The sequence below is a fragment of the Apium graveolens genome, chromosome 8, assembly GCF_009905375.1.
Source record: "Apium graveolens cultivar Ventura chromosome 8, ASM990537v1, whole genome shotgun sequence".
NCBI classification, from domain to species: Eukaryota; Viridiplantae; Streptophyta; class Magnoliopsida; order Apiales; family Apiaceae; genus Apium; species Apium graveolens.
Genome location: NC_133654.1, coordinates 88,852,570 through 88,924,658, shown reverse-complemented (window position 1 = coordinate 88,924,658; position 72,089 = coordinate 88,852,570). Strand labels below are relative to the sequence as shown.

General features: G+C 35.4%; 3 protein-coding genes across 4 annotated transcripts; all 3 read right to left on the bottom strand.

The window, feature by feature from the left end:
• Nucleotides 1–34,315: 34,315 nt before the first annotated feature.
• Nucleotides 34,316–35,151, bottom strand: LOC141679746 (uncharacterized). The gene is made up of 2 exons (XM_074486161.1): nucleotides 34,885–35,151; nucleotides 34,316–34,822 (listed from the first exon to the last, which is right to left on the bottom strand). Exons 1-2 carry the CDS (start codon nucleotides 35,149–35,151, stop codon nucleotides 34,316–34,318), a joined length of 774 nt encoding a protein of 257 aa, XP_074342262.1.
• Nucleotides 35,152–37,225: 2,074 nt separating this feature from the next.
• On the bottom strand, nucleotides 37,226–38,274 carry LOC141679745 (uncharacterized). The gene is made up of 3 exons (XM_074486160.1): nucleotides 38,162–38,274; nucleotides 37,810–38,047; nucleotides 37,226–37,657 (listed from the first exon to the last, which is right to left on the bottom strand). Exons 1-3 carry the CDS (start codon nucleotides 38,272–38,274, stop codon nucleotides 37,226–37,228), a joined length of 783 nt encoding a protein of 260 aa, XP_074342261.1.
• Nucleotides 38,275–53,756: 15,482 nt separating this feature from the next.
• LOC141677058 (internal alternative NAD(P)H-ubiquinone oxidoreductase A1, mitochondrial-like) lies at nucleotides 53,757–58,432 on the bottom strand. Of its 2 annotated transcripts, XM_074482789.1 has the most exons (7): nucleotides 58,167–58,432; nucleotides 57,920–58,045; nucleotides 56,468–57,078; nucleotides 56,108–56,321; nucleotides 55,074–55,213; nucleotides 54,149–54,289; nucleotides 53,757–54,055 (listed from the first exon to the last, which is right to left on the bottom strand). In XM_074482789.1, exons 3-7 carry the CDS (start codon nucleotides 56,624–56,626, stop codon nucleotides 53,972–53,974), a joined length of 738 nt encoding a protein of 245 aa, XP_074338890.1. In that variant the 5' UTR covers nucleotides 56,627–57,078; nucleotides 57,920–58,045; nucleotides 58,167–58,432; the 3' UTR covers nucleotides 53,757–53,971. The 2 variants fall into 2 exon arrangements, 1 of the variants encoding a protein (XP_074338890.1); XR_012557314.1 differs by lacking the exon at nucleotides 55,074–55,213 and having other exon boundaries at nucleotides 57,920–58,432.
• Between the last annotated feature and the right edge of the window lie 13,657 nt (nucleotides 58,433–72,089).

The following is a 72,089-nucleotide window of genomic DNA, read 5'->3' as shown; positions in this document are numbered from 1 at the left end:
AGAATGAGTGTATGGATTTAGTAATCCTTGTGAGGGAACTCTGACTCTCAAAAGTCATGAGACTAGTGCAGTGAGATTTAGTGAGACTACTTATTCAAAAGAACAGAGAGCTTAGGACTTTTATCACTGACAGACTTTTTCTGCAGATCTAAGTGAAACTTCTATTCTTTTTGATAAACTCATCACCATGAATCTCAGTGAAGCTTGAAGCTGCAGATAGTGTTCCAAATGGAAAATGACAGCAGCTTGAACAATGTGCATTTAGCTGGATCCTTCTTCCTGGAGATAATGTCAAAAAGGGGGAGAATATATATCTAAATGCCAAAACAGCTAATGGATATTGAATAAATCTAAATGTAACTCAACAAAAGAAGACCTGATGGGAAGATTGGTTTTGGTTTCTGCATTTAGTTAAAATTTTGACATCATCAATCAGAACTTGTGCATAATGTCATAATGAACAAGTTGGGGGAGATTGTAATATATAATAGATGATGTCAAAGATTACTGATGCTAACAATGTCACTAGAAATCAGTCAAGCTTGGGGGACCAACCCTAAGATTAGTTGTACTGTAACGTTAATCTGTAATTTATACTTATAACACTTAATGTCTGTAAAATGTAAATGGAGTAGACTAGAGCATTTTTCTCTAAACAGTGTCAAGCCTAAGAATTCTATCTGGAAGAAGATCAAGAAGGTCATGCCTCAGAAGAATTATGAAGAAGCTTGGAGTTGAATAATTCTGTTTGGTGAAAAACATTCTAAGTCAAGATGTCTACAAGTCACATAATTAGTGTTATAGAGAAGTCATTCGAGAACTCAGGAATTGTCTATCGAGAACTCAGGAAATGCTATTGGAGATATCGATAAGTCAGACACCCATTCGAGAACTCAGAGATATCAACAAGTATACATTCATTAGAGAACTCTGAGTTATCGATAAGCCAAAGTCCATTAGAGAATTCTGATTTATCGATAAACCAAAATTCACTAGAGAACTCAGAGTTGTCGATAAGTCAAGTCAACAATGAAGTTTCAGAGATATCGACAAGCCAACATGCCTATCGAGATGTCGAGTTCTCTACAGCTTAATTGGAGATCTCGAAGTGAAGAAATTTCTCTAAGTACAGAATTGCAGAACAGTTTAATATCCAAGGTTGCAAATCAACAAACAATTCACATAGCTGGATTGACAAGTCTACAAAAAGCAGCTTGAGAGATGTGCAAGATCAATGGCAAAGATTAACTAACAGAGGAAGATTAAAGTAAACACGGGATGCTAAAGATATGCTAAGCCAGAAATGGAAGATTTGATTTTCTATAAATAAAAATGACAAGTGACAGTTTAGAAAAGCTAATAGCATGTTTATTATCCTCTGTGTAAACCAGCAATTAACTGAGTTATAAAGTTAACACTGGTCCTCTAGTCAGTTGTAACAATCTAGATAGAAAATCCTGTATTCTCTCTCAAGAAAGGAGCTAAGTTCTAAAACAAGAACTTAGAGATTTTGTAGTAAAACACTGCTTGATTTTTAATATAAAATTAAGTGAGTTTTGAAGATCTTTGTTTTACATATTTGCACAGTTATTTATGTTTAACATCTATTCTACTAAATCATTGATAACAACCAACTGCTAAAGCCTAAGTCGGTCAAAAATCAAACATTTAAGCCAAAACATATTCACCCCCCCCCTGAGTTGTATTCATACCTAACAATACTTGCTGGGCATTTTTGGCTCACTCTTACTTTGTAAGTTCTTATTTCTTCTAGAAACAGTTAAAAGTGAATAGCTCTCGTTAGACAGCAGAAGTTAGAGAGATCTCCGTTGCGAAAGGACGAAGATGTGAGAAAATAAGACACATGCATTAGCATAAAGGTATTAAAACTTGTATTCTAGTTATTATGAGTTGTAAAAGGTTAGATTCTTGATTCATACCATAACCTGTAAACGATCCGGATTCAAGGGGTTAATTGAATATTCTTTTATTTTATGTAAAGATTGTTTAGTGACACCAAATGTTGACCCCGGATTTGGGTTGTTACACCTTTCCTTGGTTCTTTCAGAATATTACAAAATGTTATTAGTGAACTTTAAAATTTGTTTTGTTGTTCCTCAAAACCTTATTTCACGATTCTTTTAACTTATTTCTTGCTATTACTAATTGTTTACAGTTACTTTTAAGAATTATACCGCATCCTTTAACTAATCACATTAATCCTCTATTGATGATGATACACACTTAGTTTCATTAACTAATTTGTTTATCTTTTAATAATCACACATAATTTCCATTATTATCATCAATCTGGTGAAAACTCAACCATCAGATCATTATTTCTTAAAAGGTTTCACAGTCGAATCACCATTGCTTCATCTTCACTTATGTTTCCGTATCGAATTTTCGTCACTGGTCCGGTTATGGGTATTAAATTTACCGTAACTTATTTATTCAAGTTAGGGAGCTTCACAATTTCTTGAAGAACACGTTCGAAATTTGATTACATTTAAGATTTATTTTATCTTGAATCTTCACGACAATATCTCCCAGCGACGAAGGGATGCTTCACGTATTACTTGCCTGTCTGAGTCATTGTTCAGAATTCCCTTGATCTCCGATTGTTGTCCCGACACTCGTTAGCTTCGTCTGATGCATACAACCTTACTTCCTTATTTTATAACTAATTGATTTTTTATGGTTCACTAACCATTCATTTCACGTCGAAATCCACTGATTTAAAGAGCGTCATATTAATGCAATATATCGTACTGATGAGATCCTCGTAACACGAATCAACCATCTGATTTGATATCTTTTCCACAACTGCGTTGTCGGTGTATCCATTCTTCCTTGTTCGTAGATGTCCACCATTTATCGGGTTGTAGTCGCATCTATGTTCGTTATATGATTCCACGTGCCACACTATTTCATTTCTTTTGAAGTCGTCAGAGGATAGATTCTACGCCAGAGGAGAGTTTGCGAATATGGCTTTGATTGAAAACTGAATAAGGAATAACAATGCCATAAACGATTGGGAGAATTTGTAAATCAGGAAATTGAAGGAAGAAAAATGAGTGAAAAATGAAACAACCATATTTGTACTCAAGATGGCCAGTCTTTCATACTATATGGCATACAGTACGTGATTAGGTGGTGTCCCACCAGACTCTTCGTCATTTTGATAAAGCGTCACATCACAACACTGTTTGTCTCAATCAGGAAGTAATATTTTGAGAATAGAATAATTCCAAAGGAATATAATAAATTTTCTTTCATTTTTGCCTCCTACGATTTATCAATAGAAGAAGCTCATACTTATTCAAGAATCAAGAAGAATATATACTATCATATTTGTAAAAGAATAAAATTGTAGGACACCATTGGTCACTGTCCACGCTTCATTTACGTATGCCCTCAGGAATTATTCGAATAAGAGATTCACAGCTTCGGTCACATTACAACTTCGGAATATCGTCTGGAAATACCTCCATGCTAAATGCTTTAATGATTTGATCATAATCGCGTCCTTACGAAATTTATAATTACTGCTTCTGATTTCATCTATGCCGCATAGATTAACCATCAATCACGCAACGTCTCAACTTTGTTGGTAAGAATATTATTCTTCTCCAATGATCTGGAAGATTCTTCCATTTCCTTCAATCATCCACTACCCGTTCAAATTACGAACCTCGTTAAATTTGAACAATTTCATGAATTGGGTAAATAATGTTTTAACATGTTGATTCAATAATGAATATTATTAAACAAATTCTATGTTCATTTTTCACAGAAACTTTAAACTGTCTTTTTACTAGTGGGTCTACTTGGTCCTTCAAACTAACAACACCGAGTCTAGATCCATTATCCTTTTAGGTCATTTTCTATTTGTAATAACAAGAACTTAAGTAGTAATTTGACAACCAAATTGTGAAACTCGTTTTATGCAAAAATCTTCTGGAAGTTGATTAAGGAAATCTTTTTCGAATTCTCATTTTAAAGTTTTGGAAATCAAATATTTGGTCGTCATTACTATATAAGTTACTTGCTATTTTTATGATTCACTAATGAGATATCTAATTAAAGGAATGCCCATGTAAGGGTCTCTCCACATTGGCACATCTTCTATTTTTCCTTGAATTCTGTTCATATTTATTATTCAACGAAATTTCATTAACCATAGTGTATCATTCTATCCACAATTCTACTCCAATGTTGACGCCCGGTACTGCCCTTGATATTCTTGTCATCGTCCTGGATGTTATACTTACAATCACACATGCAATTCGACGTTTTGTCAGCATATAAGGTTGCACCTTCTTGCTAATTTTACCTATACCTATTAAGGTAGAATCTTCTCGCATCGGGGGTGCCTTCACAGCTTGCAACTTTTGCTCTTCATCAGCTTCCATCAACTCGTTGCCTCCAGCGTGGAGCTCGTCCTACTACCTAATTCTAAGTTAAATCGTACCAAAATTCACCTAGCCTCTTTTTCACAAGTTCCTACAAGAATCAATCGCATTTTCTTCAAAACCGCATGAAAAGTAGGGTAACATACCCAGTCTCCGTCGATCTGTCCTCATTACTGTAAGATCTGAGAACTCAATATACCTATAGCGTTGCGATATTTGCCTTACACTTCCCTCAACAATCCTATCTTACCCACTCCATATCGGATATGCTAATCCTAATTCACACTCAACTCAACTTAACATGAGTATGCCTAGGGTCTTTTCTATCTTGTACAACCTACCACTCCTATCTTACCCTCACCTATTCTTATTTCAGTGACCAATAACCTGTAGCTCTGATGCCAACTTGTAACAACCCAAATCTGGGGTCAAGATTTGGTGTCACTAAACAATCTTTATATAAAATAAAAGAATATTCAATTAACCCCTTGAATCTGGATCGTTTACATGTTATGGTATGAAACAAGAATCTAACCTTCTACAATTCACATCAACTGCAATACAAGTGCAAATACCTTTATGCTAATGTCCTTGTCATATTTTTCTAGCATCTTCGTTCTCTCGCAGCGGAGATTTCTCTAACTTCTGCTGTCTAACAAAAGCTATTCACTTTTATCCTTATCTGCTTCTGAAAGAAATAAGAATTTACAAAACAAGAGTGAGCCAAAAATGCCCAGGAAGTATATAATTTGAGTTTCAAGCATTAGTATCAAAGGAAAATTCCCGGACAAGTCTTTAAACAATTTTTAAACAATTCTATTTATTTGAGAGAGTTAAGCGAATAAACGTTGGTTGTTATCAGCCTTCAATTATAAATCCAAAAGTGACAATCGATTCCCAGATTCATCTCATGAATCAGGGTTTTTTCCGGTTTTGGAATCATAAAACTTTTAGAGAGAGAGTGCCGTTAAAGGCGATCAACAATAAATTAGAATGGACACTAGTTCACACGTATATACTGCTGATCAGTCAGGATATAGTGCAGATCTATACCTACCTGTATAGATCCAGTCGGGTACCCAGGCTCTACGGCCCATCTCAAGGATCCAGTTATGTCCGGATCCTTAGGATTAAGAACACTTAATCCCACACATCATCATCATCCAGTCCATGGAGTATTTTGATGTCAAATAATTTTGATTTCAAAATATCCCTATTCAGGGTTCGCAAATAACCCGAAAGAATGCGTATTTGCTCAAGAGAGCAATTGAATTATAGGAACAATAATGAAAAGAACTTGCATAATTAAGAGTAATTACAACGAAATATAAAACAGTTAACTATTCTGAATTTAGAATAGGAACGAGGAAATATTTGCAATATTTTAAAAGAAAGTTTAGGAATACTTGCCTCAATAAGCTTTAATCGCTATTACTAGTTGACTTTGGTTCCACTTGAACGTTCGGCTTTATCGTCAAACTACTATCCCATTTTGAATACGATCCCAACACTCAGGCCCTTAAGTTGGAACTTCGTTGATCTCGACGTCTAATCACTAGATCATTCCTAGTCCGATGTTGATACTCAGATTTTTCGTCTAGGACCTACAGAGATGAAATACCCTAACTCAGATAATCGCTTAAGCTTAACATCAATTCGCTATCACTTCTACCCATACGATTTCATAACCCGTCTCGTATTTATAGGTATTATTGAAATACACATAGCAATTATGGTTTGCATCTTCAAAACTCGGTTCGGTATTTATTTTCAGAAAATACGTATACTCGTTGGTGTGGAAATAGTAAGGTAATCGATTATTTATAAAATATCGTGTCACAACATATAATTAGGTTCTATATAATATAATTATATTTCTTCGTTCAACGTCTCCGATGATTATAGGTTACGTTCCCGTATTTTTCGTTTCGCAATTATTTCTACCGAATTAATTTTATTTATTTATAACGTAGGACTCAGATAAAAATCATCACCGTCCACCATCGACTCGATAAGGCTCCTTGCCGACGGCGGAAAAATTTATTGGTGCCCGATAATATTCGGGTTTCCAAATAAATTTCACCGGTTAATTAAAATAAATTTATCCCGCACGGAAATATTTATTTCACGGATATTAGTCAATTAATTCCCTGCAGAAACAAAATAAAATAATAAAAAAACTTAAGTTAGGCGGGTCACACGCGCACAACACGCGCCAGTAACCGGAAAGAAAACGGAAAAGTAATAACCGAAACCAAGTACAAGCGGCTAGAACAAAAAAACCACAGGCAACACATCATAATTAACACACATAGGTATGTATATATATATGTATTTACCGAGCAAGAAGAAAAAAGACGGTGGCGATTCGCAAAAAAAAAAAAGAAGAACGGCGGTAATAGAAAACAAGGGCGGTGGCAGAACGGGGAAAGAGAACAGATGGGCGGGAGAGTTTGATGTTAAGAGAGAGGGGGAGAGGTGACAGAGAGAAAGTAGAGAGAGAGAGTTCAGAAAACGAGATAGAACAGTCGGTGGTAAATGGTGGTGATACAGAACAGGGGTTAGGGGGATTAGGTTTATATATATATATATATATATATATATATATATATATATATATATATATTTTATTTGTTATCTTTATTCTATCCCGTTATCATCCCTTTTCGTACCACAATTAAAAAATTGAACGAGTGTTTAATGAGTAAAATAATCCGAAAATTTACGAAAACAATTTCTTTAAAAATCCCGAAATAATTAGGAGTTAATAAAATTAAATTTGCAAGATTTTTAAATCATTTTTATAACGCGCATTGGACCTGTATTCTTTTCAATTTAACAAATACACGTGCGGTTAAATAAAAGCTAGAAAATTTCCGAAATAATTTTGAAATTCTTTAAATATTCCAAAATTAATAAAATAAAATTTTCATGATTTTTGAGGCATTCTGTAATTAAATACTGATTTTACAATTAAATGAAATCAAAAAATTATTTAAAATTAAATAATCAATAAAATATTGATTTCTAAATTTTATAAACTCCTAAAATAATAAATAAAATTATAAAGCAACAAAAATAATTTTAGAAATAATTTTAGCATTTATAAGCATAAATATGCAATAAAATTACTTTTAAAAAAATGAATTAAATTCATACAACTCGATAATTAATTATAAAATTAATCTTCGCATCCAACAAATCACAAACAATTAATAATACAGCAAAACATAGCTAACAGACCCATCACCTATTTTATTTATTTAATAATTCGATAATTACATTTACAAATCGGATCCAAAATAGGTTACTTAACCGCTAAGTAACTATATAACAATACAGTTTTAGTGCCAAATTTGGATAATTATCAAAACAGGGCCTCTTATAAAATACTTTATACAAAAATAAAGTAACATTATCCCATCTCTCGAGAATACGGGTTTTGTCGGTCTATAAAAATGATTAGCGTATCGAAAATTTCATGCCGGGGCTCGTACTGATCAAACCGTACCCCGGATCGAAAAAATCAAAACATGAAAAGTGTTCAAAATTATCAGATTAGGTTAGGAAGGAGTTTTTGGAAGAGTTTCGGGTTGTAAAAACGCAAAAACGGTTGAAGTGGGACGATTTCTGATTCTAAAAAGTAATTTTATAATTATGTAAAAATAATCATTATTAATTCTATAAATCCTTATAAAACATATAATGATCCAAAAATTACCAGAAAATACCAAGAATATCTACATTTTATCCTGGATAATTAAAAATTAAAATATCTAAATTTTATCATAAATAAACATCCAAATATTATTATCCATCATCAAATAATGGACCAAAATTCACAAAAAATCACATAATAATTATTTATTAATAAAAATAATTACATAATATTTCCCGGACATTACAAAAGTTCTCGTACTCTTGGATCAATGTATACATCCTAGAATCTTTTATATCAGTGGTTCCTTCATAGGTTACCACTAATTTGTTCCACATTTCTTATGTCGACTTGCAATTATTTACTCTTTTATATTCTTTTTTTGCAAGTGCACTTGTGAGAACCATTTCCGCCTTGGCAACAATATTCATTATGGCTTCTTCCTCTAAGTTGTATTCACTAACCTTCTTTTCGACGATGATGTCATCGACAGTTTTGGTAGGAATGCGAACACCGTCTTCGATAGACTTCCAAACTATGACTCCTTGAGATCTAGCGTAAATGCGAAACCTCATTTTCCTTGTTGCAAATTTGGTGCCATCAAATAGATGAGGTCGTGATCTAGATCGAACTTCACCACAACCAACGGGATTAATATATGCCATTCCAGATCACTTTTTGTTGTGCCTGTAAATCTGCAAATCACTTAACAAACACGTTAAAAAGCACTGCTCTGATACCAATTGTAAGGTCCCGTAAGAGGGCTATTTTAAGCTAGAAGGGGGCTTTAATAGCTTAATTACCAATTTAAAAATTGTTATAGCGTTTTAAAATAATTTATCTCTTTTAAAACTTTATCGAGTGGTTATGCAGTTTATATGTGCGGAAAAATAAAGTGCAAGGAAATAAAATATCACACAGCGAGTTATCCCGGTCCGCGATGGCGCAACCTCTAATAGATTCGCTCACCCCTACTCCAGTCCCCGAGCTCCTCTCCCAGACTCGGGATTTTCCCTTAAAATAAACTCGCTACTTTAGTAGGCGGAGAAACCTTTACACCCTTATAAGTATTTGTCTTGGTGCGTAACACAAGGGTCACCACCTCAAAATAAATGTAATACCTACACAACTTATCTTAAACAATAACTCCCCGCTGTTTCTTCAAAGTTGATGTGGAACCTTTGTGTGGACTTGGCTTCTTTACCTTTTGTCGGTCTTGGATCTTAGTGATCCGGTCTTGGGTCTATGGCGCCCTAAAATCTGGGGTCAGGGATCTAGGAGGCCACACCATCTTGAATACTATATAACACATACCTCATATCACAATATATAAATACTCACACTTTTACGACACCACACTTATCACACACACACACTTATAGGTTATTGTCTTGGAAATGAACCATTCATTACTAGAGTAAATCAATCCACAAAGTGATAATTATTAAAACCCAAAAGTAATTAAGTCTTACCGGAGAAATAACCTTTAAGTAAGGCTAGTCCGTCGGCCAAATATTTGTTTCTTATTCATTGTCTTACATAAGACATACTTGTAATTAAGTCGGACTAAAAACAATTGAAAACCAATCCAGCTTATTCGGTCTACCTGTGGTAAAGCACCAAACATCCTACGGGATAACTGGCCATTTCCTACCCGTTTAACTGGCTGCAAGTCTCATGATAGGCATCTTGATTCACTGTTGTGTTGTGTCAATTTAAGAAAATAAGTGTGAGCTATAATGCCTAGCATAATAATGTACAGTATGAAATGACTGTATGATAAACTCAAGTAAAAATGTTATATATGATAATTACGTTTTATTCAAAAATAGTTTTCTTTGGTGATACACACCTTCTTTTGAAAACAATTCTTTAATGGATTTATTATCCTGCAAATACCTTAATGGTAAACCCAGCACCTAAGCTTGGGTTACGGTATTGCATCACAATTCTAATTGGAAGAATTTAGGACATTCACTGGAGCCCCCGAGATACTGATCACGGTAACAGTAACCATTTCTACATGTAGAGGGATGAATTCCTAACATCCTGGTTGTCACCCAAGCCGCATTCGGTGTTTATATGCTTCCCCATTCCATCCGGGTATATTTTGCATACTTCGTATGTCCTTCAGTACACATGGTACCTTCTCATACGGAAAATAAATATGACAGTCTCCCCAGTCCACGAAGTACTGGATCTCTGCCCCTCCTTGTCCTTTTAAGAATCCTATCATATACTTGGAATCATCGAACTATATCGAAGTTCCCCAAGCGTTTTACTTGTTGATAGGCACAGCTTTTACCTCATATATATATATGTACTTCCGAAAGTTTTTAGAGGAAGTACTAAGGTTGTGAGTTGACCGTTGTCAACAGATAAGTAAATAAGGGGGAGTTTCTTTTGAAACTATATTCAAAATATTTAAAATAAGTCGAGATAATATTCTCCGACGATTTGAAATTATTCGAATGATTTTCCGAAAATCAGAAAGTATTTTAAATCATGTTTTATGATTTTTAAATCATAAATAAATAATTAAATATTAAATATTAATCATTAAAAAATTTAAACCTCGAATAGTTATACTTTAAAAGAATATTGAAATAATATTCCTCAACTTATTTATGTTTAAGTAATTTAAAAATCCTTAATATTTAATCGGATTTGAAATAAATAATCATTGGAGAATACGATCTTTGCAAACCGTTTTAATAAAAATGTTCGAGGTATTTAATATTTCGTAAGTGGACGTTGAGTCCCTTAAAATGTAACTACTATGGACTTTAATCGTCCTATAAATATCACCGGAATGATTTATGGGTCTTATAATTATACGTCACGCTTGTGGCGGAGTTAAACATTTTACGACATATACGTATCGTACAACATTGCTACATCATGCGAAAACTCAATTACTAAGTATCATGACAAGCATGATATTTATGTAATGATAATAAAATAACCCTTTCACAACACAACAGTAAATGGAGTTGGGTTCGTAAACTTTCCTGGGTATCTCCAGGTGGAGGATGCTCCAGGTTCCGCTCGGAAATTGTTATTCCTAGTGGACTAACAATGAGATTTACAGAAGGGGGGTTGAATGTAAATCTCAAAACTTTTTCAAGTTTTGAGCAGTTTTGAAGGCTTTGTGTTCAAGATAAACAAGTGTGTGAATTGCTTTAAGCTAATACAGACAGATGTATATTCAAGCACTAATGTAAAGAACACAACAGACCTTAAAAACTTTTCTGGTGGATTGTTGTTCCACCAGAGATGGTATTTCAGAAAATCTGTGATTCAAGATGTTGATCACAGCTGCATCCTAGTACAAACTAGATAATTTTTCTCTCAAGATTTTTCTAAACAGCACTGGAAAAATTCTTATCTAATTACTAGCTGCTACTTGGTTTATATATCACCAAGTGTACAAGTGAAGACAAAGATAAAAATACAATAATAAAATAAGTTCTCCACTTGTTTCTTCTCCATATCACTCAAGTACTTTGTTGACTATTGCCTCTTTGTACTAGAGTAGAACGGCTGCTTTTTCTGATGTTCCTGAAATTAGGCTTCCACATTTCAGTTATCTCTGACAACCCATGTGCCTCTGTCTGCTGTTACAACTACCACTTATCAACTGCTATTTAACAGAACATCTGTTGAAGCCTTCATCCGTTGATGGCTTTATCCGTTGATGTGTTAGCAGTTGAAGCTCTATCCGTTGAAGCTTTAGAGACATCCGTTGAAGCTTTGTTTCTCATCCGTTGAAGGTCTTTAAGACATCCGTTGATACCACTTCATTTATATAAAATTACAAGGCATGAAATATTTACAATTGGCCTTCCTATTTACATATCTTCTGGTAGTCAACATGACTTATATTTTCTCTCAACTTCTAAGAATTATATCTTAAATACAGAGACTGAAATGTGCTACAACACTAGACTTATTTCTAAGTAAAGCTGCACCATCAACGGATAGCCAAGATGGTCTTATCCGTTGAGGCTGCAAACACTAAACTTCTACTTATGTGTTTTGTTAAACATATCATCAAACTAATGCACATATATTCCTAACAATCTCCCCCTATTTATGTCTATAAGAATTGTAGACATAAATTCAGGGTTAACTTGATGATAACAAAACACTTAACAAATATATGAATTGAAACTAAGTAGAAATTTAAAAGTGCTGCAAAAGTGTATGTACTAGGAGGTAATTGAAGATTTACAGAATTTTCAAGGGTGCTCCTCTAGTCTGAGCAAATCATCTTTTTCTTCTTTGTTCCCTTGTTTTCTTTCCTAGCCCTTTGTCATTTTCCTCAATTTGGAGTTGGAGTTGTCTGTAGAATTCAGCTTCATCTTCATCATTGATATCCAACTTAGATTGCATTTCCTTGAGAGTTTCATTGCCGGCAATCTTGAGTTGGTCTTCAGGTCTGAAAAATCTTCTGACTCCTTTATCATCTCTAAATTCCATCAACCAATGAGGTGATTTGTGAATTGTAATTCCCCTTTCTTGAATGAGTAAAGTTCTGGGCAAAGCATTGGGCTCCCTCCAAGTTTTCCTTATGTTGGCAATCTTGTTGAGAATTTCAGTCTTGGCAGTCCTGGTAAAGCCAGAATCCTTTTGTATGGCTAAAAAGACTCTGATCAAGGTAGACTAGCCTTCATTCAGAATCTTGTAGAGAGGCCATGTTCTTTCCCCAGCTCCTTTGTATCTGAACACCAATCTCTCTGGTAGCTGTCTGTAGGCAGCTATTCCCCTTACATCCTCCAGCTCATCCAGATAGAGTTCAATGTCTGAAATTTCTTTTATGTCACAGATGTGAACGTAATCATCTTTAGAAATGGGTGGCTTAGGCTTAGGTTTTTGTTTTTGAGTGAATTTCTTAGAGTTTAGGGGAGGTGTAGATTTGGATTTTCTTTTCTATTTCTTTGGTAGTGGAAGAGTGATTAAAAAGGTAGGCAATTTGATGGTGTCCCAATCAATAGGTTCCTCTTTTGAGATGATTAGTTCACCATGGATGTTTATAGTGGGATCAGCAACACAAGGTTCAGGTATGGAAGGTAGTGGTTTAGATATTGATTCAGTTTCTTCAGTGTTATCTTCACTCCTTCTATGTGCCTTGGCCTTTCTTCTGTTTCCCTTCTGCCATTCCTCTCTTTCCTCCATACTCTCACCAAATATACTCCCAAAAACCTCATCTAGGTTTGCAATCTTGTCTTCACCCCTGACTTCAATTCCTTTCTCTCCTTCAACTTGACTTGACTTTAGCTGTTGTTCAAGCTTTGCTTGTGCTCTTTTGTCAGCCTTGAGTTTTTCAGCTTCTTTCTTCAACCTTTTGGTTTCTTCCCTCTTGGCCTTTAGAAATTTGGGATGTCCTTGCATCACACAGATACTTTTTCCCTCTCTAAAGATAATGGCCATTTTCATTCTTTCAGCTATGTCCTTGGTCTCCTTGTACTTTATAATGTTAGCACCCAAAACTTTGTCTTCATCAGGCTTTGGAAGAGGAAAGTCCACTTCTTTCATCTGAGCAAAGTCTAGGGGGTTCTTTGTGGAGTCCTTGCTGGATCTAGTGTTGGGCTTGAGAACTATAGGTTTTAGATTCTTGAAAGAAGTTTCTCCAACCTTATTCCTCCTTTCTGGCTTGTGCTCCATAATGATTGGTTCAACCTTTGTGCTATGTTTCACAGATATTGATTTATCTTGTGTTGAGCCAAACACTTGTTGCACCCTTTCATCAATTCTCCTCCTTTGCTCTTTCACTTGAATTTCAGCTGCTGTTAGCTGGATTAGGTCAATTCCATCAGGCTTTCCTTTGATTTGCATAATTGAAGAAGTAGTGATGGCAGGAACTAGCACTTTAGATATCTGGATTTTTGTAGATGGCTCTCCTTCCCCTTCCCTTTTTCTCTCCCCCTTTTTGTTATCATCAAGGAGAGGGGTCAAGCCTTGTGCCTTTGCCAGCTGCATAAGTAGACTTGTTTGAGATTGTTGGTTGTGAAGAATGCTGGCCACAGAATTTTCAATAACTTGGACTCTGTCTTCTAATTTTGCCAGCCTCTTTTCAGTATTTGAATCCTTTTTCAATCTCAACAATAAGTCCTTCATTGTACCATAGGGCATGACTGAATCCAATTTTTCAGAATTGTAGGATTTCAAGTCAGCAATATCCTTCTTGAGTTCATCCACACTCAGATTCTGTCTTACTTGCTGCAACTTCATGAGATGCAGTGAGTCCAGGTGAGCTGTAAGGATTGCCTTGGTACCAGCATGTGAAGTTTTCTGAATGGCCTGTTGGATAGTACTGATTTGTTTGACTAAGGAGACATTGAATTGCCCTGATGTAGACTCCTTTGTCAAGGCCCATTCAGGTAAATTTGGAATAGAACTAGGGCCTTCATCTCCCCCTAAGTTCATGCTTCCATCAAAAGAAACAGAGTCATCATCATCAGAATTTACTCCAAATTCCTCAAATGACTCACCAGCTATAGAAGGCATCTTGTTTATAGCAGCTTTATCCCTTTGAAGAGATTCTTTTGTATGTACTAGATGTAGTGTCTTTTCTGCCCCCTCATTGCCCTGAGCAGCTAACAACTGATAGGCTGACACAGGATGAGTAAAAGTGTCAGCATCCAAGGAAATGTTATCAATTACAGCTTTGTAATGTTGTTGAAATTGTCTTTCCTTTTCAGCATCATCCACAATCATTGACTCACTATCAATGGCTGGATCCACCCTTCTATCTGTTGTACCTGCCTTTCTCTCTTTTTCTCTATATTCTTGCATCAGGGACTCCCCCTGGCTCACACTCCTCACTTCCTCACCTTCACCTACTAAGGTGGTACTCCTCTCACTTACTTTTGCCATGCTGGAAGAAATAGCATGCATATTTGAGCTCTCAATCTCTCCTTTTGCCTGGGTGCAACCCAGCCTCTCACTCAAATTGTCACTCCCTTCCCTCAGTCCTAAAAGTGATTGTACAGTAATCATGTCTTCTACACTTGGAATTGTTTCAGTTGTGTGTGTAGAGACTATCAACGGATATGAAATAGTCGTTGAAGGTGATACTGATGGTATCAACGGATAACTGCTGTTAAGCTTATCCGTTGAAGAACAACCACTTGTCAACGGATGAGTGATATCCGTTGAAGAAGGAAAAGAAGTAGAAATTGAAAGTGATATAACTGTTGAATCTGTGTGGATTGATTTGAGTTTTGGTGACACAGATCCTTCAATTACATCTGAAAGAATTTGCGGGTGATCCAACAAATCATCTAAAAGATGATGATCACCTGTATTTGAGTGGGGCTCCTCCCTGAGTTGTAAAGAGGGAGAATCAGAAATTGATGGGAATAACATATCCACATCCAGAGATGGTGATGAAGTGTGTGGTGATTGATGTGTGTTAATTGTGAGAGAATGGGGCTGTGACTCCATATTTGTTGGAGCTATATCAAACTGAGTTTGAGAAGGCATAGATACAGATGGATGTATCTGTGCAGTGTGTGCACCCTGTGTAGAAGATTGGGTTCTAGCCCTCTTTCTTCTAATAAAAGCTTTTGTTGGTGAGTGTTTGGCTTCTGTGTCCCTCCCTCGTTTGTTCTGTGTTCCTGGTTGGGAACTATTTTCAATAGTTACATCCTTTTGGGAGAATGCAGCTAGGGATGTGCTAGAGACCTTTTCAACCACCATAGCTTTTTGAGAAACTGTGGCTTGGCTAGCTTGGGAAGCACTTATCTCTCCTTCCTTATCCTGGGGGTTTCTTTGATGTTCACCCCTCCCCTCACCACTCACACCCTGTTCACTCCCCTCAGGGTTAAGGGTAGGTGTTACAACTATTGTCTTTTGAGAAACAACAGAGGTGGTTTTCTTTGTCTTTGATTTTGAAAGTTTAGTTTTGGTGACCTTGGTAGGAATTTGTTGGGGCATTGTCACAGATTCCATGGGCACACTAGAAGATAAAGAAATAGAGGGGTTGGAAGAAGTAGGAGTTGTAGAAACAATTACCTCACTTACCTGAGGTGCATCCATGATTGGTAAATATACCAATGGTACACTGCTGTTGAGATCCATTCTCAATAAATCTGCAAGAACTCTTTTCTCTTGTGCCCAGCACTTGAGTTTGTTATTCTCATTGGTTATGACCAAACCTTCAGCAACATGGTTAGCCAATAACATAAAGAATCTAGCATAATAGATGTTATTAGGTCTATTAGCTTTGTTACCTAATCTAGTACCCAATTCTAGCATAACATAATTGCTAAAGTTAAAATACCTATCAGAAACAAGCATATAGAGCATATTAACAAGAGATGAAGTTATGGCATCAAAATTACTAATTTTCCCAGAGAAAACCTTGATAAAGGCATCCCCAAGAAAACTCCATTCTTTCCTAAGGCCTTTTTTTTTAATACTCCCTAAACTAGCAGAGTTAAGAGAATAACCTATGGAATCTAACATGCTGGATACATCATTATCAGTGTGTGGTGTCATGGCATTGTTCTCAGGCAATTTAAAACATGCTAGTAAATCATCACAGTTAACACAGTGATTTTTACCTTTGAGAGTGAAAGAGATGGTCATATCTATGGAGTTGAACTCAGCAGTTGTCCAAATCTCCTCAACTACTTCACAGTAAATCGTTGGGGCTTTCAGCATTGCATAGCTAAGTTTACAGTTTTTGATGAAGTCCATCATTTTGTGATAATCTGAGTGGGCTTCATTCTTTGCTACCAAAGCTATGAAATTGTTCTTCTCATAGATGAACCCAGATTGAGACATAATTTTTACTACTGGTGCCATTGTTGTAAGTAGAAATTGCAGAGAATAATCTTGAAGGTTTTGCAGAGAGTAAATGGTAAAAGCTTTGAAGTTTCAAGAAAGCGTAAAGTAAAAATGAAAAATCAGAAGGGCTTATATACTTTCTCAAATTAAAAAGCATAAATAAAAGATTAAACAATAAATATTTGTAAGTGAGTTTCAGCCGTTTAAGAGTAAACTGTAAGTATTCTAAAAACTACCTTTAAAACAAATACATACAGCTGTATGTATGAGTATCAACGGTTGAGAAAATAGAATCAACGGCTGTAAGACACCTGAATCAACTGATGTGACATTTCAACGGATAAAGTAAATTGTCATCCGTTGAAAAGTACTACAGTTGTATCCGTTGACGGATAAAAATTCCAGAAATGTATATGTCTTTCAACGGATAATGAACATCCGTTGATGGAACAATTTTGACTTTCAACGGATAGGAAATATCCGTTGATGGAATAATCTGTGTTAAGAAGTCAAATTTGTTCTATCAACTAATACATTTCAGGCTTCAATTCAAATTGCAATTAGGACATAAATTTTATGAGTAATTAAGCATACCTAGCTCACTTACCAATCTTGTGAATGTTGATTCATCAAGTGGCTTGGTAAATATGTCTGCAATTTGTTGTTCACTTGGAACAAAATGTAGTTCCACTGTACCATTCATGACATGCTCTCTGATGAAGTGGTACTTGATATCAATGTGCTTGGTCCTTGAGTGCTGCACAGGATTCTCTGTTATGGCTATGGCACTTGTGTTATCACAAAAGATAGGAATTCTATCAACATGAAGTCCATAATCAAGGAGTTGATTCCTCATCCATAACACTTGAGAGCAGCAACTTCCAGCAGCAATGTATTCAGCCTCAGCTGTAGAAGTAGAGACTGAATTTTGCTTTTTGCTAAACCATGATACAAGCTTGTTTCCCAGGAATTGGCAGGAGCCTGTTGTACTTTTCCTGTCTATTTTGCAACCTGCATAGTCTGCATCTGAATAACCAATTAGATCAAAACCAGATTCTCTAGGATACCAAATACCTAAATTTGGTGTACCCTTGAGATATCTGAAAATCCTCTTGATAGCAATTAAGTGAGACTCCCTAGGATCAGCTTGAAATCTAGCACACAGACATGTAGCAAACATTATATCTGGTCTATTTGAAGTTAAATATAAAAGTGAACCAACCATGCCTCTATAACTTGTAATGTCCACATACTTTTCAGTCTTATTTAATTCAAGTTTGGTGACAGTGGCCATGGGAGTTTGTGCAGATGAACATTCCATTAAGTCAAACTTCTTTAAAAGATCATGAATATATTTAGTTTGACTAATGAAAATTCTATCACTAACTTGTTTAACTTGTAAACCAAGAATTAGGTTAGTTCTCCCATCAGGCTCATTTCATAATTACTTTGCATTAGCTTAGCAAACTTTTTGCAAAGTTTATTATCTTTAGAACCAAATATTATGTCATCTACATAAATTTGAACAAGTATACTAGAGCCATTAACATTCCTAAAGAAGAGAGTTTTATCAACAGTACCTCTAGTGAAGTGATTCTCCAAAAGGAATTTTGATAGGGTTTCATACCAGGCTCTAGGTGCTTGCTTCAGTCCATAGAGTGCTTTCAACAGATAATACACATAGTCTGGAAAATTTGGATCTTCAAACCCTGGAGGTTGACTTACATAGACTTCTTCCTCCAATTTCCCATTTAGAAATGCACTCTTGACATCCATTTGATAGACTTTGAAATTGGCATGGGCTGCATAGGCTAGAAAAATTCTGATGGCTTCAAGTCTTGCAACAGGAGCATATGTTTCATCAAAATATATTCCCTCTTGTTGAGAATAGCCTTTAGCAACCAATCTGGCTTTATTCCTTAAGACAATGCCATTTTCATCCATCTTATTTCTGAATACCCATTTTGTGTCAATAGGACTCTTGTTCTTTGGTTTGGGTACCAGCTTCCAAACTTTGTTTCTCTCAAATTGGTTCAGCTCTTCCTGCATAGCTAATATCCAATCTGGATCCAATAAAGCTTCTTCCACTTTCTTAGGTTCCTCCTGAGATAGAAAACTACTATACAGACATTCATCTTGAGTAGCTTTTCTTGTTTGCACTTTAGATGATGCATCACCAATGATCAGTTCAAAGGGATGATTCTTGGTCCATTTCCTTTGAGGTGGAAGATGTGCTCTAGATGAGGTGGCCTCAGTATTGTCATGATGTGAGACAGAGTGTTGATTAGTTGAAACTCCCCCTGAGTTGTTGGTTCTTTGCAGGGAATTTGGAGTTCTATCAACTGATGATGTAAATCGATTATCCGTTGATGAACTATGATCAACGGATGCTTCATTTTGTACTTCAACGGATGATGCACTATGTCTTTCAACGGATACTGCATTGCCTCTATCAACGGGTGCAGAATTTTGTGCATTATCCAAGGGCATATTTTGAATCCCTTTTGAAGTGTCATCTCCATCAATCTCCTCTTCACTATCATCACAATATATCTCAATGTTGTCAAATTTGAGTCTCTCATTGTGTCCCTCATCTGTTAGTCCATCAATCTTTTTATCATCAAACACAACATGCACAGATTCCATAACAATGTTGGTTCTTAGATTGTAGACCCTATAAGATTTTCCAGCTGAGTAACCAACAAATATCCCTTCATCAGCCTTTGCATCAAACTTCCCTTTATGGTCAGATTGATTCCTCAGTATAAAGCATTTACATCCAAAGACATGAAGAAAGTTTAGAGTTGGTTTTCTTCTCTTGAACAACTGATAAGGAGTCATGCCTTTAGCTTGATTGATCAAAGAAATATTCTGAGTGTAGCAGGCACAATTAACAGCTTCAGCCCAGAAATATGTTGGTAACTTTGATTCTTCAAGCATTGTTCTGGCAGCCTCAATCAAAGATCTGTTCTTTCTTTCAACTACCCCATTTTGCTGAGGTGTTCTTGGAGCTGAGAACTCATGCATGATTCCATTTTCTTCACAGAACAGCCTTATTGACAAATTCTTGAACTCAGTTCCATTGTCACTCCTGATATTCCTAATCTTCAAGTCAGGATGATTATTGACTTGCCTGATGTGATTGATAATGATTTCACTTGCTTCATCCTTTGATCCAAGAAAATAGACCCATGAAAACTTTGAGATATCATCTACAATCACTAAGCAATATCTTTTTCTTGCAATTGACAATACATTGACTGGTCCAAACAAATCCATATGCAGCAGCTGTAATGGTTCATCAATTGTTGTTTCAAGCTTCTTTTTGAATGATGCTTTCCTTTGTTTGCCTTTCTGACAAGCATCACACAAACCATCCCTTGAGAATTCAACTAGAGGAATTCCTCTAACTAAGTCCTTTTTGACTAGATCATTCATTGTCTTGAAATTCAAATGGGATAGCTTCTTGTGCCATAGCCAACTCTCAACTGAACTTGCTTTGCTGAAGAGACAAGTAATAGATTCTGCATCTGTAGAGTTGAAGTCAGCTAAGTACACATTCCCTTTTCTAACTCCAGTTAGAACCACTTTGTTGTCTTTCTTGCTGGTGACAACACAGGCTTCTGAATTGAAGGAAATTGTATTCCCTCTATCACATAGTTGACTGATACTCAGTAAGTTGTGCTTGAGACCATCAACTAATGCAACTTCATCAATGATGACATTCCTTGTTGAAATCAAGCCATATCCCATAGTAAACCCTTTGCTGTCATCTCCAAAGGTTATGCTAGGGTCAGCTCTCTCCTTAAACTCAGTGAGCAGGGAGAAATCTCCTGTCATGTGTCTTGAACAGCCACTGTCCAAGTACCATAGATTTCTTCTTTTTCCCTGCACACCATAAAATCAATCAAGTTGATTTTGGTACCCAAGTTTCCTTGGGTCCATTCCTGTTAGCCTTTCTCCTAGACTTCATTCCTCCTGCATCTTTAGACTTAGGTAACTTTGAGTCAACCTTGATCTTAGATGTAGTTGGTTGAGGTGTAGGGTTAGTCACAGAATCATTTAGCACATTTGGAATTTGATAAGGCATGGATTGTGCAAGCATGTTATTCCACATTGGCATATTGTATGGCATTTGAGGCATACTAAATGCAGCTAGATAAGGATTGTTAAAATATGGCATGTTTGCAAAATGTGCATAAGGATTCTGTTGAGACATAACAGGCATAGCATGCAGAGGTGATGCAGACATATTAGGCATGGAAAAGGGTACAGGTATGGGAGTTTTCTAAATAAATTTGCAATTAGCAGATAGATGATTAACACTACTACAATGCACACAGCTTTTTCTAGGAGCATACTTATCAGGTGTGTAATTGTTATGTTTGTTAACCCCTACCTTCCCATTTCTATTAGATTTCCTTTTAGTTTCCTTTTTATCCTCAACCACTTTGAGCCTATTCTTTAACTGTTCTAAGGTCATGTGTCCTATATTCACCTTACTGAAATCTTTGGATGTGCTTGCTTCTCCTTTGACAAAGTTCTTGGAAGGTGAACCAAACTTTTTGTTGAGTTTCTTTAAATTTTCACTTTTAGAAACATCTGCCTGTTTTAATTGAGGAACCTTCAACAGATGCTCCTTTTCTTCCTTCAACGGATAACTTTCATCATCCGTTGATTCCACATCCGTTGACAGCCCATCAATTAATTCCAGTTTCTTTTTGTTTTTATCCCAGGCAGTCTCACAGAATGATTCAATTCCTTGGACCTCGGAAATTTGAGCACCAACATCCCTAGATGTCTTCCAGGCTTTAATCACCTCTTGCTCTCTCTCTAATTGATTGGAAAGTATTTCTACTTTCTTAACAGATTCAGCTAGTTCATTTTCAACAGATATACAATGTAGCTTAGTTTTCTCTAGGTCAATCAACTTATCTTCTAACACAGCATTTCTATTACTTAAAAACAGATTGTTCTCTTTAATCCTACTATTTTCTTTAGCAAGAGATTTAAGAGACACACGCAAATGATACAATTCAGTAGACATGTCATTAAAAGCATCATTGCACTCTTCTTTAGTAAGCTGTGTTAAATCAGTAGTGATTACCTGGTTGCTTGATGAACTAACTTCATTTTCCTCAGAATCAGCCATGAGAGCCAAGTTGACATATTCCACATCTTCATCCTCTTCTTCTCCATCAGCTGCCCCGTCTTTTTCTTGAGTAATGAAAGCCCTCTCCTTTTGCTTGAGCAGATCAAAATATTTCTTTTTATAATCTACTTGGTCAAATTTCTTCTTTTCAGAATTTGGCTTTCTACACTCACTTGCAAAGTGTCCACTTATACCATAATTGAAACACTTGAACTTGGATTTGTCCACCATGTTCTTATGAGGTTTAGTGGCTCTAGTGTTTTTCCTAAATTTCATCTTTGCAAATCTCCTGGAAAGAAATGCAAGATGCTCATCAATACCATCAGAGTCATCTTGGCTGGAGTTGTCTTCATTCTCAGCAACTTGCTCCTTACCCTTGCTTGATTCTGATTTGCTTGTGCCATCTTTGGAGTTTGATGTAGATCTCACAGTTTCTTGTCTGCATTCTTTCTCATTTTCAGCTACCAAGGCAACTGAACCTCCTTTCTTTCTTCCCTTCTCCAATACCTCATCCTGTTCCAGCTCTAGTTCATAAGTCTTCAAGATTCCATATAATCTTTCAAGAGTGAAGTCCTTATAATCTTGAGAGTTTCTCAAGGAGACAGTCATGGGTTTCCATTCCTTTGGAAAGGATCTTAAAAATTTAAGATTTGAATCCTTCACCTGGTACACTCTACCATACAGCTTCAGTTCATTCAACAGCTTTTGGAATCTATTGAATGTGTCATTTAAAGATTCATTTTCTTCAAAATGAAAATACTCATACTGTTGAATGAGAAGCTGCATTTTGTTTTCTTTTACTTGTTCTGTACCTTCACACAGTAGCTGAACTATGTCCCAAACCTCTTTGGCAGTTGTGCAATTTATCATATTATCAAACATATCCTTGTCAAGACCATTAAACAAAATGTTCATAGCCTTCTTATCCTTGTGGACTTCTTCTGTGTCTTCCATTGTCCATTCTGCTCTAGGTTTTGGAATGGATTGACCAACAATAATTGTGGCCGTAGCAACTGTGGCTACTTTGTGGGGAATGTGAGGACCATTCTCAATGCAGTTTACATAACCTTCATCTTGGGAGAGTAGATGAAGGTGCATTTTCACCTTCCAATGGTGATAACTGTCTTTGTCAAGAACTGGGATTTTTACTCCAATATCCTTCTTACTCATCTTTGTTAGTTTCCAAGATCTTTAAACTCTTTGTGTGTCAAGAGCTTGCTCTGATACCAATTGTTATTCCTAGTGGACTAACAATGAGATTTACAGAAGGGGGTTGAATGTAAATCTCAAAACTTTTTCAAGTTTTAAGCAGTTTTGAGCAGTTTTGAAGGCTTTGTGTTCAATATAAACAAGTGTGTGAATTGCTTTAAGCTAATACAGACAGATGTATATTCAAGCACTAATGTAAAGAACACAACAGACCTTAAAAACTTTTCTGGTGGATTGTTGTTCCACCAGAGATGGTATTTCAGAAAATCTGTGATTCAAGATGTTGATCACAGCTGCATCCTAGTACAAACTAGATAATTTTTCTCTCAAGATTTTTCTAAACAGCACTGGAAAAATTCTTATCTAATTACTAGCTGCTACTTGGTTTATATATCACCAAGTGTACAAGTGAAGAAAAAGATAAAAATACAATAATAAAATAAGTTCTCCACTTGTTTCTTCTCCATATCATTCAAGTACTTTGTTGACTATTGCCTCTTTGTACTAGAGTAGAACGGCTGCTTTTTCTGATGTTCCTGAAATTAGGCTTCCACATTTCAGTTATCTCTGATAACCCATGTGCCTCTGTCTGCTGTTACAACTACCACTTATCAACTGCTATTTAACAGAACATCCGTTGAAGCCTTCATCCATTGATGGCTTTATCCGTTGATGTGTTAGCAGTTGAAGCTCTATCCGTTGAAGCTTTAGAGATATCCGTTGAAGCTTTGTTTCTCATCCATTGAAGGTCTTTAAGACATCCGTTGATACCACTTCATTTATAAAAAATTACAAGGCATGAAATATTTACAATTGGCCTTCCTATTTGCATATCTTCTGGTAGTCAACATGACTTATATTTTCTCTCAACTTCTAAGAATTATATCTTAAATACAGAGACTGAAATGTGCTACAACACTAGACTTATTTCTAAGTAAAGCTGCACCATCAACGGATAGCCAAGATGGTCTTATCCGTTGAGGCTGCAAATACTAAACTTCTACTTAAGTGTTTTGTTAAACATATCATCAAACTAATGCACATATATTCCTAACAGAAATCTATAAGCATAAACACAAATCGTTTTGTTAGGTTCTGTTCCAATTTACGGTGACTCGCACTCATATGCTACTTATTATGCACCCTCTCAACTTATATTACCCTTATTATTTCTTTAAGTCCTTATTCATATTACGGTCGCTTCCTTTTTCGAAGTACCTTATGTTCGTTTTCATTTTCATCGTCGGCTCCGCTGATGGATTCTACGGTTTTCTAATCGCGCGGTCTCAGCTCCGATATTTTTTTTATAAAATTTAAAAATCATTATTTTCACTTAAAATTTTTATAGAAATTAAGGAACTCTATTTACTACTCTCTGTAAAAATTTCATGATTTATGAACATTTTTAAGTCAATCCTTTTTATTTCCAAAGTTCGTAATTCGTAGCAGTTTTTGTCGCGTAAATCACTTTTAGTAAAATGGCCATAACTTTTGATCCGTAAATCGGAATCAAGTGACTCATGCGCCTAAACGATCCTTATAACATTTTACATCATAATTGAGTGTTATTTTTCAAGAAACTACAGTTTATATCTTCGGTACTTTCTGCAGAAACTTAATATTACGTTTTGTTTGTTTTAGCGAGATTATGGTTACGATCCGAGTTTCGTTTACGCCTTAAATCTTTATACTACCACCAACAATAATCATATCATCATCACCACACTAAACCTCTCAAGAAAATCATATTCTTGAGGCAATAATCATCAACCTTAAATCTAATTAACTAAACATCAAGATTACCACAATACATTCACCCGAGTATATTTTGCATACTTCGTATGTCCTTCAGTACACATGGTACCTTCAAATAAATATGGACTTGGTTTTCTTAGCTTTTGTCGGTCTTGGATCTTAGTGATCCGGTCTTGGGTCTTTCCTCTTTCTCACGGTGTGAAGACTACTAACTCCACGTTAGTACGTCTAGGAATTGGGTCTTAAAACGAGAATCACCTCACGTCACTTCACCTCACTACAAAACTAATAAGACAATCCACAAAACAAAACAAGTAGAGAAAGATTTGTTTTGAACTAGTATATTACGGTACTAGCCCACAAGTAGTATAATATCCAAATAAGAATATTAAAACTAATTAGTTATACTTGACTTAGGATAATACACGATAGTCAAGTATATTTATAATTACTCCTTCATAGATAAATTAGATAGGTGGAGTAATATGAGAAGAATTTTTATATAAAGCACTTATGGCTTATGACTTCTTTAGTATTCTTCTTCTTTCGATTATGTATTAATAGATCGAAGAATACTTTTAATTACAACCTCGGAGTTATAATTTACCTTTAAGTATATCAACTTAAGGTTTTAAGGTATACTTGTATATTGATGATTATAAGGTCAAAGTATACTCTTTTAACTTCAAGCACAGTTTATAAGATTTATAAGTCTTAGTCAAGATCCAAATAAGTTAAGTGCAAGTAATTGGCTTAAGATTATGCTTTCAAAGTTTGGACGAATAATTACGAGTATTTTATAGATATTGAGTATAATCCCACGGAACACTGAAGATATTATAAGGGGCTTATACGATATGACTCATAATTGTTTATATACACAATATGTGTTAGCCAAGATCCAATTAAATAGCGTGAAATTAATTGGCTAACTTTTGGATTTGATTCGTCCTTAAATTTAATGGATGATTATGAGGTGTTTATAGATCGAGTTATAATCCCCCGGAACACTAAAGATGTTAGAAGGGATTAAAACTATGCTTCGTAATAATTTATGTGCACGATATGTGTTAGCCAAGATCCAATTAAATAAGTGCAAGTAATTGGCTAAGTCGTGAACTTAATCTGGTTTGATATTTGACAAATTATGAAGTGTTTATAGATCGAGTTATAATCCCCTAAAACACTAAAGATGTTAAAAGGGATTTAACTTTACTTCGTAATATTTTATGTGCACGAATAATTGTTAGCCAAGATCCAATAATAAAAATAATTGGCTAACTAGTGAACTTGGGTCAAATATAATCTCCCTTTAGGAGATGAAGTACTTTTGTTTATAGATCTTCTTCTTGAGATGATTTATGTGAAGATTAAGTACTTATTCGAATTCCGAGTTCGAATCTTAATTCTCTTGAGAACTTTGTTAATAAGAGATCTTGTATTAGAGCTTAAGATGAAGTAGAGAAATTAAGTACCAAGCTCAAATAAAAAGAACTCAAATAAAGCTAAAAGTTACCACTTTTGAAGAACGGTCGGAAAAATTCGTCAGAAAAATTTGTCGGAGCTTCGGACGGATTTTGGCACTTTGGTCAAACTTGGGCAGCTCTTCGGGAGGCCGGGAAGTGGTAGTGGATGAGCTCATTTGGTGGGGTAAAGCTGGGTTGGGTGAAGCTAAGCATGGGTTTCAAAAACCTTGTATATATGTAAGTATATAGAAGAGAGAGAAGGTTTTTGAGAAGAAGTGTGTGTATAGAATTTGAAAGAGATGAAGAGAAGCACTTCTTGAAAAAATCCCAGAAACTTTGTGGCTCTTTAGCTTGAAGAAAATGGGTTGGTATGGGGGTTTATTTATAGGAGAAGTTGGGTGGATTGAATGGTGGAGATTTGAGGAAAATGGATGGTGGATGATGTATGTCACTTAGATTGATGACATAGAAAATAAAGTGTTTTTGTTTGAAACTTGCCATATAAGATAAACAACTTTATGGGTTCAAAAACTCATCTGATATATTTGAATAAATATATATTTTCCTTTTCTTTTAATCTTTATTTAATCACTTAATTAAGGATTAAACACCATTAATTATGACCACCTTAAAAACTCCTAAATAAATATCATAAAAAATATGATAATTACTTAAAAATATAAAATTATGTCCTGCAAGTTTTGGTTAACTTAGGTCAATGGTAACTAGGTCAAACATGGTCAACTGTGGGACCAACTGCCTCGTTTTTTGTGCCCGGACAAAAATTCTTTAAATATTACCAAATTTTTACCATACTTAGAAAATAACATTTAAATGATCCCTACCAAATTTTAAGTCATTTTAGCATGTGGAAGTGTTTGATCTAAAATAAAACAGTTTTGTCAGCCTTTTCATCCGAGTAAAAATATCATTGGTCCTAAAATGAAGGAGATGGATCTTTTGGCCAAAGTTTTGACTTGAATAAATACTTAAAATATATTTCCTAATATATAAAATATATTTGGATGATAGGAAATTGTTTTGAGTATTTTTGAATAATTTTCTCCGATAAATGCTGATTTTACGAAATGGAAGAAAATTATTATAAATATACAGAAATGAGTTGCAGAACTGGATATTAATATTCCAATCATGAATATTAATAATCTTTGAATAAAATCTTTTTTATTGTAGTGAGGATATATTTTTGAGCAAATAGTGAAATATTTTTGATATAGTACGATACCTCTAAAGAATATTTTATATATATTCCTTATTTAAGCTTGTTGCCATATTCATGTTATAACATAGATCTAAAAATGTCATATCTTGATATTTCTTCTTTGATCATATTGCCTTAGAGATATATTCCATAATAGATATAATTTTGATATTTTGCAAAACCTGAATATCTCTTTTATATGTTTGACAAAAATGATTTTGAAAGTTTGACTTTTTGACTTTGATTTAGATCAATTAAATTCATGTCCTAATGGAGATGATCTATGTGTTCTTAATTTTATGTTTAATCCTACAAATACCAAAATAAATAATATATCGAAGATATCATTTCACGAGGATTCAAACATGAGTCTTCAGCCAATTTGAATTCTAATACAATGTCAAAAAATGATTCGCTATAAAATCTCAAGAATAGTATAAAAAGTAAGTTTGACTTATTGTTTATATTAAATATAAGTTACATTATCCATGATTACATAATATCAACTTTTTAGAGTCTTATTTTGAAAATTTCACTTTTTGTTAACATATTGTTAGATATTGAATACAAGACAGAGGGGGTGAATGTGTTCTGGATATTTTTAAGTCTTTTTACAACTAATTGGAATGGTGAACAAAGGTGTATATTGTGTTTAACATAATAAACAAAACATGAACAATAAACAAAGTATTTTCATAACTCACTTAACTTTGTATTAAAATTAAGTATATCTTGCTACAATCCTGAGTTCTTTGTACGTAAAGAACTCAGCTTCTTTCTTGAGAGAGTTACAAGAAAATCTAGATCTATTTGTTACAACTAAAACAAAGGACCAGTGTTTACTTTATAGATTAGTAAAAATAGGTTTACACAACATACAATAAAATGTACTAAACCCTACTTTAAGTTATCTCTAAAGCTTTTCGTTTCTGGCTTAGTGAACCTTTGCAAATCGTATAGGTCTGTGACTTTCCTTTGTCAGTTAATCTTGGCCTTTGATCTTGCATTCTTCAAGGTGCTTTTGTAGACTTTTCAATCTAAGTGATTAGATCATTTGTTGATTGATAATCTTGAATATTTAACTTGTCTACATTCTGTACTCGAGGTTCATATCGAGATCTCCAGTTTGTTGTATAGAGAACTGACATCTCGATAAGTATAATGGCTTATCGAGATCTTTTAGTTCTCTATAAGTGTCTTTGACTTGTCGAGGTCTTTGAGTTCTCTATTAGTGAATTTGGCTTGTCGAGATCTCTGAGTTCTCTATAAGTATCTTTGATTTGCCGAGATCTCTGAGTTCTCTATAAGTGAACTTGGCTTGTCGAGGTCTCTAAATCTCTGCATGTAGAAATGACTTATCGATATCTTTGAGATCTTTATATGCATTTTGACTTGTCAATATCTGTTTTTGTAGTTTTTTATTGGGTTAATTGCTAAGAATCAACACTAATTGCGAGCAGATCAATGTTAACTAGTAAAAAGAAAAACAAGCAAAACACAAAAGATTGGTGACACGGAAAACCCGAGAAAGGGAAAAAACCGCGGGTGGGATTGTGTACCCGGCCTAGAATAAAATCCACTATCTGAATGTTGATGTTTACAAGTATTCTGAATTGAAATCCTTACTTCTATAAAAAAAATTTCTCACATAATTTATATAGTAGTTATTTTTTGTTATTTTTATCTCGTCCCTCTGTTCTCGTCGACTTCTCCTTTTTATTCTCTCATGCAACGGCCTCCTCCTTTTTTGTTGCTCCTTATCCTCCCGTTTGTTCATTCTTTTTCTCCATTTTCAAATATCCCTCCTATTTTCTTGAATCATGCGTTGTGGATAAGTATTAATCCTTGAACTGTATCTACTATTTATTCGGTAACAATGTGTACTAGGTCAAGCCTTTACCAACTGTCCTTCATGTCTTGGTCACTTATGATGTCGAGTTTTCCTTCCCGTCTTGTCTTGACCACGATATCGTCCGTCAACTGATCATGTCCTGATATCAAAAAAATTGCAGACACAACAATAGCCCCAGATTTTTCTAATTAATTTCTTTAATTAGTAAAATCTTAAACTTTGTGTTTCAGTCGTACAGTCGTGTCACATAATCTAGGTAGCGTGTTTATAGCTAGTTGATATATATGCATTGTCTGTTCACTTATCAAAAAACCTTTCACGGCACCCAAGGCTGAGCTTTTCCACTCCCTCCTCATATCTACTTTCCCCAATTCACTTGTCATTCTTTCTCACTTCAATCTCCTCGCATAACCCTTTCCTTCTTTCTTCTTTCTTTAATCATGGCCAAAAAAACACAGCAAGAGTTTCGAGAGTCACAATGGTGAAAACGTCCATTCCCTTTCCGATCCATCCAACTGGGTTGCTACTAATCTGCTAGATCCGATGGATAATCGTCAAAGTGAGATCAAGCCTGGAAGATTTGAAGAGGCCAAGATGTTATTCCGGTCAAACGTAGTTGCTATTATCCCAAACGTCTCCATCCGTGCCAATTTCTTCAGGAAAGGTTGGGTATGCTTTTATTATTACCCCTTTAATATTGGGCTTACATTTCCATTTTCAAAATTCATTGTTGATGTGCTCGATACTTTAAAAGTGTCTCCTGGACAACTCATGCCTTTTGCATGGAGGGTCCTCGCATGTTTGGATTCAATCGAAGAGAAGAACGGTTTCGGTATTAATGTTAATGTTGTCAAACATTCTTATGGTTTGAAGAAGTTTAGCGGCGGTCGTCTTGGTTTTACCAACAAAGATACTGACGACCCTTTGATCCTGAACAACGAGACCGTTAACGACCGTAATTGGAAAAGGACTATTTTTTTTGTTGAAAAGGCGTCCCTTGGAAACGATGTTGACTATCTTCTAGATCGTTGGAATAACACAGGTAAACTTCTTTTTTCTTACCCTTTTTCATTATCTATTTCTCTTCTAGATCCGTGGGCGTAGTTTCATGTTGTATCAATTTTTAATTGTCAGTATTTTTTACGAAACCCATGTTGTTCCCTTCTTGTTGGACCGATTCATTACCTTTTGATTGTCTTCATTATACCTTCTTAATTCATCCTTGATATTTTAGTACCCTTTCTTTATTTCTGTTAATAGACTGTGAGTTTAAATTTGATGACGACAATGTTGAGGCCAAGGCTATTGTTGACAAGATTCGTGCGCTGCCTATTGGTGAAAGGTTATGGCCAAATTTCCTAGGCAAGCCTATTCGCAATGCTGGTCATGTTAAAATTGAAGAATATGTTTTTGGCTCGAAGAAGACTCAGCCTCGTCATGAGAGTGCAGCTTCCAAGAAATCTCAGCAGAAATCGGCTGCAAATAGGACTCGAAGTAAGTTGCTTCCAACCCCTGTCATACAACCATCCTCTTATGCTGTAAGTTTGTCGTCTAAATCCCAGGAAAGTCCCAAGATTGTTAAGGAAGGGGAGATGAGTTCAGGGAGAATTTACGCCAAAGGTATACGTCAAAAGCTTTCTATTTTGATGTATTCCATCTTTTCTCTTTGTTTGTCACTTATTATATTGACATGGATCGATCCATTTTTCCTTGTTGTAGAGTTTAAGCCTCCAGTAATTAAGCCTTTAATTATCTCTATCTAAGATCTCTTTGCTAAAAGAGCTCGTGATGAGAAATCGACTGAAACTGACTCTTCTAAGGCCCCTATGATGCTAAGCCTCCTTAACAGCCCTGTTTCTAAAAAGGTTAGAATTGACCCATCTGTTTTGAACACCAAACTTGAGACTGTTGTCTCACTTGCCACCCAGAGCTATGAGATGTTAGCCAATCCTTCCACCTTTGTCAGTTCACTTAACATGTTACTTCCCCAATCCATGGAGGCTCTGTCAGCTGAACTTGTTGGTTCTATTTTGGATGATGTTGCTGGCTTCTCGTTTCACGTAAGTAACATTATAAGCTACGTCAGTTCTTTTTCCTTTAATATGTTTTTGCCTTATCAACTTGACTATTTTCTTCATAAATTTACTCCTTCTTTTCACAGTCTTTCCATAGTATGATGGTGGCCCGAGAAGTTTATGAACACGATATGAAGAAACTCAAGGATCTAGAGAGCGAGCATAAGAAATGCTCGGAAAAAATTCAAGCAGCCGAGGAGTTGGCGTTTAACAACCTGAAAGCTATGAAGGAAGTGCAAAATGAGTTAGAGGAATTTGTCTCCAAGGTGTAGTCGCTAGAGAAAGATATGCGGGACGAAGCAGAGAAAGTTGTGCATCAGCAGATTATGCGGACTCGTGTGGATATGATGCTTGAATACCACAGAGGTGAGTGGAGCTCGTGGGATATACAGGAAACTGTCAAGATCTATAACAAAGCTTTTCTTGATGATGCCTTCAGTATGGATGAAATCAAGAGTGATGGTGATGGTGATGAGGCATAGTCCCCACAAGGTGATGCTCCTGAAGACAAGTGATCTACTCTTCACATCATGTCTTTATGTTTGAATGTTTCAGACTTGTTTGCTATTTAAGTTTCGAACTCATTTGTTGATGTTAGTTTTTTGCGATACGTTAATCCCTGTTTCGCTTCCGGGTGGAGGATTTTAGTTTCTATCTTCTTTAAGTTGAACTCCTTGTGGTAGTATCGAATGGTTTTTGTTTACAACATCTTTTTCCGTTAATGTATTAAGTAAATCATCCTAGTTGACGAACTTACGTTGTTCCAAAGTGACATGTTGCTGGTGATGTTTTCTAAATGTCTTGAACGTAGCATCAGGTTTATCTGTGTGTTTGCCTTTAACAAAATGAAGAGTTTAGATTTTTCATAGAATACGTCATTATATTGTCGTCTTTCGTAATTACCTTGTCCTTTTATATGGATATTTTGTCGTTGAGTATTTTTTATATATCGTTGCCTTTCGTTGACATTTTGTTGTTGTGTTTTCTTTTTTTGTTAACATATCGTTGTTTTTTTGTTAGCGTTTGATTCTATTGTTTAAATATTTTATCATATTTTGTTAATATTTCGTTGTATTATGTCAATATTTCGTTATTTTTCATTAAATTTCGTTATATTTTGTCAACATTTCGTCATATCTCGTTATATTTCGTTATATTTCATCATATTTTGTTATATTTCGTTATATTTCATTATATATCGTTATATTTCGTCATATCTCATTATATTTCGTTATATTTTGTCATATTTCGTCAATATTTCGTTTGTGCATGCACTTGTAAGTATAAAAAGATTTAATGTAGTGTTTGTAATCATTACTCTGATTTTGTTAAATCACCAAGTAATGCAGTTGTAATAGGGTGATCAGCCCTTGGTATAATTGGATAAATGCTAATTTATAGTAGAGACTATAGAGCAATGTTTTGTAGATAGATAAATATGAATGTTGTACACATAATGATACAATGAAGATATTTTAAACACTCAAGCTAAAAATTCAGAAACATTTTATTGCATAATTTGTAACTGATGATACGAAACATGACAGATTGACATCATGATCGCAGCATAACATTTTCAAATAATTCATCACAAACAAATACTAGCAAATTGAAAGCAAAGTTATACTAGATGTAAATGAATCATTGACAAAGAGCTATATCCTAATGACTTATTAAAATTAAAGAAAAAGATAGAGAAATTTACACGTGATAAAGTTTCAAGTGTAAAGCATTACTCTGATTTTGTTAAATCGGCAAGTAATGCAGTTGTATTAGGGTGATCAGCCCTTGGTATAATTGGATAAATGATAATTTATAGTAGAGACTATAGAGCAATGTTTTATAGATAGATAAATATGAATGTTGTACACATAATGATACAATGAAGATATTTTAAACACTCAAGCTAAAAATTCAGAAACATTTTATTGCATAATTTGTAACTCATGATACGAAACATAACAGATTGACATCATGGTCGCAGCATAACATTTTCAAATAATTCATCACAAACAAATACTAGCAAATAGAAAGCAAAGTTATACTAGATGTAAATGAATCATTGACAAAGAGCTATGTCCTAATGACTTATTGAAATTAAAGAAAAAGATAGAGAACTTTACACGTGATAAAGTTTCAAGTGTAACACATACCTTGTTGTTGGCATCATGATCTCTGTTGGTAACATAGCTTCGGTGCCATAGACTAGACTGTATGGTGTCTCCCCTATAGACGTTTTTGGAGTTGTCCTGTCCGACCATAACACCCAAGGCAATTCTTCAGCCCACTTTCATTTGCATGTCATCAACCGTCTCTTTAAGTTGTTGATTATAATCTTGTTGCTTGACTCGGCTTGTCCATTGGCTTGAGGGTATCTTGGTGTTGATTTAATCAAGTTGATGTTCCAACATTTGCAAAACATTTCAGTTTTATCGCTTATGAACTGCGACTCATCGTCACAAATAATTTCAGATGGTACACCAAACTTGCAAAGAATATTCTTTTTAATGAATGAAATTACTTCCCTTGATGTCACTTGCTTGAACGCCTCTCCTCAATCCACTTTGAGAAATAATCAGTCATGGCCAACATGAACACCTTCTGCCCTGGTGCGGGTGGCATTTTTCCAACAATATCCATTCCCTATTTTATGAAAGGCCAAGATGGAATGGACATGTGAAGATGCTCAAACGGCTGATGTATGACTGATGCATGTCATTGACAGGCATTACATTTTTTTGCATAGTCTAGGGCATCTTGTCTTAGTGTCATCCAATAGTATCCCAAGCGTAGAATTTTTAAAGACAGATTTCTTCCATTAGTATTATCCCCACATTCTCCTTCATGTGCATCTCTTAGCACCATGTCTGCTTCATGCTTTTTCAAGCATCTCTGTAGCAGCCCCGTGGAAGATTTTTTGAATAACTCCCCATCTATGATCGTGAACCTTGATGCCTTCATCCTGAGAAACCTTGCTTCACCATTGTTGGATGGTGTTATTCCAAATTGTAAGTAATCTGTATATGCATTTATCCAGCTGTCTGCATCTTCACTGATGTCGTCATTGCGTTGATCAAGGCTCATTATTTCTGACACAAGAACTAGCATTTCCATAGCAGGCTTCATGATGTGGATTACTGGGATGTTGTTTAAGTCCAAGTTTTTGAACACAGCCCTCAATCCGTCCAATGCATCAGCTTGCACGTTGTTCTCTCTTGGGACCTGTTGTATGCTGAAGTTGTGAAATGGTTGATTAATTCTTTCATGATGTCCAAGTATGCGACCATCTTAAGATCTTTGGCTTCATAAGAACCCTTGACATGATTGACAACAAGTAATGAATCATAATTGACATCAACATTTTTGATCTTCATGTCTTTAGCAATTGTAAGTCCCATAATTAATGCCTCATATTCAGCTTCATTGTTCATGGCTTTAAAGTTGCAACATATCGATTTGGCTATCATATCCCCCTGTGGTGATTTGAGGACAAGCCCCATTCCCGTTCCACTGACATTAGATGCTCCATCTGTATACAATGTCCATGGCATCACGTCTACTCTTGAGAGAACTTGTTAAAATTCCCGCTCAGCATCTATCATTTGGCTTGGACTAAAATCAGCCACAAAGTCAGCTAAAGCTTGTGACTTTATTGCAGTCCTTGTATCGTACGTGATGTCATAAGTACTCAGTCGAATAGCCCATTTTTCCATTCTCCCCATCAAATCAGGTTTACTCAAGACGTTCCTCAAATGGAAGTTCATCATGACATGTATCTCATGTGACTCAAAATAATGTATCAACCTAATGGAAGTCATTGCTAATGCAAGTACTAGTTTTTCAAGAGATGTGTACCTTGTTTCTGCATCTACCAAGCTCTTGCTGACGTAATACACAGGTGACTGTACACCTTCATTTTCTTTAACAAGGATGGCACTTACTGCATGATCAGTCACAGACAAATACACGTACAAGTCCTCTCCTTAAATGGATTTGGACAGAAGTGGTGGTGTAGTGAGATACCGCTTCAAGTCATTCAAAGCAACTTCATGTTTTTCAGACCACAAGAATCCCTTGTTCTTTCTCAGTACGTCGTAGAAAAGCTTGCACCAGTCTAACGAACGTGATATGAACTTGTTCAGGGCTATAACCCGTCCTGTCAGTTTCTGTACGTCTTTGACGTTCGATGGACTTTTCAATTCGAAGATCTCCTTAACTTATTCTGGACTTGCTTCGATTCCTCTTCTTGTCACCATGTGTCCAAGGAACTTTCCTGATGACACAACAAAGTTGCATTTGGATGGGTTCAACTTCATGTTGTATGACCTCAATATGTCAAACACTTCTTGGACGTCATGTACATGACTTTTTGTGTTAACAGACTTGACGACCATGTCGTCAATGTAGACTTCCATTGTCCATCCTATTTGTTCTTTAAACATTTTGTTGACAAGTCTTTGAAATGTAGCTCCAGTATTTCTTAGTCCAAAAGGCATGGCCAAGTAACAATATATCCCCCTGTCCGTTACAAATGCGGTCTTTTCACAGTCAGATGGCTCCATTTGGATTTGATTGAAGCCGCTTGACGTATCCAGAAATGTGAGTAACTTGTGACCATCCGTCGAATCTACCATGGTGTCAATGTGAGGCAGCGGATAGGGGTCTTTAGGGCAGGCCTTGTTCAAATTTGTGTAATCAACATAAACTCTCCATTTCCCATTCTTTTTCTGTACAATGACGACGTTTGCTAACCACTCAGGATAATCAACTTCTCTAATCATCCCAGCTTTGATGAGCCTTTCCACCTCATCATTTATTATCTTATTTCTCTCAGCCGCAAACTTCCTTCATTTTTATTGGACGGGTGTATAACTAGGATCCACATTTAGCTTGTGCGTGATGAAATTTTGGTCGATTCCCGTTATGTCATCATGTTCCCATGCAAAAACATCCATCCTCGTGGTTAAGAAATTTACCAAGTTAGCTTCAATTGTTGGATATAGATCTTCCCCTATCAATACCTTCTTGTCTCCCGTCTTCAAATCTACTTCAGACGTCGTTCTGGTCCTGTTACTGTGGCTACAGGTGTCTCATTTCCATGATATTGGACGGTTGGCTTCAGACATGTCATGTAATAGTCCCGAGCTATGTTTTGATCCCCTCTTATCTCCTGAGCTCCCCATGGTGTTGGGAATTTCAGCACTTGGTGATATGTTGATGGCACTGCCTTCAAGTCGTGAATCCAATACCTTCCCATGATTATGTTGTAACTCGAATCCACATCGATTATGCAGAACTTTTCAAGGAGATTGACCCCTTGAGCATATGTTGGTAATATGATTTCGCCCAATGTACGTTTTGTCTCGCCACTAAATCCCACTAATGTTGTTGACTTCTTGATCATGTCACTTTCTGCCAATCCCATTTGTGTTAGCATGCTAAGCATCATGATGTTGGAAGCATTCCCATTGTCCACCAATATTCTTTTGATTAAGCAATATCCCACAGGTAGTGAAATGACTTGTCCATCTTGTTGTGGTTCCCGTATGTTCTTTTTGTCCAACTCGTCAAATATTAAGGATGGCAAACTGTCACTACCAACCCCCACTTGTGTGACTCGCATGTCTATTTCTCTGGACGCTCTTTTAGCTTGTGAATATGTTGATCCACATATCTCTGACCCTCATGATGGGGTGGAGGTGGTGGCTGCCTTAATGGCGTCATGTTATTTCTTCTCGGAGACACGTCCGTTCCAACGTGAGACATCTTCTTTGATGCCATGAATTCCGTGAGATATCCTTTCCTCGTAAGAAATTGTAGTTCTTTTCGCAAGGCCACACAATCATAAGCTTTGTGTCCGTAATCTCCATGATAGTCGCACCATAGTTTAGAATCCAGGTTTGTTTTAGGTTTATTTCTCTTTATTGGCCACTTTACTATACCTCCCAACTTGGTGAACTCCTTCATCATGGCTGATGGCGTTATTGTGAAACCATAGCTGTCATAAGTTGGTGGCAGGTTGGGATCCTTCCTCCAGTCACTACATTCCTCTCTCTTCTATTCATTAGATTCTCGTGTTGAGTTGACATGTACTTCATCTCTGTTAGGTCTAGTATAGGGTTTATAATCCCTGGATCTTGGTGTCATGATTTTTCTTGACGGCTTGTAGTACTTCTGGTCCTCTTCCATTCTGCTTCTTCGAATCTTACTTGTGCCATGGCTTTGGCTTGTACGTCATCCATTGTTCGATATGGGTATTTTGTCAACTCTTCATAAAGTGGAGATTCCCGTTCTAATCCCGTCCTGAATGCTTCAATAGCCGTGGGGAAGTCACAATTGATGATAGTCACATTTTCTCTGTTGAATCTCGTCAAGTAATCACGCAATGGCTCTCTACTTAATTGGACAATTTTACATAGGTCACTGGTAGTCTTTTCGAACACCCGACTGCTAGCAAATTACAAGTTAAACGCGTCTACTAGATTAGCAAATGTCCTGATGCTTCCTTGTTGGAGATTTATGAACCATTATAAAGCTGGTCCCGACAATGTAGAACCAAACCCTTTGCACATACAAGCTTCCTTTAAATCCCGCGTTATTGGTACCGTGAACATTCGTTGTTTGTATTGTGCAATATGTTCCAAAGGTTCACTTGTTCCATCATATGGGACCATTTGCGGCACCGTGAAGCGTTTCGGTATTTCTACCAAAGCGATGTTGTAGTGGAAGGGCGAATCAGCATAACTTGTAGTGGAAGCCTTCTCAAATGGTTTAGGTACACCAGAAATCCTTTCGATCAAACTTCGCACTTCCTGCAATTCTTTTTTGAATTCTTCCGTGATTTGATTCCGGGATTTCTTATTTCTATATCGTGATCTTCTTCTGTTAGTTTTTCCTTAATGATCGTCACGATCATCGTATCGTTGCTCATCACGCCTTCTTTCCATGTCATCATCATTATTTGGCACATCCTCTATGTGTTTTATGTCAATGACATCATCTGTTCCATTCGTTGGTCCTTCATGTTGATCGTATTTTTCTGCATCAACCATGTCCAAATGCCTGACTACGCTTGGGATGGTTTTCGTCATCGCAGTCTTAGTTCTTGATTTAGCCGTCATCAGTTCCTTCCTCAATGTTTCATTCTCTGAACGCATCTTTTCCATTTCATCTTGAAACCATTTTAATATCACAGTCATCTCATTGTGATTTTCAGCTTCACCTTCCTGGTCCGTAACTTGTTCTCCATCGTTTACCATCGTAATGCGTTGATCAAATCCTTAGCAAGTTTCCCACAGACGGCCCCAATTGTTTTTGCAGTTTTTTGTTGGGTTAATTGCTAAGAATCAACACTAATTGTGAGCAAATCAATGTTACCTAGTAAAAAGAAAAACAAGCAAGCAAAACATAAAAGATTGGCGACACGAAAAACCCGAGAACGGAAAAAAACCGCGGGTGGGAATGTGTATCCAGCCTAGAATAAAATCCACTATCTGAATGTTGATGTTTACAAGTATTCTGAATTGAAATCCTTACTTCTACAATTGTTTTTTATCACATAAACTATATAGTAGTTATTTTTTTTTGTTTATCTCTCGTCCCTCTGTTCTCTTCGACTTCTCCTTTTTATTCTCTCATGCAACAACCTCCTCCTTTTTTATTGCTCCTTATCCTCCCGTTTGTTCCTTCTTTTTCTCCATTTTCAAATATCCCTCCTTTTTTCTTGAATCGTGCGTTGTGGATAAGTATTAATCCTTGAACTGTATTTCCTATTTATTCGATAACAATGTGTACTAGGTCAAGCCTTTACCAACTGTCATCCATGTCTTGGTCACTTATGATGTCGAGTTTTCCTTCCCGTCTTGTCTTGACCACGATGTCGTCCGTCAACTAATCATGTCCTGACATCAATGAAAATTGCAGACACAACAATATCTCTGAGATCTCTAATGAGAAATTGACTTGTCGATATCTCCAATCTTCATATCTTCATTTGACTTGTCGATATCTCTTAGTTCTCTATATGCAGAAATGACTTGTCGATATCTCTAATCTTCATATCTTCATTTGAGTTGTCGATATCTCTGAGACTTCTCTATAAGCCATTTTGGACTTCTCGATAAGTCATTCTGGAGTTCTCGAATGACTTCTCTATATGACTTGATCTGTGACTTGTAGTTATCTTGACTTAGAATATTTTTCCTAAAACAGATTTATTCAACTCCAAGCTTCTTCACCTTTTCTCTGAGGCATGATCTTGTTGATCTTCTTCCAGAGTATATTCTTAGGCTTGAGACTATTTACTAAAAAATACTCCAGTCTGATCTTTAACACTTTTACAGATTCAAGTAGTACAATACAAAATACAGATTTAAACTACTATACAACTAAATCTTAGGGTTGTCAATGTGACTTAGTCTTGTTATTGTACATGCATGTCTTGCACATATTTATATATTTTGATTTAATATCTTTAAAAGAAATTATATTTTCTTAGTACTTATTATTCCATTTAGTTTTTATACAATATACTTATAACTTAGTTATAATATAGTTTTATAACTCAGTTACATATTTTATGTAATCATTAATCGATGCGGATTCCAAATTTCATATACAAAGTATTTCGATATTTTTTATTTCAAATTTTTTACGTACATATATATTTTAACTTATTTGTTATGAGTAAAATACTAGGGTGTATTTAATTCTAGGGTTCGTGAGCTTTAAGGCTCTATTTGAATGCTCACGTGCTTCATGACTCAATCTGCCTTCACAAGATGCATACGTACCTTGCTGTGTGCTAAGGATCAAGTCAAAAAATGTAGTTCTGATTTGTCGGGTGATGCCCCTTATATAGACATAAGATGCCTTGAATTGAATTTGGGTTAGTAGACTTGATGGGTAAGTCTGATATTTAGAATAGACTTTGGAGTCCTAGAATGTAGGGATTTGCTTCCTTATAGGACCGTCTGACTTGAGGACTACTCTTTTGAGAGTTTGATTCTGATTTGAACTTGTTTTCTCACTCAGAACTTGGGCTGATACTAGGCCTACAAATTTTAATAATAAATCCTTGGTTTGCGGGCCCTTTAGCCCAATTAATGACATACTAATTGTTGGGCCTTAATAACTAGGCTTCGTATTTGGACCAAACCAGGAATAATTAATGTGCTTATTTATTACACAGTTATGATTATTTTTATCCCCTATCCTTTGCCCCCGACTTCTAAGAAAACATAAAAGATATCATAGAATTTAAGTTTGTCATTTTGCCTTTGCAGGGTATCATTTTATCGTAAAGTGTGGAACAACCTACACGTTTACAACGATTTACCATTCTCAAGGCTTCAAACTATTTTCTGGAAAATTTCCATACTCATTTTTCTTACATACTTCCTCTGATAGGATATGCCTTGATTAGGTTAATGCACCCAATGCCTTGATTTCTTTAGTAATTTTCAAGAATTATTCTTTTAATTCTATAATTTTCGGGATTTTTTTAAATTTCTTGCTATTTTTGGCCAAGATCCTAGTCGAAATTTTGACCAGGATTCTACTCGATATACCTGCCAGCTCCTGTGCTCTAGTCAAAATTTTTCGACCATGATCCACGACCTAGAATTCGACTAGGATCCTGGTCGAAAGTACGGTCCATATTCAAGCTTCTAGTCGTAATAGTTCGAACAGAATCCACGACCTAGATTTCGACCTCGATCCCAGTCATTCCCAAGGTCCAATTTAGGCTTCTATTCGAAGTAATTCGAACAGAATCCATGACCTGGATTTTGACCTCGATATTGGTTATTTCCAAGGTCCATTTTCAGGCTTCTATTCGAAGTAATTCGAACAGAATCCATGACCTGAATTTCGACCTTGATCCTGGTCTTTCCCAAATGCTTTGGGCTTTTTAGGCATTTAATTTTCAAACCCTAATTGGATTGGGCCTATGGGCCTTCAATTTCCTAATCTTAATTGGATTGGGCCTTTGGGCCTTCAATTTCCCAATCCTAATTGGATTGGCCTTCAATTTCTTGATCCTAATTAGATTGGGCCTTTAGGCCTTCAACTATTTCAGGAATATTATGAAAATTGGGCTTTTCATCTTTGGACCTCAGGTTTATGGGCCTTTGACATTTTACCTTCCCTAACTTCACCTATATAATAGAGTGAGTGGGATCATTCTCTTTCTCACTTCTCATTTCAAAAGTTTCCTCTCAAAAGCTCTAAGCATTTTCTGGAAATTCTAGGCGTTTCCTGGCAATTATATCTCCAATTTCCAGTTGAAGATCTTCAAATCTCCAAGCTTTTCCAGGTATATTCATTATTTTCCTCTTGTTTTTCCAGTTTTTGCTTAATTTCTGGGTTTTATATGAATATCTTTATAATTTCTGGGGTTTTCCTGCACTTTATATGCACAAATTCATGCCCAAATTCATACTTTTATGCACTTTACATGCATAAATTCATTCCTTAATTCATACTTTTCTGCATTTTTTAGATGGCAGACAAAAAATCAGTTTGCTTGGCCAAAATGAATGCGGCCACAAAGTCAAGTGAATTCCCCATTCGATCAAGATATTCTTCTTTGATCGATATGATCAATACTCGGGGGGATGAATACCCGTCTGGCGCTTATTTGGACGCATTTGATCATGTCAACACATTCTATGATGTGAAGGAGCTAGAGAAAATGAACCTTGTGTTCAAGGTCCAAAAACCCTATAAGATGATTTTCGCGAGTCCTGCAGATAGAGCTCGCCATTGGAAGAAAGACACCTTGTGCATTTTCAGGGATACCATCAGGGCAGGTATCAGGTTCCCCTTCCACCCTTTTATCCCCGTTCTACTCGCTGATGTTGGGATCAATCCCTGTCAACTTCCTCCAAACATTTGGAGATTGTTTCTTTATTTTTTGTCATAATGCGCTCAGCACAATGTGTACCCAACGATTGCTGTTTTAAGAAAGATTTTTTAGTTTAAAAACAGCCTTGATAAGAATCCAAGGTAGGTCACTTTGAATCAACGCCCTACAATCCCTCATATAGTCAATGGGAAGTCTATCCCGGATAACAATCTGGGTTGGAAGAAAGAGTTTGTTTATTTGGTCTGGGAAGGCGGTGATTGGGGCACACTCTTCTATTCATCTTTCAGGAAAGTGGTCGATGGGAGCCCCAACAACATCTTGTTGTCCGAAGAAGAGAAGAAGGCATTCAATCTCCTTACTCAAGATAACGGGACGTCTCAGTCCTGGGACCTTATTAAGGAGACGGTTCTCATCGATCGCGGGCTTTCTCCCGTCTCTATGAAAAGTAAATTCGAACTTTAGTCTTTTTTCCTTTACATAATTAGCTTAGCCTGTTTTTCATGTTTTAACTGTTATTTAACCTTTTATGCAGCGGCTGAAAAAATACTTGAGGTGACCAAACCCAAAGACTTGGAAACCACTAGGATGAACCGGGCGAGGAAGCTTTTCAAAGACCCACGCCTAGGGATCGCTTCCCTGAATTTCTGCTTCAGGTGGGAGAAGGGGTTGATGTAGGCCCCAGTCAGCCCCTTCGAACAAAACGAAAGCCAGGGGCCTTCTTTCAGCCGACTTGGGGAATCCGGGGGAAAAAAACTATATTCGAAAAAACGAAGCAAGCCAAGGAGTGGTCGCTTTAGTCTATTTCCCCGAAGGATTACAAAGATTTTTTCCTTCAACGGGACTTGGAAGCTAATGAGCTATTTGGCGCTCAAGCCTTGGCGACGGTAACTTGTCTTTGCAAACTTCTCTTACTTATTTACTTGCCCATTTTTGGGCCAAACTTATTTTTCTTTCATTCCTTTCCTTTCCTTTCAGGCAAACTCCCATTTTCAAGGGATGCTTCACCAGGCTAAGGCTTGGAAGGTTTCTTATGACGATACCACCAAGAAGCTTGAGGAGGCTAATCAACAGATTGTGAGCCTCAAGGCCCAGCTTGCCTCCTCAACTTCTAATTTAGAAACTGCCCGGGCAAAGATCGTTGCTTTGAACAATGAAAAAGAAAAAAGGTTTGATGCTTGGATGGACACTCAGGAGTTTAAAGATTTGATGAAGGAGCATGACGCCCTTACTCACCCCATGAGCTACAAGGAGGGCTGGGACGTTACGGTTGAGGCCATCCAAGCTGAATACCCAGATATGCTCGAGGCAAAATTCTTCGCTTTCCCCCTCAAATATGAAAATATTTGGGCTGTCACAAAAAGGGTCGTGGATCTTATTCGAGAAGAAGAAAAATCCATCCCTTCTTCTGATCCAAGGGTCTCTAGGTCTAAAGCGCCAGTTGTGAGCCGGGGCCATAAAAGGAAGGAGGTTGAATCTAGCTTTGGAGAAGAAGAATCCTCTTCTGAGGAAGAAGCTGAGCCTGTCTGTTAGGTCCCGAATTATCGTAGAGGGGGGGTTGAATACGATAATCACTAAATTAAAAAATTCTTTCAAATCTTTTACGGATATAAAATTTAGTGTTCGGTTATTGGTTTCGTGTTCTTGAGGTGAATAGTGTTTGGAAGAATAAAATGAGGAAAACAAGATATTCGGGGAAATATATATTCGTATATAAATCTGCGAGGGGTGTTGTTATACTCCGGTAAATAAATAAACCGGCTACAATCTAAGAACAACAAAGTTCCTAGCTTTTACAAAGATAACAAATTAAATCCTATACAATATTCTAGCTTTTGTTTATCTAAGGATTTAATTATCGGGTAACATTTATAATGCCCCTATGAATATAGAAGAGTTAAACCGGGTATTATAACTTTACTCCGGTGAGAAGTTAAACAGATATACAATTTTCTTGAGCTTCTATGATAATCTTTGCTTCTATTTTATTAGTTCTCTTGTTGGAGAAGAAGATAAACAATACAAGTCTGAATTGCATCTGCTGCTGAGTGTAGTCTTTATATCAATAGTGTGTGGATGAGGAGAGAGCTGAGATCAGGGGATATATTCTGTAACCTGCGACTAACAAAAACAAGTAACTGGAGACTATGATTGTTTATCAACCTGCAACCAGTTAAACAAAATGTTAACTGGCGACTAACAACTTTTGGTTGCCTTATTTACTTAATCAAACAAACAAATTCACAACATGCGACCAAGGTTGCATGTTGTTTTTATCTATTTTTTCATTTTCTTTTTTTTTCTTTTTGTTTTCCTTTTCTTTTCTTTTTCTTTCTCTTTCTCCTTTTTTTCTTTTTTTTCTTTTTTTTTCTTTTTTTCTTTTTTCTTTTTCCTCTTCTTTTTCTTTTTCTTTTCTTTTCTTTTTCTCTTTTTTCTTTTTAAGTTTAATTTGTAACTAAATTAATTTATAAAATAAACTTAAATATAACTTATATAAATAAACTAATTTAGATTTATAAAATAAACTTATTTAAAGTTTGTAAAATAAATTATTTTAAGTTAATTAAATATATTATATTAAAGTCCATTAAATAAATTTATTTAATTTAACGATTAAACTTTGAGCTTCATCAGTCCCTCGAACAGTTTAGCTGTATACCCCGCGCACCTCTTCTCGTACTTTAACAAATAAACGTTCAATCCAAGTGCGTTCCTCAACTTAACAATTCTTCTAAAAATAATATCCAGATTCCTTTCACGAGCTGTTGGCGCCTAGTTCAACTGGTCTGGTTCACAAACGACTAACCCTGATTCAGGTCTTCATATTATAGCCTTGATTACATTGTTAATCTTGCAACAACTTTATCGCTTCAAACACTGACTGTTAATAAATAATTGTACTTTCATTGGAATCCTTTCTAGTCCTGTAGACAACGTCTTCATTGCTACTACAATCTTGAATACTTCATTCACTGTTCTTCACCGACGCTTGAACATATAAATGAACTCTTGTCAGTGAGTATAACTTCAAGACTATAGATGTCTTCTTTAACCTCTGTTTATACCATGTCTTCAGTTCTTCAGATTACTATGCTTCGAACACTGCCTATCTTCAATCAATGCCAATACACTGAAATCTTCTGGTAACACTTATACACTGAATCTTCATCATTACTGAAACCCTGAAAGTCTTTAACCTTTATTCTTCACTGAGGCATGAACATATTAATGAACTTCTTTCAGTGACCTGTAAATAGACTTCAAGCTTTCTTCTAATCTTTTGATTCTTTGTATTTGCCTTGTCTTCATTTATTCTGATTTCTTGTGTAGATGTAGTATTATTAACATGCCATGTTCTAGTGTTAAGTTATCACATAACCGTTCATACAGCTACGCAGTCTCATCAACACTGTCACGAAGAAGGCTAGAGTTGAAGAGTCCTTTAGGCAAGCATCTCAAAGAGTGTATGTGGACGTTTCTGAGGAAACTTCAGCAGAGATCTTCGCGGAAACTTCCGAAGAAACCTCCGAGGGGCCAACTCAGGAAACTTCTGAGAAAACCTCAAAGAGTGGTTATGAGGACAACTCTGGGAGCGACTCTGGTGAGGAGTCTGAGCCCCCTAAGTCAAATGCTTATTTACACCTAACAAACAAATTAAATAGAGAGGATAACTCAACTAACAACTTGAAAAAGTAAAGTACCAGGACTTGTAAATAATGCTACTGGTTTTCTAGATCAAATTCTGCATTTCCAGATTTCTTGAGTAACTGAAATGAAAGATGCTTGTTCCTCTAGCACTGAATTGATCTTCAAGTAGTTTCATCTTTATTTTTTTGTTCTTGAAATCTCTTCTAGATAATACTTCTCAGTCTTGAAGTAATCATCAACAACTTCCTTTGTACAACCACATTTCCTGTTGAGAAGCACATATCTCTCTTGCTTCTCCCTATGAGAATCAACTACTTAAAGTAGATCACCTTCATTTACCACCTCTCCCGTACAATAGGATCTGTAGATAAAAACCAATGGTACTCCCCTTTTGGAAAACAGCTTCTCCCCTTATGAAGAATAGTGATGAACCTAACCATTCTTCTGAACTCTAGGAAATCACCTTGTGTTTACCACCTCTCCCATATAATAGGATCCGTAATTACAAACAACAGTGTGGTGTAGTGTACATGTGCTTTACCTTTTTCCTCCTTCCTGCTATTTCTCCCCCTTAGTTGAGAAATCCTCCAAACTGTTACTTAAGATTTTATCTCCCCTTAGAGAAGGAATGTATGTTGTTGTCTGAAGGAGTTCTCATATTTTACTTGGTTGGAAAAGAAATAATAAGTCATAGTATGATCAACCATGTCCCTTTAAATTCTGTAGAAATGGCTTCACCATTGATCATCATGTTAACCAATATTCCCAACTCCTTATACCTCCCAATTGTAAGATCACCAATTATTACCAATTGTTAGCTCCCAACTGGTTAGGTCCCAAAGTATTCTAATATAATATGTAAATGTTAGGTCCCTAAGATTTAGGTTCCAATCATAAACAGATTCGAGACCCGAAGTATCAAGAACCATGTTTAGGGATGGGGAATGGGATATGGTGTTTCTCTTTCTTCCTCACTGTGAGTGTGTGATTCTGTTTTGTGTACCTCACAAGTGTTTCACTCTTCTCTCCACTCGTGTTTACACTCATTCTCACAAGTGTATTACTCCTCTCATAGCTCCAAAATCCCGCTGTACCTGCAAGGAAAATCACCTTAACCATCCTTAAGGAGGTCACATGTGGTGCAATGGGAGTTCACAAATCCCCATCATCGTTAGACTCGTTAGATGAATCTGAGTCATAATCTACAAGTTGCTAGTTTCCCTTTGAGGGTTCCAGATTTGAACTCTGGGAAAATAAACAATAATCCAAAGAATTTAGCATAAAGATCAAAGTTCCCTTCTAATGTCTGCGAAGACATTTCCTTGTGACTCATCAGGTGATATCTGAATTATTGTCAACAAGTTGCCGATCTGCACCTATGTCAGGTCCACTATTTGCAGATGCATCCATGGGATTTAAGCATGGGGAGGTAGACACTGACCACCGACATATGGCTATTGGATCAATATCCTCTCCTAACACCTGTATAGGCAATTGGTCCATTAAAGAACCTTGAACAATCGAATCTGACCTTAAAATGGTCGAAACTCTTGTTTCTGTCAACTCTTCCTTTGTGTGTGTAACCTACCCTTGTGCATCATGAGTTATTTATGTTTGAGGCAGTGACACTACATCAAATACCCTGGCTGATGCACCCTGTTTAGAGGATGAATTTAGTAACTGTTTTTGTTCCTTTTCAGCCATTACATTTTTTTGAGAAGATGTATGGGAGCTAGCAGTTGCCTCGGTTTAAATACTACTCATCTTTGTAGGAGACAGAGGTGCTGGGTTGACTTCAGAACCTTCCTTATGTGGTGCACTAAGGCACTTTCTCCCTCCCGCTCATTCATTCTTCATTTTAGTGGTAAGAGAGTGTTGGTTAGTTCTGTTGCTATGTTTGTCTTTACAGTCTGGGATAGAAGTTGTGGGTTTTCAACCTCATGACTATCAAGTAAAAGAAGGCCATTGGAGGCTGAACCTGTATCATAGAACATATGGAAATATAGAGATAAAATGCATTTAAGATCTATAATGAATGAAAATTATGCATTTAATCTTTTGAGAGAAATGGTGTACAATAGTGATTTCAAAAAGATTTTAATGAAATAAGCAATCACCAATGTAGAAAGAAGTTTGATTTTCTCCTAAAACTGTTTGAGAGCACAAGTCTGTTCTTATGCCTAAAAAGATAAATGATTTGATAAAGACACAGACTGATGACCTAGCAATATTAAGAAGAGAAAGAAAGATTTTAACTTTCAATATGAATGAGTTTTTAGAAAAGCATTGATCACTTAGAGTAAAGTCTAAGTAATTCTCATTCATGTCAAAAGTTCCATAATCTATCTTTATAAGATTATAATCAAAAAAATTATTTATTGATAAATAACCTTAATAAGACTGACTATGCTGCTTATTTCAAATTGTAGTGAATCGTTCAGATATATCAACTCATATAAATTCACTAGAACTTAAAATCTCACAATTATCTACAACAAAATATTAACAATATAACATTGTCTGGTACTTGTCAAGTACTTTAGATACCAATAATTATGTTGCATCCTAATTTAATATAAGTTAAATCAAAAAACTGATTTGACATGGAATTATCGAACATCATTATTCAAATACATAATAATAAGATGTCAATAAATTAAATACCAACTATCTATTAAATAGACATTAGCGTTCAATTTCATATATTATATAATTGTTAATTCCTAACAACTGTAAAATTTCAAACAATGTTGGTTTGATAAGTAAAGCAACATTTACCAACATTGTCTTGTTTGCAATCTTAGAAAAATATTCTAAGTTCCATATACTTTGATCCATTGAGTAATGCATCAATTATCAAAGTGTTTAGGAATTTGCAAGTAAGTATAAAAATTATTCTAAGTGGACAACATATGGTTACTTCCAATACAATATTATCGATATTGACCATAGTTGTACTTAAAAAAGATTTTTACACTTTTTATATTAGTATAAGTGACTGAGCATAATCATTGATTACTTAGATGAGTTCTAAGTAATGCCACAAATACTAATACTTCAAAATTAGTTTATAGTTAAACTCTTAACTAAATATCATTAACTGTTATAAGTCAAGAATTAGCATCCAACTAATCAGGCTACAATCATGATTCTGATTTCAGTGAATTCTTGAGATGCAAACATTGCTAAATTCACTAAAACCAAAATCTCACAATTAAATTATAACACATAAGTTACAATCATTATACTAGAAATCAATTGTTGACATATTTAGTTATAATCAATTATGCTACTTATTTATTCTAAGTTAGTTTGAATTATGGAGCAAATAAAATCATTGAATTGCTTCAATTTCCATAATCCAAACTACCCAAAATAAATATTAAATAAATAAATACTAAATATCTAAGAGTTAGATACTAGCACTTAAATATTTTTTATAATTATCCTTGAATAATCACCAATAGGATATATGACTTATATGCATGGCAATCACTCTCTGGATAATTAGTAATTTTAGAAATACTTTCTAAGCATATAAAATATTGAGAGTTTTATACACATAACTTAGAAAATACTTCAACTTTCAATATTAATGATTTTAGAAATAAGCATTGATTACTCAGAACAGAAATTCTAAATGATATCACTAATACTAAAAGTATCACAATTATTCGTAAAAGATACAAATAATTATGCTACATATTATTCTAATATAATTTAAATTATGAGACCGATATGGAATGGAATTTTCTACCGTCATAATTTAAATCAATTAAAATAATATTCAAACTTAATGTTATAATACTTAACTACCACAAATATTTATGACATTATAATCATGATAATCAAGATAGTAGCACTAAGTACGAGGTACTGGATTACTGATAAATTCACAAGTCCTTTAAATATTGAAGATTTAATACTTGTGAACTTATATTAAGAATTCCTAACAGATGGGATTCCCAACTAATATACAATGAATGATATCCCACACTTACAAACCAGTCTTGAAAGATTGATTTTAACAAGTGATTTAATAAGTATTTCTCCAAGTGACTCTTTGACCAAAAGACATGCTCTCGAAATAAATGATACCTGGTGTTAAGGTGCCTTGTTATAGAGTGTTTCATAGAGATGTTGGATTTGAGGTTGTTTCTTATCATAACAAGAAATCAATCATCTTCCACGAAGTTGACAGCTTCCTGAGATGCTTCTCCTGTCACTTAAGTTGACAGCTTCAGAGATGCTTCTCTTGTCTTTCTTACAACCTGTATAATTTATATCTATATATCCAAACATGTTAAGCACAATATCTTTAGGGTACTTTATGTTAGTGTTTGTGCCCTAGAGACCACACTATGATGTTTTAGTTTAATACATTAGGATTATTAATGTTTATGTTTTATCAATTATTCTCTTTATAATAATTAATTTTTAATTTACTGCGATATAAATGTTAGATTAATAAATGTCCTTGGAATATGATATGCAATTCTATATTTTTAAGTACGTGACTTAGAAATGAGATTATGAGAATAGTACAATATTCCTAAAGGTCCCTAGTCGAGTATTATTATTAAGGGACAATAATAATGCATTAAGACTGGTGTGTTTGTTGACCGATGATCACATCTCATTGATCATAGGTATAGTGATACTAAAGTCAAAAACACAGGAAGATGTTTATGTGCATGGTGCTGGACAGACCCAATGTGAGATTCTACATGCCTGTTGTGTCATAAGTAATTCTCACAGTGATAATGATATAATGGTCCTTAGACCTGAAGTCATGATATTTCTATACGAGAATTAATATACATTGATTCCATTAAAAGTTATCCTTGACCGGGTAATGATAAAAGTGGACATTGGGTATATTATGAATCGTATGAGAAATATGAATGATCTAGATGGGATTTAACCCTCCTATTTTAGGAGTGATATTATTGGCCTCTTGTGTGAGCTAGACTATGAAATGTGTGGCTACGCTCAAATGTTGATTTGATATGATAGTCTACTCATTGATCAAGGAAACTTGGATTAAACTATGATGAGGATGACACATTGCATGCCTCTAGTTTAATCTATAATATTTAGTTAAAGGGATTATATTACATTGTACATTATTCACAAAAGGTTTAATCGATCACCGATTCAGTTATTATTACTTGGGTAACAATAATGTATTACTAGATACCGCTCATTGTTTAAGATTTTAATTAAACGATTTTAAATTAGATTTAAAATCATTGCCAACGTAATAATAACCTATAGGGTCACACACTAAGAATGCTTGAAGGATTATTTAATTTAAATTAGATTTAAATTATATTAAAGTAATTCGAATTATTTATAATATTAAATAAGTATGACTTAATTAATTAGATAAATATTGATATTCGAATTTACTAATATTAATTATGAAATTTTTGTGTTAAATAATTAAGTGAGACTTAATTATAATACAAATAGGAATTTCAAATTAATAATAACTCCTAATTAGTTAAGAGTTATAATTCGTTTTTCTGCTCTCTATATAATATCTCTTGTGTGGCTGATTTTGCAAGCAAGAATTTTACTAAAACCCTAGCCACCAAGGAAGAAGATGGAGAGACCAAGAAGAAATGAGTTTGTGCTAGTACACATTCAATCCTTGAGTTCAAGCATTCGTGTGGATACCGATAGAGCGTAGATCGCAAGAGCGGGATGCGTGGTGATTGAACAAGCTTTGGATCTCCATTAGTCAACCAATTGGTAAAGCTTCTTAAGGTAAACAATCTAATCTACGAATTAAATATATGTTTTTCACATGGATCCTGCGGTGGGTTTCGAAAATTCTGTGTTTTTACGTTTTAAATTACTGTTTCCGTTGCGTTTATGTGCTCGAAACCCAACAATGACATCAGAGCTACTTGCGAAAAGTGTTTAATTCATTTACGTGTTTAATGGTTTTATGATGAAAACATGTATACAATATTCCATGACTGTTATGTATGTGATTTTGTATGTTTTACATGTTGTTATAATTATATATGCGTATGTATATATATGTTTTGAATATATGATATTCATGAGAGTTGTATAATCATATGATGATTATATAATCTGTATATATATTGATATATACATGTTTTGTGTTTGTTCTTATTATAAGAATCGTATTTGATACGATTCTTAATCGGATGCAGCGGATTTGCTGAAATCTGTGTCTGGTGTCCGATTTTGGCGAACGAATACACTCGTTCATATGGAATCAAGCGTCTGAACGTAACTGATAGCTAAAGCTATTATCGACTGATCAGTAAGGCGCTTGACGTCGTTTAGGCCCTGTAATCTGCGATTTAATATTATCAGATTTAATTTTGAATTTTCTGATTTTTTTTAATATTTGGTTTTTATGATTAGATCATGATGGGTATGATATATTAAGATCAGATTATGTGTTTTAACATGTTATTTTGTGTTAATTGAGCATGGTAGATGGCTATGGCTTATGACCTTAGGTTAATGGTTTTGGTTTTTCAAATACGGATTGCATGTCATTTAATCTTGTAATTATTAAATCTCGAATGTAACTCGAGTTCTTCTTGTAAGTTCATTAGATTAGTTTTCATATTTCATTCTTGTAATGTACATAAAGACATGAAGATTTGAAGATCAAGGGTAATCCCACACGGAGGCCATCCAATGAAGCAATACAAGAAAGAAGACATGTAATAGTTAGCCTGTATTTATTTTCCATCTTCGATTGACCTAGATCTTTGTCATTAGCTTGATAAAGATCACATAGAATGAAGCCATAACCAACCACGTTTATTTATTGCACTTTACATATATATGCGCATATGATGAATGTATGTGTAGAGTAGTTTATAAAGATGCATGCTTAATTAGATTAAGGATGTATGTACTAGATACGACACCCATGCCAGCACTACTAAAAAAATACCCTTAAACATCGGTTATAAATCGATGTCTTTTTTTTTCAAACCGATGTCTTCGCATGTGTAGAGAAAGGTAGGGGTCTTTAACATCGGTTTTTAGCCGATGTTAAAGATGTACATAGACATCGGTTTTCTTAGCAAACTGATGTATAATTAGCCCTTTTTCTAATAACATGTTAAAACTAGATTATGAAAAATGGTATTTAGGAGGTTAAAAGGCACTATAAACATATAACAGGGAAGAATTTTTTAACTAATACAGATCAGATTCTTAAAAAAACTGATGTCTTACTCTGTATTTTATATCGGTTTATTTACTCAACCGACGTTAAACATAACTTATAACATCAGTTTTACTTGAGGAAGTGATGTGAAATTTCTTCTTTAACATTGGTTGCGTAAGTTAAACTGATGTACATTATTCTGGAAGACATCAATTTTCTTTTGATTTACTTTTATATACTTGCACAAAGCGATATGTTTTAACATTTTAGACATCATTTTCATTCCTATAATTTGATTTGTTTTATTAGTTTAGACATCATTTTTAGTTTGAGCAGGTGATGTGTTTTTAGTTGCTTCACATCAGTTTTATAACAACCACCGATGTTTGAGTTCTTTTTTAAAATAAATTAGCCTGTGCTTTTGTGCATAAACCCAAGAAAAAGCAAAAAAAATATACTAAATCAACTTCCAACAAACAACCAGAAATATATTAAATTAACTTCTGTATCTACAACCAAAATCCAACGACATTCTCCGACAATCAACATTTAACCATTCCGACATCCAACAAATAACCAACATTCATATATCTACAAGTAAACATCACCTGTGTATTAATCACAAAAGCTACTTGTGTATTAATCAGCATGTTTACCATGTACAAATTCCAGTCAGAAGCTAACTTGTTTAATATCGCACCAACAAAAGCATCACCTGCACCAGTTGTGTCCACACCTTTACTTTTAAACCAGAAACTCTACCCTTGAATTCCTGAACAAAATGTTTACAGTAAGATATATATAATCATGCACGCTAGTAGGCTAATTTAGAAATATGTAACTACTCTGTTACCGGTAAGAATACCTTTGTATAGTATCTGCAACCCTCATATCCTTCTGTTACTAATAGAAGATTTAGGTTAGAGTGGTATAAATTTCTTAAAACCACGTTATCATCATAAGGATCATCGCCTCTAATTAAGAAAGAAACTTCATCCTTGCTTACCTATCATTTCATAAGAGTCTTGTTTAGTGCCAACACAACAATGACCTATTACTGTATAGTAACATAATGTTGCATCATGTCATAACTTCTGTAGACAGCTTATTATAATTACAAGTGTAACTGTTCACTCTCTAGAAAATATAAGCAGTCAACTAAGCGACATTGCTTACAACAGGAACATGATTTTATTTTATCAACTACTGCAATAAAGATACCACTTATGCATAGATTTTCTATACAATTTCTGCTATATGCTTGCCTGATGACAATTGGTATTCAAATAAATGCAAGAAAATTTTAAACTATTTCTAACAATTAAATGGGGTACAGAAAGTCATGGTAGTCGAATACTGATATTTTTTCCACAATATAAAATATAAAACAAGGAAAAGTAGCAAGCATCTCCACCTACAACTTCTAGTCTACTCGTGCCTAGATGGCAATGGTACACACAAAAATGTAATAAAATTATAAACTATTTCTAACACTTCAATGGGGTACCAAAAGTCACGTTGGTGGGAAACTGACATAATTTGCCATGATATAACAAATTTAAAACAAGGAAATGTAGCAAGAATCCCCACCATTATCCCCCCCCCCCCCAACTCACCAAAAAACATTAGCAAATAACAAAAGAGATAAGTTGATCCAAGATGTTGAACCATGTTTTTTTAAATTTTTTGCAAGACTGTAGACTGTGATAGTAAAAGGAATACATCTATTTAGAAAAAAAACAAAAAAAAACATCTTATATGCCCATCCAGCATCCGGGTGTGCAACTTACAGCTTTAACATCATTGACCTCTTTTGTGGCTTTTTGCAAATTCTGCCGATGCTTTTGAAGAAGTAAAGGATTAAAAGCTTTTGGAAGATACAAATTCCATTTCATTTGAGTGGGGTGTGATGCTTGTGCAATTCCATCTCCTGATAAGTCTTTCACACATTTGTCATTGGGATAAAATACATCCGGACATGTGCCTCTGAATAAAAGACTATAAGTTGCTCGAGCATTTATCTAATTTTTGATGTCTAAAAAATTAATTAAAGGTGAAAAACAATGACAGTGACTTGTTTAGATAATATGCAATTCAAGTGTATCACACCTATAAGAAATTAAAATAACTAAAAAATAGGAAAACCTTCTCGGTTATCGTTAGCATCACTTCTGCCTCAGCCTTCAATATAGACTTATTGCAATTCATCATTTAATGGCACAACAGAGAGAGGCTCCATGATGCTTTCTGCACCTGAACCACTACACCCACATATCACTCCTTATAAAATATTTCGCTCAGAGTAAGGATTCATCATAAAATATCAATGCTTTGGCCATTTATCCATATTTGACCTTTACTCATGGTGTTCATATACAGAGCTAATGGATGATTTCCAACTTGAGCATTGAAAGTAGGAGTATTACATTGGTTAACTAGGAGTATTACTTTTGTATGATATAAATCTCAAACTATTTGTTATAGTGGCACATCTTTTTTGATATACATGTTGATGTATTTGCTTCTGTTACATTATTTAAACTAATCCACTAGCCATCATTGCCTTGACATTCTTGCCATAAGGAAATGAACCCAAGTTATGTTATGTAACGGACTGAACATTTGCTGAATTACACAAGTTATGGCTACTAATCACAATAAGAAGCAGTTTATCAGTAAGAACTACTACTAATGTTGCAAGGAAAGGAGTATAAATTACTAAATCTGGAAAACCCCTCGTCATATACTTAACTGCTGTAAAAAAACAAACAGATAAATATTGTTGCAATCTTCCATATCATGAATCTCGAAGTAAAATATTAACCTGGATTTTGTGAGAGCATTAGGTTCAATAGAAGCTTCTTCCTTATTTCTTGGGCGTTATTTACTTCACAAAGGAAATATGCGTGTTCCTTTACTCCCTTTATACCTAAAGTTAAGGGTTCAGATCCTGCATCAATAACAAGCTTGTGGTATAAAACTTTGAAGCGGTAAAGCTTATCTGGGAGTCCAACATCAGCAGCTGTTTCACAAAGCACCTGGTTGGGAGAAATAACTAGCCATCAATAAAATACAGAAACAGAAATCTTAAAGTATTAATCTACTGTAGTGTAGCTAGTAGCATATAATTATGAAGTTCCTGTAAAATATTTTTGGTTAACGAAGTGTAGTTATAGCTACTCACTTCATGTTTGTCCGTGTCTACATCTGTGCATATTGCCAGATAGAAGTAGGATTTAGGATTCTTGGCCAGCGCAGATTGTATTCGAGTAACTGGCTCAGTTACAGACCAGAATTCTAAGGTTTCAACACAAGTTGATGCAAGCAGAGGAGTAAAAACCATATGGTTCCTAGGAGATATGCAAACAACATCATAAATTTTGGTATCGATCCCTTTTAGAAATCTACATCCTGCCCATCCAGTTCCAAGGACAACTACTCTAGGCTTTTCACCTGCCTTTGTTGCTTCTAAATTAGGATAGTTTTGGTAATCTTATTCTGAATCAGATTCCTCCACAAAACTCCTTTCTTGAGCAAACTGGTAATGAGAGGTCACTCTTATTCCTCTGCTCCTAAAAGTAGTTTTATCAACCTTCTTGATGCTTGTAAGGTATGACAAATTGTGGCCCGGTATAACATTTCCAACAGATTTCCCCGAATAACTACAAGTTGATAATCCCTCATAGGTGGTATCATTGTGACTTGCATAACTTCCAACAGAACCAGACCATCTCAAACCATTCCTTGCGATTCTTTCCAATGCCATATCTTTCATGTTAGCTCGTAGCAAAAGATCTGCAATTTAGTGCTAGTTTAGCTGTTTAGATTTTCTTGAAGTGGAACTAAAAAAGAAAATACTTAATACGTTACGTAATTTTAAATGAATGCAAAACACTTTATTGCAGCACAGTTTAATATAAGAAAACAAGTCCATAAGTTTCTCCATTAGAATGTGAGCTAAGGATAAGAGTTTAAAACATATAGAGCTACAATCCAAAACAGTCACAACAAACTCAAGCAAGGCAAGACAACAGTTGTTTTTAGGACCAAAGTAAAACAAGACAAACTTGGCTATGCTCATCAACTGATGGCAACACCAAGAGCAATATCTTAACCTGACAGGAAACACATAAATAATTATAACAACTATGTTACCAATTAGGCAAATCATAACTAAAGAAACTAATACATTAAAAAAATATCGGGTATGAGAGGAAAATATTTGGTGTGTGCTCCTAGCATTATAAACCAATTATATTAGTGAAATCATACAACTGTTAAGCGCGTTTTGGATTGTTGATGAGAATGAGAATCGGGGAATGAGAATGAGTATCGGACTTTTTAATAATTACAGAGCAATACCAAGAAACAATAAATTAAAAAAACTAAATAAATATTCAGGATTAGCAAATGCATAACACACGTACAAAAATATAAAAATATACTCCACATCTTTGGCTTATATGCTCTGTTGGGGGAGAAGTAATCACAGTAAAAAACATTGCAAGCATTAATCTATAAATGAGAAGCAAAATAAGGTTAAATATTAAAAAACACTTTAATACGCTACACTAGACATTATTAAATGCAAATCCCGAAAAGGGAGAACATAACACCAACATCACGAAACACTTACAATAGGATCATGGGCATCATCTTGCTTACACAGTGCCCAGACCCATGGAACTCCAGTGCCCAGACCCAAAGCCATCTCAGTTTCCCATTTCGTATAAGCTTTACCAGGAGCACCAAATTCATTCTCCTGGGTCCATTTCATTCTTAATAATATTAACAAAGCTCCAGAGACCGACTTGTAAACAAACTCGATTAAAATCAAAACATAAAATTTGAAAATAAATTTAAAAGAAACATATTTTTCTCACACTAATCGAGAAGTCCACACTTCTTTCAAGGCTCTTCAGCACCAATCGAGCTTGATTTATAAATTAATCGAGTTTAATTCATATAAATAGGTTTGTACAAAGTAGGGGTTTTTAGGTTAGAGAGAGTGAGTGAGAAGAGAGACAGTGAGAGATGAGAGAGAATAGAGAAGAGAGACGAGAGAAAAGACAGTGAGAGAGAAGAGAGAATGAGAGAGAGAGAGGAGAGAATGAGAGAGAGGAGAGAATGAGAGAGAGAGGGGGGAACGGTTTTGGTTAAGGGGAAAACTTTGAATAAAACTTTTGGTTAAGGGGGGAATTTTTTGGTGTATTAATGGGGGAAAGAAAGAAGCGGGCCATTTTTATTTTTTTTAAAAATTATTATAGACATCGGTTGGTTAACATACTGATGTCTTACAACACCTTTAACATCAGTTTTAAAGCGACTGATGTTAAAACTGCTTTTAACATCGGTGACATTTCTAACCGATATTAAAGGGGTGATGTCGTAGGCACTATTTCTAGTAGTGCATGCTTGCTAAACAAGATAAAATCTTTAATTATTCAAGATTTTAAAATGAACAAACGATTATGAGATTCTCGTGTTTATGAAACACAGAATACAATACAAATTTTCTTTGTTTCTGACATGGGGCGATTTTGTCAAAAGCGAGTTCATTGAACTTGTAAGGTTGTGGGTTTTAAGCGAGACCGTAGTGACTCCTTCACCACCTGGAAATCAAACCATTGACGAATATTGATTTGAAGTATTTTATTCAAGGAAAAATTGGGAATCTCTTTATGATGGGATCATGATCGTTTAAAATTAACAAAACCCTAAAGTTAATATTAAGTTGATGAGATGCCTTCCAATGAGTCCAATTCGTTAACCCCTAGATCGACCAGGAGTGGGTTCGCCAAAGCGAAGTACTTCCATCTATCGTGGGAGATGTGTTGAAGTATATTGATACTTTTTGACTATTGGGTTTGACTTAACTAAGTTACCACAATAGGATTGTGAACTTAGAGGCATTAAGTTTAGCGAGATTTATTAGATAAATGTGAACAAATGTTGTTCAACCAAGCTATCCAAGAGTTATATAGTTGATATAATTGACAAATGTTGCCTACCTAAATAATCATATTTTAGGAGAAAAGCCAAAGCTGACCTAACGCATGGTGAAATATGGATCTTGACTCACTAGAAATGTAATATCCGGGATATATCGTGTAATTATTTTTGCTAATAAATAATTATTATATATGTTCAGTATCTATTCTGTGAATTAATTGTTAAGTGTTATCTGTGTTTGGATATTAAAAAATAATATTAATTGAGTATTTTAATTTTTATATGTCCAAAATAAAATATAGATAATTATCATATCTTCCTAATTATTTTTATGTTGATTTATGAATTTATAAGAATCATATGAAATTTATAAAATCTTTTTTCGGGTATTTAAAATCTATTTTGCCTTTTTCGATCCGGCGTACGGTTTGTCCTGTGCGGGTCCCGACGCAACATTTTCGATACAGTATTCATTTCAGTAAATCAATAAAACTCGTATTTTCGATAAACTAGAGCTTTTTAATAAACTATCACAATTATCTCCTCGTAATACGTGTAACCAGGCGCTGAGACCAAGACCGCAGTACAAATTGTACTGATTTGGATAATTATCCCGAAAACCGATACCGTTTGGATCAGTTTTTATAAATAAACGTATCATTTTATATCCGGAATGATCCAACGGGATACTATTTTCCCGTAAATATAAATAGCCTTTTCCCGTATTTTATTTCGTATCAAAATCATTTGCAGACAGTTAATTATATAATTTTCCAGAGAAAAACCTTATATTCATATAATCTTCCAAAAATCAAACAGCAAAACGAAGGTGTTATTGATCTCTGTTTTCGAAGCTCGAGTACTCAATCCAAAGGTCTTGAGGTGTTCTATCAGATTCTGTGTTCCAAATCACTGCAGAAATCAAGGTTTATTTTCCAGAAAATTTATTTATGTTCGAATTATTTTTATTAAAAATATGAATTTTTGTTCGGATGATTGTTTGTATGATTTGATGATTGCATGTTGTAGAGCTTGTTTTCCTGATGATTTTTATATGACATACGTCTGATTTGGAGTTCAATAATATGCTCAAAAGTGGGTTTAATTTTCGAATTTTGAAATTAGGGTTTATAACCCGTATGAATGTTCTTAATTGAAATTTGGGGGTTTCTTATATCGGGATAGATAAATGTTGTGGTATAGTGGGTTGTGTTCTCTGTGAAATTTGCAATCTAGTCGTACAAGTTTCACAAATCAACGAGGTCTGTAGAGAAGGGAGTTGTCATTTGAAGTTTACGTCGAGTTCGCCGGAAATCGGCGAACTTCTCGGCCAAATTCCGGCCAACTCAGGGACTGTTAGGTCGATTTGATAGCATGGTTATGTTCCTGGTGATTTGTAGATGTGATCTGGTGGTGGTGGTGGCCTGAGCACCCCGGAATCGTCTTCTCCGGCGAGACAGGACATTTTCCGGCGACCCCCCTGTAAAATTACAGTTTGGTACCTGGACTTTTGGGGACGATGCAGTTTGGTCCCTGAAGTTTCCAGAGTTTGCAAATTTAGGATTCTTGTTTTAAAAATATTCGAAAATCAAATTTCCTATTTATTTTTATTATGAAAATTCATTTTTAATTTCTGAAAATTTTAAAAAAAATTATTATTTTAATTCCAAAAATTATTTTTAATTCAAAAATAAATCTGAATTAATTAGTTAATTAATTTCAGTTAATTTTTAATTAATTAATTGGTCAATTAATTCGGAAATTAATTGATTAATTGACTTAATTAATTATTAATTGATTTTAATTAATTATTTAATTAGATTTAATTATTTAAAAATGATTTAAAAATTCTAAAAAATAGTTTCGAGCTTTAAAATATTATTTAAAATTGTTTTCAAGGCTCGATAATTATTAGAAAATTGTTTCGAAACCAGAATTGGCCAATCGAACCCTGTTTGTTTCTCCAAAATTGATCTAACGACCCGTTTTAATTCTGAAAAATATTTTAAAAATCATTTTAAGTACCCGAAAGCTTGTTTATGACCCGAAACTTCTTTATAAATGATATATCATTGATCGTGTGATGTGTTATGTGTTATATGTGGCTTGCTGGTTGACTATCGGTCTGTGTACTCAATGTTTAATTGTTTATTGCGTAACTTTCAATCCGTTAACCGGATTTGGGTGAAACGAAGGGTAGATAGAAGTATGTGTTGAATGGAATCGTATGAGTTGAATATTGATAGATGCTTATGATATGTGAGCAGAAGAGGCAAGACGTAGGAAAGGGAAACAGGTAGTTGAGGAGTAAGACGGTTGTTATTGGAAGCGAGTGCAGTGTAGTAAGCTAATACGAGGTAAGTGTTCTGAACTTTCTCGAGATATTATAGTGATTGATAGTCCTATTTTATATTGCAAGTGGTTTGAAGCACTGAACCCTAACCATGATTCCAGTTATTGATCTTGAGCCGTAAACCTGATTCTTTCTAGACCATTGATTGTTGTATACCCAAATACGAACCACAAATATGTGATACTACTCCACAAATACATACAAAATAAATATCAAACACTGAATCGAATTACCTGCATACTCAAACCATAGTATCTTAGGCTTTGAAAGACCAAATCCTTGAAACCCTGAAACATTGATTCCTTTATTATCCAATTATTTCATTACCTAGCATCCAAGCTTTGAAAATGCCATATTAATCCTTATGAAGTTTGAACCCTTTCATTACTGAACGTTCAATGTTGTTAATGTTTTTGTTCATTGCTTTACATTGTTATTCTGCTATTATGTTAGAATTGGATTGTTTTTATAAAATTATGGATCAGATTCGTGGTCAGACCATATAATGGTCAAGTTAGGCCAATGTGTGCCTTGGATCCAGTAGTTAGAGTAGTGATTTGTGTTTTGCTCGGGGTTAGTGCGTGACTGATCAACAGCCTAACCTTGTTTTTAAAATGAAAATATAATATCCAATTCTAAATCATAATCCGTTGTTCACTTAATATCATAACCATATTTACCCGATGATCATTATTCTCAGTTTTATCATTGTGACTTGCTGAGCTAGTTAGCTCATTTGTGCGATATTGTTTATGTTCTTTTCCAGTTAAGAAGGAACCAGTTGGTAACGAGGATCCCCAATCCAGTGCGAGAGCTAGGGGTTTAGGTTGATCAAGATGAGCTAGTAGGCTTCTTTTGGGATAATTTTAGATTGTAAAAGTTTGTAATAATGTTTAATACTCAGCTCTGAATTTGAATAGTTGGGATTTGAACGGTTTGTAATATAAGTAGATGTGTTTGGCTTTTGTTCATACTTTAACCTGTTGCGGTCCATGGTAGTTGGTAAGTAAGGTCACTGCATATTATTATTATCTTTATTATTGTTATAAGCAGGTTATAAATAAAGTGTGTGTGTGGACCCCAAACTTTTGACCCGGGTTTGAAGGGTGCGACAGGTTTGGTATCAGAGCTACAGGTTATTAGTCACTGACACAAGCCTAGGATTGACGGGAATTGGTAGAGGGTTAGGATTAGAAGTAAGGAATAGAAAGATAGAACGTCGAAAGGTTGAGTGTTTCGGTACAACAGGTATTAGTATGATTCGCATCGTGGTTCGAGATTCTTATATTATGATATGATTTCAGATAGCAACGATGGACGACGCTTTTATCCCCGTATTAGCTGATCAATCAGAGCCTTCAGTTGGAGCACCATCATCAGATCCACGTCCTGTTATTCCACCAGCATTGGCTATTCTACCTCCACCTGTGTTGCAGCCCGTACCATTGCAGGCTATTCCACCTCCAGGCATGAGACCACCTATCAGAGGACCCCCACCAGCTGATTCAGGCTTTACTGGTCATTCAGTTACAGGAGTACCTTTCCAGTTCTCTTCTTATCCTGTTCCATATCATCAGTTTGAGGCTTGCCTTATGGAGCAGCGATTCCTTCAGGGTCAGATTCAGGAGTTACTACATATCATACGTACCAGAGAAGTTGGGAGTGGTGAGAGGCAACTTAGAGAGAGGCTTCAAGTATTTCGTAGAGCAGCTGCTGTGAGGATTGCTGAGGTTACACATGAGGACATCACCCCTGATTTCTTAGTAGAGTGGGCTAAGTGGTATCTAGAGGAGCTTGAGGAGATTGGAGGTCCAGACTTGCCATGAGTCAGAGATCCAGAGATGGAGATACTGAGCAGTGTTATTATGGTTGTGTAGTATGTACAGTTGTGTGTAGTGTGTATCAGTAGACTTTTGAGTTATATTTATAGACTAGCTATGCTGACTAGTGAGTAGGTTGTTGTACCCTTTTGCTTTTACTTCCGAAGCGTCTTTACGCTTGTACTACCTAAAATTTTTGATCTATATATCAGTACCTTTTCTTTTCCAGCACTGTCATTTATTTTACTGCACTTGTTTTACTTTATCTTATTTATTGTACCAGTTATACCCCTGTGATACCATGTACCCTGTTTTTCATAACTGTTTATATTCTGTAAAGAAGCATGCAATTTACTTAGTTACAACTGTTTTCAAAAAGAGATATTTCTGTTTTACAAAACTTTTCTTTTCTGCAAAGAATTTGGTTTAAAAGCTAAATAAGTTGTTTGATTCTTTATAGAAAAATGGCTCCCAGTAGAAATACCCGCACCAACACCCAGAATGAAGAAACCAACAACAACAACAATAACAACCAAGATGATACAAACCAGAATACAAACCTAGGTACCATAGACCCAACAATAGCCCAGATTCTTCAAATCTTGGCCCAACAAACAGTTCACCTGGCACAACAACAACAAAGGCAGACCAATCCCCAGGTAACTTTCAAAACTTTTCAGACAGTAAACCCACCAGAATTCAAGAGTTCCTTAGAGCCGATTGAAGCAAATGTTTGGTTAAAGGAAATAGAGAAGGCATTTGCCTTAGTAAAAGTGAAAGAGGAGCAGAAAGTTGAGTTTGCAAGTTACTATCTGAAGAATGAGGCCACCTATTGGTGGGAGATGGTGAAGACATTGGAAAGTACAGATGTTATTACTTGGGAAAGGTTTAAGGAATTGTTTTTAGAGAAGGCTTTTCCTCAGTTTATTCAAGATCAGATGGAGTTGAAATTTTTAGAATTAAAGCAAGGGAATATGTCGGTGGCAGATTATGAAAGTAAGTTTAAAGAATTGTCAAGGTATGTGCCGACGTATGTGGATACTGAAAGGAAGAAGGATAAGAGATTCCAGCAAGGTTTGAAACCATGGATCAGAGGAAAGGTAGCCATTTTTGAATTGGATACCTATGCAGGAGTGGTACAGAAGGCTATGATCGCAGAGACAAAGAGTGAGATGTCACAGAAGGAGAAGGAAAGCAAGAAAAGGAAATTTGAAGGGCATGAAGGTCGGTCACAACCAGGGAAGTTTCCAAATTTTAAGAAGGGCAAGTTTCAGCCAGGGAGAAATTTTAACTTCAAGAGACAAAATGCAGGTGACGGAGGCCAGGGCAACCGTCCAGTTAATGCGAATCAGCCAAATCAGTTGAGATTAACTTTTCCAGAGTGTCAGGTATGTGGGAAGAAGCATGGAGGAGTATGTAATAAGTTGAATGTAGTTTGTTTCAAATGCAATCAGAAAGGACACTATTCAAGAGAGTGCCGAAATCAGCCAGCAAGAGAGCCAACAAGTAAGGATCAACCTATTCGGAATCCAGTAGTGAAGGTTCCAGCCATTGGATTTACGTGCTTTAAATATGGAAAGCCAGGACATATAGCCAGAGATTGCAAGACACTAGCCCTAGTCAGTAATGCATTGAGGATTATGGGATCTACCCCAGCAGTGAGTGAGACTCCAAGGGCTAGAGTGTTCGACATGTCTATGAAGGATGCCATCCAGGATACTGATGTCGTGGCAGGTACGCTTAATGTGAATTCTTTATGTGCCAAAGTGCTAATAGATTCAGGAGCAACTCGATCGTTTTTTTCACAAGATTTCGTAATTTATAGCGATGCTTCTCACAAAGGACTAGGATGTGTTCTAATGCAGCACGATAAGGTGATTGCGTATGCGTCAAGGAAATTGAAACCACACGAACAGAAGTATCCTACTCATGATTTGGAGCTAGTAGCCATAGTTTTTGCTTTGAAGATTTGGAGACATTATCTGTATGGAGAGAAGTATGAGATTTATACGGATCACAAAAGTTTGAAGTACATATTCACCCAGAAGGAACTTAATATGAGACAAAGGAGATGGTTAGAATTGATCAAAGATTATGATTGCTCGATTAATTATCATCCCGGTAAAGCGAACATTGTAGCAGGCGCGTTAAGTCGGAAGGAAAAGTTAAATGTGCTATCAGTACCCGAAGAGATATATAGAGAATTTCAGAAACTGGAATTGGAGATTAGGGTTTGCAAGCCTGATGAAGCAAAAATGTATAATATGACTTTCCAGCCGGAGTTGTTGGAGAAAATAAAGAAGTGTCAGGAAAATGTAATGGATCAAGATATAAATCGTTTGGTAGGTGAAGAATTGTGCACGCAAAAGGACGATCAAGGTATTCTTAGGTTTTCTTCAAGAATTTGGATTCCACCGGTGACGGAACTGAAGAATGAAATTTTACAGGAAGCACATAATTCAAGGTATTCAATCCATCCAGGGAGTACCAAAATGTACAGAGATTTAAAGGAGAATTATTGGTGGCCAGATATGAAGAGGGAAATTATGGAATGGGTTAGCAGATGTTATACATGTCAGAGAGTTAAAGCAGAGCATCAGAGACCAAGTGGATTGCTACAGCCATTGGAGATTCCAGAGTGGAAGTGGGAACATATTGCCATGGATTTCATAGTTGGATTACCAAGGACCAGGGCTAATCATGATGCCATTTGGGTTATAGTGGACAGACTTACCAAGTCAACTCATTTTCTGCCTATAAATGAAAGATTCTCGCTCGATAAGTTAGTCCATATGTACCTAAAGGAAATCGTAGTTCGTCATGGAGTTCCAATGTCTATTGTGTCTGATCGAGATCCAAGATTTAATTCAAGATTTTGGAAGAGTTTTCAAGAATGTTTGGGAACAAGATTGAATATGAGTACGGCTTAGCACCCCCAGACGGACGGCCAAAGTGAAAGAACGATCCAGACAATTGAGGATATATTACGTGTTTGTGCTATTGATTTCAAAAGAAGTTGGGACGAGCATTTGCCTCTGGTAGAGTTTGCTTATAACAACAGTTATCACGCCAATATTGGGATGCCACCCTATGAAGCCTCTTATGGATGCAAATGTAGATCTCCAGTATATTGGGACGAGGTAGGAGAACGTAAAATACTTGGACCTGAATTGGTACAGCAGACAAAGGAAGTTGTTGAAGTAATCCAGAAAAGATTGATAGCAACCCAAGACCGTCAAAGGAAATACGCGGACCAGTCAAGGAAAGACATGGAATTTGAAGAAAGAAGCTTGGTATTACTGAAAGTATCACCGTGGAAGGGACTAACGAGGTTTGGAAAGAAAGGGGAGCTGAGCCCAAGATATGTCGGACCTTTTGAGATTCTAAAGCGCGTTGGCAAAGTAGCTTACAAGTTGGCATTACCTCCGCACATGGAGCACATTCACAATGTTTTTCACGTATCTATGCTTAAGAAGTATAATCCAGACTCCAGGCATGTAATAGAATATGAGCCAATAGAGCTTTAGGCAGATTTGTCATATGTAGAGAGTCCGATAGAGATTCTAGAGGAAAGAGAGAGGGTATTGAGAAATAAAGTGGTAAAGCTAGTAAGAGTATTATGGAGAAACCCAAAGGTTGAAGAGTCAACCTGGGAGTTAGAAAGTGATATGAAAGAAAAGTACCCTCATTTGTTTTCTTAGGAGATTCTGAGGACATAATCCTTTTAAGGGGGAAGGATGTAATATCCGGGGTATATCGTGTAATTATTTTTGCTAATAAATAATTATTATATATGTTCAGTATCTATTCAGTGAATTAATTGTTAAGTGTTATCTGTGTTTGGATATTTAAAAATAATATTAATTGAGTATTTTAATTTTTATATGTACAAAATAAAATATAGATAATTGTTATATCTTCCTAATTATTTTTATGTTGATTTATGAATTTATAAGAATCATATGAAATTTATAAAATCTTTTTCCGGGTATTTAACATCTATTTTATCAAAACGGGAACCAACCGCCGTCATCCGTTGTTACGTTTTTGGAACCCGAAACTCTTCCGAAAACTCCTTCCTAACCTAATTGCAATATTCCGAGCATTTTCCATGTTTTGACTTTTTCGATCCGGCGTACGGTTTGTCCTGTGCAGGTCCCGGCACAACATTTTCGATACAGTATTCATTTTGGTAAATCAATAAAACTCGTATTTTCGATAAACGGGATCTTTTTATTAAACTATCACAATTATCACCTCGTAATACGTGTAACCAGGCGCTGAGACCAAGACCGCAATACAAATTATACTGATTTGGATAATTATCCCGAAAACCGATACCGTTTGGATCAGTTTTTATAAATAAACGAACCGTTTTATATCCGGAATGATCCAACGGGATACTATTTTTCCGTAAATATAAATAGCCTTTTCCCGTATTTTATTTCGTATCAAAATCATTTGCAGACAATTAATTATATAATTTTCCAGAGAAAAACCTTATATTCATATAATCTTCCAAGAATCAAACAGCAAAACGAAGGTGTTATTGATCTCTGTTTTTGAAGCTCGAGTACTCAATCCAAAGGTCTTGAGGTGTTCAATCAGATTCCGTGTTCCAAATCACTGCAGAAATCAAGGTTTATTTTCTGAAAATTTATTTATTTTCGAATTATTTTTATTAAAAATATAAATTTTTGTTCGGATGATTGTTTGTATGATTTGATGATAGCATGTTGTAGAGCTTGTTTTCCTGATGATTTTCATATGTCATACGTCTGAATTGGAGTTCAATAACATGCTCAAAAGTGGGTTTAATTTTCGAATTTTGAAATTAGGGTTTATAACCCGTATGAATGTTCTTAATTGAAATTTGGGGGTTTCTTATTTGGGGATAGATAAATGTTGTGGTATAGTGGGTTGTGCTCTCTGTGAAATTTGCAATCTAGTCGTACAAGTTTCACAAATCAATGAGGTCTGTAGAGAAGGGAGTTGTCATTTGAAGTTTACGTCAAGTTCGCCGGAAACCGGCGAACTTCTCGGCCAAATTCCGGCCAACTCAGGGACTGTTCGGTCGATTTGATAGCATGGTTATGTTCCTGGTGATTTGTAGATGTGATCTGGTGCTGGTGGTGGCCTGAGCACCCCTGGATCGTCTTCTTCGGCGTGTAACCAGGCGCTGAGACCAAGACCGCAATACAAATTATACTGATTTGGATAATTATCCCGAAAACCGATACCGTTTGGATCAGTTTTTATAAATAAACGAACCGTTTTATATCCGGAATGATCCAACGGGATACTATTTTTCCGTAAATATAAATAGCCTTTTCCCGTATTTTATTTCGTATCAAAATCATTTGCAGACAGTTAATTATATAATTTTCCAGAGAAAAACCTTATATTCATATAATCTTCCAAGAATCAAACAGCAAAACGAAGGTGTTATTGATCTCTGTTTTTGAAGCTCGAGTACTCAATCCAAAGGTCTTGAGGTGTTCAATCAGATTCCGTGTTCCAAATCACTGCAGAAATCAAGGTTTATTTTCTGAAAATTTATTTATTTTCGAATTATTTTTATTAAAAATATAAATTTTTGTTCGGATGATTGTTTGTATGATTTGATGATAGCATGTTGTAGAGCTTGTTTTCCTGATGATTTTCATATGTCATACGTCTGAATTGGAGTTCAATAACATGCTCAAAAGTGGGTTTAATTTTCGAATTTTGAAATTAGGGTTTATAACCCGTATGAATGTTCTTAATTGAAATTTGGGGGTTTCTTATTTGGGGATAGATAAATGTTGTGGTATAGTGGGTTGTGCTCTCTGTGAAATTTGCAATCTAGTCGTACAAGTTTCACAAATCAACGAGGTCTGTAGAGAAGGGAGTTGTCATTTGAAGTTTACGTCAAGTTCGCCGGAAACCGGCGAACTTCTCGGCCAAATTCCGGCCAACTCAGGGACTGTTCGGTCAATTTGATAGCATGGTTATGTTCCTGGTGATTTGTAGATGTGATCTGGTGCTGGTGGTGGCCTGAGCACCCCTGGATCGTCTTCTTCGGCGTGTAACCAGGCGCTGAGACCAAGACCGCAATACAAATTATACTGATTTGGATAATTATCCCGAAAACCGATACCGTTTGGATCAGTTTTTATAAATAAACGAACCGTTTTATATCCGGAATGATCCAACGGGATACTATTTTTCCGTAAATATAAATAGCCTTTTCCCGTATTTTATTTCGTATCAAAATCATTTGCAGACAGTTAATTATATAATTTTCCAGAGAAAAACCTTATATTCATATAATCTTCCAAGAATCAAACAGCAAAACGAAGGTGTTATTGATCTCTGTTTTTGAAGCTCGAGTACTCAATCCAAAGGTCTTGAGGTGTTCAATCAGATTCCGTGTTCCAAATCACTGCAGAAATCAAGGTTTATTTTCTGAAAATTTATTTATTTTCGAATTATTTTTATTAAAAATATGAATTTTTGTTCGGATGATTGTTTGTATGATTTGATGATTGCATGTTGTAGAGCTTGTTTTCCTGATGATTTTCATATGTCATACGTCTGAATTGGAGTTCAATAACATGCTCAAAAGTGGGTTTAATTTTCGAATTTTGAAATTAGGGTTTATAACCCGTATGAATGTTCTTAATTGAAATTTGGGGGTTTCTTATTTCGGGATAGATAAATGTTGTGGTATAGTGGGTTGTGCTCTCTGTGAAATTTGCAATCTAGTCGTACAAGTTTCACAAATCAACGAGGTCTGTAGAGAAGGGAGTTGTCATTTGAAGTTTACGTCAAGTTCGCCGGAAACCGGCGAACTTCTCGGCCAAATTCCGGCCAACTTAGGGACTGTTCGGTCGATTTGATAGCATGGTTATGTTCCTGGTGATTTGTAGATGTGATCTGGTGCTGGTGGTGGCCTGAGCACCCCTGGATCGTCTTCTTCGGCGAGACAGGGCATTTTCTGGCGGCCCACCTGTAAGATTACAGTTTGGTACCTGGACTTTTGGGGACGATGTAGTTTGGTCCCTGAAGTTTCTAGAGTTTGCAAATTTAGGATTCCTGTTTTAAAAATATTCAAAAATCATATTTCCTATTTATTTTTATTATGAAAATTCATTTTTAATTTCTGTAAATTCTAAAAAAAATTATTATTTTAATTCCAAAAATTATTTTTAATTCAAAAATAAATCTAAATTAATTAGTTAATTAATTTTAATTAATTTTTAATTGATTAATTGGTCAATTAATTCAGAAATTAATTGATTAATTAACTTAATTAATTATTAATTGATTTTAATTAATTATTTAATTTGATTTAATTATTTAAAAATGATTTAAAAATTCCGAAAAATAGTTTCGAGCTTTAAAATATTATTTAAATTTGTTTTCAAGGCTCGATAATTATTATAAAATTGTTTCGAAACCAGAATTGGGCAACCGAACCCTGTTTGTTTCTCCAAAATTGATCTAACGACCCGCTTTAATTCTGAAAAATGTTTTAAAAATCATTTTAAGTACCCGAAAGCTTGTTTATGACCCGAAACTTCTTTATAAATGATATATCATTGATCGTGTGATGTGTTATGTGTTATATGTGACTTGTTGGTTGACTATCGGTCTGTGTATTCGATGTTTACTTGATTATTGCGTAACTTTCAATCCGTTAATCGGATTTGGGTGAAACGAAGGGTAGATAGAAGTATGTGTTGAATGGAATCGTATGAGTTGAATATTGATAGATGCTTATGATATGTGAGCAGAAGAGGCAAGATGTAGGAAAGGGAAACAGGTAGTTGAGGAGTAAGACGGTTGTGATTGGAAGCGAGTGCAGTGTAGTAAGCTAATACCAGGCAAGTGTTCTGAACTTTCTCGAGATGATTGATAGTCCTGTTTTATATTGCAAGTGCTTTGAAGCACTGGACCCTAACCATGATTCCATTTATTGATCTTGAGCCGTAAACCTGATTCTTTCTAGACCATTGATTGTTGTATACCCAAATACGAACCACAAATATGTGATACTACTCCACAAATACATACAAACTAAATACCAAACACTGAATCGAATTACCTGAATACTCAAACCATTGTATCTTATGCATTAAAAGACCAAATCCTTGAAACCCTGAAACATTGATTTCTTTGTTATTCAATTCTTTCATTACCTAGCATCCAAGCTTTGAAAATGCCATATTAATCCTTATGAAGTTTGAACCCTTTCATTGTTGAACGTTCAATGTTGTTAATGTTTTTGTTCATTGCTTTACATTGTTATTCTGTTATTATGTTAGAATTGGATTGTTTTTATAAAATTGTGGACCAGATTCATGGTCAGACCATATAATGGTCAAGTTAGGCCAATGTGTGCCTTGGATCCAGTAGTTAGAGCAGTGCTGTGTGCTTTGCTCGGGTTAGTGCGTGACTGATCAGCAGCCTAACCTTGGTTTTTAAAATGAAAATATGATATCCAATTCTAAATCATAATTCGTTGTTCACTTGATATCATAACCATATTTACGTGATGATCATTATTCTCAGTTTTGTCATTGTGACTTGCTGAGCTAGTTAGCTCATTTGTGCGATATTGTTTATGTTCTTTTCCAGTTAAGAAGGAACCAGTTGGTAACGAGGATCCCCAGTCCAGTGCGAGAGCTAGGGGTTCA

Excerpts from the sequence above, each read along its gene's own strand:
- LOC141679746 (XM_074486161.1), bottom strand. The coding sequence starts at position 35,151 with ATGCCATGGACATTGTATACAGATGGAGCATCTAATGTCAGTGGAACG. Across the intron at positions 34,823-34,884 it reads AAGCCAAAGATCTTAAGATG|GTCCCAAGAGAGAACAACGT; the intron begins GTCGCATACTTG and ends AGCATACAACAG.
- LOC141679745 (XM_074486160.1), bottom strand. The coding sequence starts at position 38,274 with ATGGTCCCATATGATGGAACAAGTGAACCTTTGGAACATATTGCACAA. Across the intron at positions 38,048-38,161 it reads GAAGCTTGTATGTGCAAAGG|TCGGGTGTTCGAAAAGACTA; the intron begins GTTTGGTTCTAC and ends ATTTGCTAGCAG. Across the intron at positions 37,658-37,809 it reads AAGCCAAAGCCATGGCACAA|AAGAGAGAGGAATGTAGTGA; the intron begins GTAAGATTCGAA and ends TCTAATGAATAG.
- LOC141677058 (XM_074482789.1), bottom strand. The coding sequence starts at position 56,626 with ATGGTTTTTACTCCTCTGCTTGCATCAACTTGTGTTGAAACCTTAGAA. Across the intron at positions 55,214-56,107 it reads AATGCTCTCACAAAATCCAG|GAGATGGAATTGCACAAGCA; the intron begins GTTAATATTTTA and ends AAGACTTATCAG. Across the intron at positions 54,290-55,073 it reads AGGTCAATGATGTTAAAGCT|GTAAGCAAGGATGAAGTTTC; the intron begins GTAAGTTGCACA and ends ATGAAATGATAG.